This window comes from Cucumis melo, chromosome 11, assembly GCF_025177605.1.
Source record: "Cucumis melo cultivar AY chromosome 11, USDA_Cmelo_AY_1.0, whole genome shotgun sequence".
In the NCBI taxonomy this organism is placed as follows: domain Eukaryota; kingdom Viridiplantae; phylum Streptophyta; class Magnoliopsida; order Cucurbitales; family Cucurbitaceae; genus Cucumis; species Cucumis melo.
The window spans coordinates 28,711,736-28,781,797 of record NC_066867.1 but is presented as its reverse complement, the minus strand read 5'-3'; the positions used below and the strand labels follow the sequence as shown (position 1 = coordinate 28,781,797).

Below are 70,062 nucleotides of genomic sequence, written 5' to 3'. Positions count from 1 at the left end.
AGCGAGACTTAAGAAACCAATAATTCACTCTGCCAATCTCATGGGTCATATAGGAGCTGGAAAGAAACCTGGAAAAAAGAATGACAAGGGTAATCATGGACAATTAAAGGTAAAACAGTCATCTGCCCCAATCCACAAAAAGGAACAAATTAAGGATAAGTGTCGTTTTTGCAACAAACCTGGACACTATCAGAAAGATTGTCTAAAACGTAAGGCATGGTTCGAGAATAAAGGTAAGCATAATGCTTTAGTATTTTTCGAATCAAACTTAACTGAAGTTCCTTATAATACATGGTGGATTGATTCTGGTTGTACCATTCATGTTTCCAATATGATGTTGGGATTCCTTACGACTCGAACCACAAACCTAAATGAGAGACTCATTTTTATGGGAAACAAAGTCAAAGTTTCAGTTGAAGCTGTGGAAACCTATCGTTTAACTTTAGATACTGGATATCATTTAGACCTTTTTGATACCTTTTATATTCCTTCTATTTCTCGTAATTTGATTTCCTTGTCAAAACTTGATACTTCAGGTTATTACTTTAAATTTGGGAATGAGTGTTTTAGTTTATTCAAACAGAACATTTTTATTGGTTCTGGTATTCTTTGTGATGACTTATATAAATTAAAGCTTGATAATGTTTTTGCTGAGAGTTTGTTAACCTTGCATCATAATGCTGGTACTAAACGTGGTCAAACTAATGAATCGTCAGCTTACTTGTGGCATAAACGTTTAGGTCACATATCCAAAGAAAGAATTAAAAGATTGATAAAGAATGAAATTCTTCCATATTTGGATTTTACTGACCTTGGAATTTGTGTGGATTGTATTAAAGAAAAACAAACAAAACATACAGTTAATAAAGAAGCCACAAGAAGCTCACAGCTCCTTGAAATTATACACACTGATATTTGTGGGCCTTTTGATGTTCCATCTTTTGGTGGAGAAAAGTATTTTATCACCTTTATTGATGATTTCGCACGTTATGGTTATATCTATTTATTGCATGAGAAATCTCAAGCAATAGATGCCTTAAAAGTATTTATAAATGAAGTTGAAAGACAATTAGATAGAAAGGTGAAAATCTTAAGATCTGATAGAGGTGGTGAGTATTATAGAAACTATGACGAGAATGGACAATGCCCCGGTCCATTAGCTAAATTCCTAGAAAGCCATGACATATGTGCTCAATACACAATGCCAGGAACACCACAACAAAATGGTGTTGCAGAAAGGCGAAATCGTACATTAATGAATATGGTTAGAAGCATGTTAATTAATTCATCTTTACCTGTGTCCTTGTGGATGTATGCATTAAGAACCGCTCAATATTTATTAAACAGGGTTCCTAGTAAGTCAGTTCCAAAGACACCTTTTGAACTGTGGACAGGAAGGAAATCTAGTTTAAGACACCTACATGTTTGGGGTTGTCAAGTGGAAGTAAGAATTTATAATAGAAACTTGATTCAAGAACAACCAGTGGTTTCTTCATTGGTTATCCAGAAAAATCAAAAGGGTATAGATTTTATTGTCCTAACTACAGTACGGGAATAGTTGAAACTGGAAATGTAAGGTTCATTGAGAATGACATAATTAATGGGAGTTTGGAACCGCGAAAAGTGAAAATTCAAGAAGTTAGGGTGGAAATTCCTTCATTTATAACTTCTTCTCAAGTTGTTGTTCATGTAGTTGTTGACTCTGTTAACAATCCACAAGAACAACAAATTAATGGTCAAACACCACATAATAATATTGTAACAAATGAACCTGTAACTGAGGGACCACAAGAAATAGAACCTGTAACTGAGGGACCACATAGCTATTTCTGATGACTATTTGGTTTATTTACATGAGTCAGAATTTGACTTAAGCATTGATAATGATTCAGTTTCATTTTCACAAGCCATTAAAGGAGATAAATTCTACCAAATGGTTAGATGTCATGAAAGAATAGTTAAAATCTATGAATGATAATGAAGTCTGGGATCTTGTAGAATTGCCTAAAGAAAGTAAAAGAATAGAGTGTAAATGGGTCTTTAAGACCAAACGTGACTCAAATGGCAATATTGAACAATACAAGGCTAGACTTGTAACCAAAGGTTATATTCAGAAAGATGACATTGGCTACAAAGAGACTTTTTCTCCTGTCTCGAAAAAGAACTCATTAAGAATTATTATGGCTTTGGTAGCTCATTATGATTTAGAGCTTCATCAAATGGATGTGAAAACCGCCTTTCTAAATGGAAATTTAGATGAAGAAGTGTTCATGGATCAACCAGAAGGTTTTATGGTTGAAGGAAAGGAACATATGGTGTGTAAATTAAAGATGTCAATATGGTTAAAGGACTTAAACAAGCTTCTAGACAGTGGTATCTTAAGTTTAATGATACCATCACATCTTTTGGTTTTAAAGAAAACATCATTGATCGATGTATATACCTAAAGATCAGTGGGAGTAAGTTTATAATTCTTGTTCTATATGTTGATGACATCTTGCTTGCTACAAATGACTTTGGTTTATTATGTCAAACAAAAGAATTTCTTTCTAAAAACTTTGAAATGAAAGATATGGATGAGACATCCTATGTGATTGGAATTGAAATATTCCTGATCGAACACATGGATTGTTAGGATTGTCTCAAAAGGCCTATATTGATAAAGTTCTAGAGAAATTTAAGATGGACAAATGCTCTTCAAGTGTAGTTCCAATTTAGAAGGGAGATAAATTTAGTCTCATGCAATGTCCAAAAAATGAATTGGAACGAAATCAGATGGAAACTATTCCTTATGCATCTATTGTTGGAAGCTTATTGTATGCACAAACTTGCACTAGACCAGACATCGGTTTTGCTGTGGGTATGCTAGGTGTTAGGGGCATAATTGTCCAAGGTATTATTTACCGTTGGCTGTATGCCCGAAAACCCCCAAATCACTTTATCTTTATGCCTTGAAAGTAGTTTAGGTTAATTCTTTCGTTTAGGTGTCGCCGAGTCACAGTGTGACATTTCGACTTTTTCATATGCAAGCCTACCAAGGCCAAAATTCTCAATATGTACTATAGGGGGTACATGAACAGTCCGACCCCGCCCAAGCCTTGTCGCACTCTTTGCATGTTGAGTTATTTTCCTTGCAATTGACAGTCTTCAATGCTTTCTTTATGACGTTTTCAACTATTTGCTTTCTCTCTCCCGTTTTATAAAAACATTTTCCCAAGAACGGGGAGGGAGGCTACGTCATACCGCAAGTTTGTCCGCGGATTCCGATTATCGAACGGCTGACTTGCTGATTGAGCTAAGCAAGTACCGCACAATCGTGTTGAGAAGTTACGATTGTGACAAGTGGTATCAGAGCCAAGTTGGCTAATTGACGATTACACCGAAACATGTCGTCGTCGAATCCATCGGGCAAGGCCCAGAGAGACCGACTAGTAGAGATAGAAGAGCAGATGCTTTACCTAGTCGAAGTTCCCGACTCCATCCGCTACTTGGAGTCTCGTGTCGACGAAATTTTTGAGAAAGCTGACACGATCGATGCGGTAGCTGGCCGTGTCGAAGGGTTGCCAATACAAGATTTGTTGGCAAGGGTTGACGCTCTAGAAGAAAACACCAACGCCAGAAGAACTATTAACTACGAGCGTGGGGAGAGTTCCTCAGGCTTTGCTGCCCACATGGAAGAACGTGTCAGCGAGCTTGATAGCGCTCAGAAGACACTATTAGAGATGATAAACGACATGTCGGAGGATTTTAGAGTCACCCTCGATGTCGTTAGAAATGAAATCGCAGACGTGAACGCAAGACTGAGTCTCACGATGTGAGCAATGGCAAACCAAGCTCCAGCTGGAGGAGCAATTTCGGTTAGTAAAGTAAAAGTCCCAGAATCAAAGCCCTTCTGTGGGGTAAGGGATGCAAAGGCCCTGGAGAACTATTTTTTCGACCTTGAACAGTACTTCAAGGCTACAAACACTGTCATCGAAGAAGCCAAAGTGACATTGGCAACGATGCATCTATCTAATGATGCAAAGTTGTGGTGGAGGTCCCGATACGCAGACATACAGGAAGGACGTTGCACTGTAGATACTTGGGACGCCCTAAAGAGAGAACTGCACTCGCAATTTTTTCCCTAGAATGTGGAAATCCTGGCTCGGCGAAAATTGCGCGACCTAAGACACACTGGCGAGATTCGAGAGTACGTGAAACAGTTCGTAGGGTTAATGCTAGACATTCGGGATATGTCGGAGAAAGACAAAGTTTTCTATTTTGTCGAAGGGCTGAAACCGTGGGGGAGGGCCAAGCTGTATGAACAAAGGGTCCAAGACCTCACGTCAGCGTATGCAGCAGCCGAACGGTTGTTTCATTTGATCGATGACTCTCAAGATGTGAAACGTCACCAAAGTTCCTCACCTGGGAGGAATAGGAATAATCGCCCGAGCTCTCCCAAAGCTGTCGGGGGAGACAAACGTTCTGGTAAGGACCGCAAACCTTACCAGTCAACCACCGAAAATACATGACGAAGGCCGAATGATCGAAGCCCAACCAAGCGTCCCCTCAGTTGTTTCATATGTCAGGGGCCCCATTTGGCAAGAGAATGCCCGAATAAAGTCGACTTCCATGCATTTCAGGCCTCACTAATTGCGGATTCAGACGATAAGTCAAATCGTGCTGAGGACGAAGCGGACCTGGTAGATGGAGGCGAGAAGACTCGGATTGGGGCCATAAAGTACATGTCGTCTCTCCAGAAAAAGTCAGGGGAGAGACACGTACCAACAAAAGGGGGCCTAATGTATGTTGACACTTGGATCAACCAAAAACAGACTAAGAGCACAATGGTTGATTCTGGTGCAACCCACAACTTCATAACGGAGGCAGAAGCTAAACGTCTAAGGCTCCGTTGGGAGAGGGATTCCGGAAAGATGAAGGCCATGAATTCCATTGCCCTACCTATCGTCGGATTGGTGAAGCAAACGACGATGAAGTTGGGAGGATGGAAAGGCTCCGTAGACTTTGTGGTGGTAAAGATGGACGACTTTGATGTAGTACTGGGGATGAAGTTCCTCCTTGAACATCAAGTCATTCCAATGCCCTCAGCCAATTGTCTAGCGATTACCGGATCTTTCCCCACGATAATACAAGCAAATATTCGTCAGCCTAACAGGTTTAAAATGATATCGGCCCTACAACTAGACGAGAGTCGCATCCAAGAAGAACCACCACCTGTGGAGATCCTGCTTGGGGCGTTGGAAAAGCCGGGGGAGACAGTCCCCAAGGACACTCTGGGTGTCCCAGAGAAGTGCCATGGTGTGATGCCAAGTAGTTGGCCCAAGTCCTCGTCGAGGCGAAGGAGGACCGACTATGGGATAGAGCCGCCGTCAGAGGCAAGAGCGCATGCGAAGAATGCTTATCGCATGGCGCCGCCGGAGTTAACCAAACTTCGGAAACCATCAGAGATGTTGTCGAATACAGGGTGTAGTATACCTGTACAAGCTCCGTATGGAGCCCGCGTCCTTTCCCTGAAGAAGAAGGACAGAAGCCCACAACAGTGTGTTGACCGTCGCACCCAGAGTAAGCTCACGGTCCGGCGTAAATGTCCACTCCCCATGCTCACGAGGCGGGTGGACTGCCCACGTGGAGTGAAGCATCTCCCAAAGTCAGAAGACCGACCGAGGCAATGTCGAGTAAGAACAACGGAGGCAAAGGGACTCGAGAAAAATTGTGTCACTAGGCATGAAGCATACGAGTTCCCCGTGGTGCCGCTGGGTCTTACTGATGCCAAGGGAGGAAAGTGTTGTTCTGTGCAGGGCCAGGTGAGCGTGCCGATTCATGTGGGAGAGTGCCACCAAGGTGGGTCGTCAGAGAAGAAGACACTCAGTGGAGCGAGAACCTCGAGTGTCGGGTCGCCTTCAATGGTTCAAAGCAAGCCATGATCGAGGGGCCAAGTCTTGGGGTCGTCGACGCGACCAAGACTCCTGAAGTCGAAGCCGAGCAACTCAGCTGTGTGCTCGAAGAATACCTGCATCATTGTGTTGATGGCAGACAAAAGAATTGGGTTCAACTGCTGAAGGTAGCCCAATTCGGTCATAGTGCTCAGACAGACTCGCCGAGCAAGTGAAGTCCGTTTGAGATTAAAGGTAAGAGGCATCCTGTATTTCCGCCTCTTGCTGATGGTCCTTACGTAGGGGACCACCCTCAAGTTCGCAGAGTCGAAGGGGAATGGGGACATATGGTCGACATCGCTCAAGTGTGCCTAGAAGAAGCTTCAGGGCCGACGGAGGAAAGGGTAGATCGAGAGCGATGCCCCCTTGAGTTCGAATGGATGACCAAGCTCCCAATTAACGGTGCAACAACGCCGTACGATTATCTGTCAACCTGGACCTGAAGGAAGACAGAGAAGTTGAGGAAGCCCTTGCTGACAGAGTAAGGACTGGTAGAAGGCCCACGAGGGAGATACATAAATTTCTGGTGAAGCGGAAGAAGCCCTCGTGGAGGTAACCAGCGGAAGACCTATCGAAGACTTTGAAGCGTGGATGCAGAAGACCGAAGAGCTCCAACTTCGCCAGTTGACGAGGACGTCAACTGTTTAAGTGGGGGAGAATGTCAGGGGCATAATTGTCCAAGGTATTATTTACCGTTGGCTGTATGCCCGAAAACCCCCAAATCACTTTATCTTTATGTCTTGAAAGTAGTTTAGGTTAATTCTTTCGTTTAGGTGTCGCCGAGTCACAGTGTGACATTTCGGCTTTTTCATATGCAAGCCTGCTAAGGCCAAAATTCTCAATATGTACTATAGGGGGGTACATGAACAGTCCGACCCCCGCCCAAGCCTTGTCGCACTCTTTGCATGCTGAGTTATTTTCCTTGCAATTGACAGTCTTCAATGCTTTCTTTATGACGTTTTCAACTATTTGCTTTCTCTCTCCCGTTTTATAAAAACATTTTCCCAAGAACGGGGAGGGAGGCTACGTCATACCGCGAGTTTGTCCGCGGATTCCGATTATCGAACGGCTGACTTGCTGATTGAGCTAAGCAAGTGCCGCACAATCGTGTTGAGAAGTTACGATTGTGACACTAGGCATGTATCAAAGTAATCCAGGAATGGATCATTGGAAAACTGCAAAGAAAGTTTTAAGGTATATGCAAGGAACAAAAGATTATATGCTTACTTACAAGAGATCTGATCATCTTGAGGTGATTGGATATTCAGATTCAGATTTTGCCGGATGTGTGGATACAAGAAAATCCACTTTTGGCTATTTGTTCCTGTTAGCTGAAGGAGCAATTTCATGGAAAAGTGCAAAGTAATCTATTATCGCTGCATCCACTATGGAAGCTGAATTTGTAGCATGCTTTGAGGCTACAGTTCATGGTTTATGGCTGCGGAACTTTATCTCAGGACTTGGAATTATCAACAGTATTGCCAAGCCGCTGAGAATTTATTGTGATAATTATGTAGCAGTTTTCTTCTAAAAAAACGACAAGTATTCTAAAGGTGTTAAACATATGGAATTAAAATACTTTGCCGTTAAAGAAGAAGTTCATAAACAGAGGGTGTCAATTGAACACATTAGCACTAAACTTATGATTGCGGATCCACTGACTAAAGCATTGCCACAAAAAACGTTCAATGATCACGTTGAACGTATGGGCATCAATAGATATCATCATTGAGATCAAGATTATGTTATTTGATACTTTGAGCTCATTTATTTATTGTTTCTGATTTTATCATATGGTTCTGTTCTTATGATTAGTATATACATAAAAGAATTATGTAAAACCAAACAGGGCATCGTCTTTGATAGACACTTATTGTTGGACTATTATTGATTATCTTTATTATAGATCATGTTAATAGAAAATCTATTTCAGTGATACATGGAAGGGAGTATGTTAATGCAATGATGTATGACCGCCATGATCCTTTAGTAGTTTCTTTGACTTGACACGATATGTTATGAAGTTTAATTTTGCGCATTATGTCTATGAATGTATACGGTAAATAATGTCAATGGACCAAGTGGGAGAATGTTAGATTTATTCTTAAATATAATATTATCATTAATGTGGCCCAATTGCATTATTTATTATTTATTCTTTTTGGGCTTATTATTTTATTAGACCCATTAGGTTAAAAGATAATGCCCTAATTTAACACCATGATGGATGGTGTTTATAAATAGAACCTTAGGAATTAGTCCTCCCTCCTTAACTAGTTTATTCTTCCCATCAAGAAACTTAAATTAAGTCTAAAAGGAAGGCAAGAGAGAGAAACACAATTCCTCAAGAAGATTATTCGTCGTGGATCAAGGTATGTTGTTCTTTAACTAATTTTAATTTGTAAAGTTATCTAATTCAAAGATATTGACATTTATCCTTATATACAATGTTAAGGTTTATTGTATAATCATGAAACTAAAGTTTACATTCAAATCTCGAAAAAAGTTGTCCAATGTATGTGTATGTGTTCCTCTATAAATTAGAAGAGAGTTGGTCTAGAAACGGAAAAAGATTTCATTACAAACTCACCAATATAATTTTTACAATCAACTTTTTACTTTCTACTATTCAAAAGTTTTGCGGTAAAAAACTGGAAAAGAAACAGCGCCATTTGGTAGTTTAAAGCAAGGAGATGGAATCATTATAAAATTCTTTCTTCTTCGGGCCTGCAGTACTGCATGCAATTCAAACATTATTTCCCTCGATATTTATTTATTTCTAAACCATAAAATCTTTCACGTAATTTACTATATTTCGTAGATAATTTCAATAATTTATTATATTTTTTTAAATGGTACATAACAACAACTATATAGTTTTAAATACTGTAAGTGTTTTTTTTCTTTCTTTTTTATAGTTTTCATTGAATTTAATTTGGTTCCTCCATTTTCAAATCTGTAGTACTTCTAAAAATAAATATATTTTTTTCTTTAAAGATTTAATTAAAAATTCACAAATTAAAGATTAAAATGATTAAGATGGGAGAAGTAAAATTTGAAAATGTACAGGATTAAATTAGACAAAGAAACAATACCTGTTTGTGGCTGAGTATACTCCATTGATTTAGTTAAGTACTCCATTATTGCTCTCCATTTTTTGGATGAAACTTCCCACAATTATCTGTTAACACAATAAAATTCATTACACATTACACCTACCATCCTAATCTCTATCAATTGGGCAAAGTGAACTTCTAGGAAGAGGTCAAACTTTACATCACCTATAGTTATATATAATAAACATATTTAAAGAAATAAGGGACAAATAGGTAGAGAATAATGCTTAAAGATCTCAACTTTTTCTTAAAGAAATTGTATTAAATATTCTTAAATCTGAGGCTAGCCAGCAAGGATGTTTAAAGCATGTAAATAATTAGTATCATATACAAGTATTTAAAAATTCACCATCATTTTTAATTTTTATGAGTTTTTAATATATAAAATTCGAACTATTTTTTAAAAATATAAAATAAATATGAACTCTCTACTCTACCTGAACGGGAGTGGCCGCTATGAGTAAAGAGACGACGACGCCACCAAAGACTTGGCCGTTGGGTTTAGAAAATGTAATAGTAATTATTTTTTCACGACCTCTATCATCAAACCATCCAAACAGTCGTAATATCTCAAACATACCCTATAGTTTATACACATATTATATTACATATGATTAATTATACTGTAAATTTGTAAAGGAGGAAATACCAAAATAAAAGAGTAACAAATGTCTCAAATGAAAGAGAATTGATATATATATAATTGAGTAAAAAAGAAGACCTCAAATTTAAATGTTCTGGCGATTGTATTACGTTTAAGAATCACAACGGACGAAATTGAACTACACGCAGAAATTATGCAAATCGATCGACATGGCACTCTGAAGCATGATATTCTATCCACGATATTCTGTCACACGTTCAAAATTAAATATATATCTAGTTATTAAATTTTTTCTTAAAATTTTAAATCATAATAAAATTACTAGTTAATGAAACATTTTCAAATATAGCAAAATGAATCAAAATATTTATAGAATATAACATACTTTCATGTTCTATCAATAATTGACTTTTGTCGATATACAGACACTCAGTGAAATTACATTAAACTGTACTAAAATTAGAATATAAATACCTCTCCTGGTTGAACGATAATAACGTGAGGGGTAAACTGTGCGGCGATTGTGTTCCATGCATAGCCACCTTCAATATTAATATAACAAACTAATTTATTTTTATTATAAAGAATATTGGATAAATAATTTTAATTTTTTTCTATACCATTAAGAACTTCTTAATTTAATCATTTTTTATTATATGGAAAATATTAACCAAATCAATCAAAAAAAATTATTACACTTCCATCTTGAATTTAAAATAATTTAGTTCATACCATTTGATAAATATTAGAAATCCTTATGAGTGAATAAAATTTTGCCAAATCAAAATAACAAAAAATTCGAAATCTTTAGGTTTTAATTATTATATATTTCTAAATCCCACAATTTGTAGTTTACGTTTTAGAAAAATAATAATAATAATAACAACAAATTAAAGAAAGAAGGGAAAGAAATGAAAAAGAAAAAAAGAAAACGTTGTAAAAGAAAGAAAGAAAAAGAAAGAAAAGAAACCGATGGTTGCGTGGGGATTTGCACGGCGGCGAGCGATGGAAAGAGAAAAGAATAACCGATCGAGGGAATTGAAAACTGAACGACCCTAGCTAGCGTACGAACGTACCTAACGTTGCGAGAACCTGAGATGTGCCGGAACCTGGGGGGCGGCCACCACGGCGTTCGGGTTTGGTTTGTGAATCGGCAGTGGACGGTGGATGTGGGCGGTTGACGGCGTCGTTATCTTTCCTCGGCCTTCCTCTTCTCTTTTTGATCGGAATTTTCATCCCGCCGCGCGGTTCACAATGTCTATGTTCCTCGTCGATTTCGTCATCGCCGATGCTATCACTATCCGAAGATTCACGTATCGCCCTGATGTTTCTGTTGTCTCGAAGCTCCATGGAAAAGAAGTTGAAGAATTTTGGAATTTTTTTTCTTTTTAATTCAATTGTCTTTAATTGGTAGGTTTTAAATACTACTCATGATTTGCTTAGTGCAAAAGTTAATAATTCGTTCCAATAGAAAAAAAAAAAAAAAAAAGAAAAGAAAAGAAAAGAAAAACCCCTTTTGCTAAATTCTGTTTTTGTTCTTTAATTGTTTTTATTTTGTTTGAATTCAACATTTTTTAGTGCTGAAATTGACATTTTGTACTAAATATATGGATTAAGTCTTAACTGTTAGGAAGAATTTTAAGTTTCTTAATCAAGGATTCAAAATAAAATAATTTATTTGCTTGTTCGATGAGATAAGAAAACTAATTCAATTTCTTCTTCTTCTTCTTCTTATTATTATTTAGATTAAGAAATGATATATCTACTATCTGTAATAAAATAAAACAATTGAAAATTTAAAACTAAAAAGTGAAAAAAAAAAAAAGACAGTAGAGAGTTTGTAAACTAAAAAAGATAGAACAAAATTCAATAATAATAATAAAAAAAACTAATTTGCAATATTAAAATGATTGCTTTTTACCATTGATCGCATGAAATTCATTGGAGTTTTGGAGTTATCAAAACATTATACTATTTTGCTAAAGTCGAGGTTGGAAGGGAGGACTGAGTGTTGTCTTTCTTACCATCCAATTTCGTTCATTAGATTGAACAACTTCAACCATCATTATTGTTCGTCGTCCAAACTTTAGTTATTGACTAATTTTTATCATTCGTAAATTCTTTTATAGTAATTTGAAATCTTGAGAAGAGTTGTTCAAGATGTACATGTTTCTGAAATATTTTAAGAAGTGTATCAAAGTTATTGGTATGAAAATGAATTTTTAAAAACAATGTTTTCTATGCCATTTCAAACATTAACCTTACTCTATGAACCTTATGAGCACCTACTTATTATATTCATAATACAATATAAAATTTTAATCATTCCATCATTTATCGCGTCTTCCTCTCTCCTCATTCTTATTTGTTTATTTGTTTTCTTTTTCTTTTTTCCATTACAGAGCATGAAAACGACATAGTTCTTTTCCTACGTTGGAGTCTAATTAACCTTTTGAATCAGGCCATCGGGGGTATTTCATTGTCTTCTGTCTTAAATATTAATTGCCACCGTGGTGGGGTTTTTGTCCTCCATGTCTCTCTTAGCTCTGACGGTTTGGCGGTTGTCGGTGTTTTGGTGGTGGTTCAAAAGAAAAGGAGGAAGAGAGTGATTATATGGAGTACTGGTCTAGTATTCCATCCATTTGAGAGTTAATAATCAAAAGGAATAATCAGTAATTGTGTTTCTATGTTGAATTTTTTGATGGAATCTTGAAGAGGGTTTTGTGATGATCGTGTAGGTGAGGAATGATACTGTGGACTGGGTAGGCATGAACGGGAATTATGTTGGGTAGCCATGGATGGGAGTAGTTTCTAAGTGTTTTGGTGTTATGGGTTTGGCTTCAAAGATGAGGAATATTAAAAGTAAGGAGAAACCTAATGGCAGTTAACATCTCTTGATCAGCTGACTTCCAATCTTGAAATGGTAATGCTATCAGCCACGGAAATGATTCTCAACATCTCGTGGAAAAACGAGAGAGAGAAGAGGATTGTACATATAATTCTTTTTTTAAGGATCTGTCTACATAAGCAGCCGCATCAACTTGTATGGTTAAATTTCTTATCAATTTTGATAATTTTATCAACATGAGGAGCTTTTAAACCTATTTCTAAAAAACTCATGAACTAAAAATGTCAAATTAAGATACTCGGGAGACAAAAGAAAAGAGAACAAACATAACTAGCTTCTTGGGAAGACATCTCTTTTGACCAAAAGAATGCTCAAGAGAAGATACCAGGATTGCAAACACACACCAACAACTTGCTAGTTTTCACCAACGGTGTTACAAAAATGAAAAAACGTACATAGGGGGTCACTCTTATTTTTCACATTGTTGTTTGCATCAACTCGTTTGATTATTTTTACTCTATAATTATTACCAACTTAACTCAATTCCTCTAAAACAAACGCCACAATATGGTTGTGGAAGCAAGTAGGGAGAGAGTCTCGTCCATTAAAAACAGAAAAGGTTCGAACATAGCCCATTCAAGAGGTTCCATTGATTCGGGTGGGTTGATTTAGGATGTGTTTGGAAGCGATAGTTAAGGTATTGATTTTAGAAAATGAAATTTAAGAACAATTGATTTTTTTAAAATTTTTTTTAAACAATCAAATTTATGTTTGAAATCAAACTCATAGAAGCAATTTTCATATATTTAGAATTGATTTTCAATCGTATGTTTGGTTTCAAAAATTAATTTAAAGTTAACCAATTAGTAATTGTATTTTTTATTTAAAAAATAATTATCTACCATCCATTTATATTTACTTCATTGTTAAAATTCTTCTACGTATGGTTGATATGATTCAATACATATATAATTGTTTGTTTGTTTTGTTAATAATTTAATGACACAATGCATCATTTGTTCTCATATTTAAATTTTCAAAATAAAAATAATAATAATAAATGACTAACCAACACTGTTTTGCATAAAAACTGAATTAAATAACCATTCAGGAGTGATTGGTCGAAAATAAATCACCTATTACATAATTATTTTAAAATCAATTTGAAATGTATAGATGCCAAAAACCAAAATCAAGAAAAAAAGTGATTTTAGCATCTCAAAATTACTTCCAAACTCCTGTTTGGGACACCATCTCCTTTACCCATTGCATTTTTAATACTCTTTAAAATAGAAAAATTAAAAATATTAAAATTTTGAAAAAAAAAAGGAAGAAAGAAAAAACTTATTCCCTTAAATTTGGGAGGTTAAGACAGAAAAAATTATAATATTAATTTAAACTCTAATCTTTAATAATCAAAACAATTTAGACCCGTCGTGATTTATAACTATTTTTTGTGGATTCCATCTAAAGATCAAACAAATAAATTTATTCATCTCCAAACCTTGAAAAATTACACGTATTTTATTCTCAAATAAATATAGAAGAAAGGAAACCAATTAATTGCAGCATTTCACTCTAATGTCATGTTAATATTCGCATTTCAAGAGCTTAAAACCTGTTTATTAATGTATCAAAACTAAATCAAAACGAGCTCATAATTTCATAATTCAAGTATTATTACTCTCATTTTCCATCTATGCCCTCGAAACAAAAACGAAAGAAAAAAAGAAAATGTTTGTATTGTACCATCCTTGCGGGAAAATTGGACAGCACTGCCAATATCCAACATATCAACAAAATCTACAAATATGAGTTTGAATGGCTTTAACTTTTTATGTAAACAATTCCCTCCAGAACATGAGGGAAAAAAAAAATAGCAGGTACCACCATCCATACCGGAGGGATCAGATGATGAGAATAAATTGCAACATATTTGATCAGCCAAAGAAAAAGGAAAAAAAGAGCAAGATATTTGCTTCTACTTAAGTGAGGCCAGTCAAAAGAACTTGCTATTTTCATTGCTTTCCTAAGATTATTGCTATTGTTGTAGAGTTAAGTTAGCAAAACAGCTAAAAAGAAAAAGAATCAACTGAGAGAGGGAGAGTGAGTGAGGGAGAGAGACTACCATTTACGACACTGGTGACTGGTTCCACAAATCAGTCAAGGGAAGCAAATAAGAAGAGGTAAAAGTATATGGTTCGGCGTAGTCCTTTATACAATGGAGATCTCAAACGACCTTTCGTTTTTCACAATCCTGTTTGAGAAAAACAACAAGTGAGCCTCGCCTCGTATTAAGTTGGTCAACTAACCAGGTTAACGTATGGTCAACATATAAACAGAAACAGATTTCATTGATTGATGAAATAAGAGAGCAAAAACTCCAAACCAATACCTCTTCATGAATTACATAAAAGCTTCACAATGGTAAACTAAAAATGAATGTTGTTAATCCATAATGCATGTTACAAGAAGTTGGCCCCATAATATACAATGAAATGAAGGATACAAATGTGAAGACTAAGACCAAGAAAAAGTGAAAATTTTCGAACTTTAGAGTCCAGGATGCATAATATGGATGGATATGCCAGAACGAGTTTACAAGAAACCAGAATGCAAAAACAAATTCTACCAAGAAAAGGAGTCCTAGCAACATCATATATTCCTTCATTTCAAATAGTAATCACACCCATCGTGTATTATTATAGTTATTCTTATGACTACTAATCATGAGTGTTTGGTTCAACATATATGTACCTCAACTAATCATACAGTACATTCATGCCTAAATCCAAATACAATCATAAAATTATTATATGTACATATGAAGACGTTTAAAGTGTATACAAGAAAGTTGTTCTTACAATATCAAACACTCTGCAGTAATTGTTTGCACGTTGACTTGTTGTGCCCAAGCCCTTTGCATCTGCTGCATTGAAGTTGACGTTTCATCACCTCTGGGGATCCATATCGCTTTGATGTAGGTCGACCAGGTGGACGCCGTGTAGGAGGAGGGGTTACGGTAACTGAGGCCTGCAGAGAACTTTTATGTATAGGCAAGTCAACCTGGGGAACAGGATGCACTGAGTCTGAATATGTTAGTCTGTAGCTTTCAGTTGTGAAATATCGAGAGCAAAAATCAAAAGGGCTTCGACCAAGACAGCCAAGGACTGCAATTGCATGACTACATGGCAATCCAGTAAGTTGCCATCCTTTACACGTACAATCCCAGTGATCAACATCAACAACTTCAATTGAGTCACCTCGAACCTCAAATGTGCTGCCCGCCGAGATTAGCACATGAAGGTTATGAGCCTTATGGCCTTCCTTTTCCAACTTTTCCTCCATGGATGGTGTAAGCCTTGTCAACCATTGGTCTGAATCTGCCCTTCGTGTATATATCAATTCCATTATCTTAACCCTAATCACATCAACCATTTGTGTGATCGGCAATTCATGCGCTTCTGATACCCAGCTGTAGAACATCTCTCCAAAGTTTGATGTCATGTGGTTATACCTAGCACCCTCGAAGAATGCATTTGCCCAATTCTGGGGTTCACTTTGAAGGATCCAATTGTAAGCCTCTAGTGATATGCTTTTAATGCTTTCAACGCATCTCTGAAAATTTTCGGGTTTAGGTGCATAAGCAGCAGCATAGAAGTCCTCAACTATGAGCCGTTTCACCTCATGAGAAAATTGTCCTTTCAAGTCTCTAATAAGTTGTTCCGTCAAGTATCTTAGGCAATAACCATGAAACGAGCCCTTGAATATATTAGCAATTGAAACAGTTAAACCCTTCTGTCTATCTGCCACAAAAGTTATAGGACATGATGTTGACAACGCTGATTTTAATTGTAAAAGAAACCAGCTCCAATTATCATCACTCTCGGTATCTACTACGGAAAAAGCAACAGGAAAAAAACCATCGTCTCCATCTGCAGCTGTAGCAGCCAATAATGTTCCTTGATATTTTGACTTTAAAGGAATGCTGTCAAGAAAAATAAGAGGACGGCAACCCTGTTGGAAACCACTTAAAGAAGCATGGAAAGAGACAAAAAGACGGTGAAAAGTCGAGTCTTCTTTAGTGTCGCAGGTGGCAAGACTACCAGGATTCGTTTCCATTATTTTTCCACACAAAAAAGGTAACTGATTATAGGCTTCTTTATATGAACCCTGAAGCTGCTCCTTTGCTATTTCTTTCCCACGCCAAGCCTGAAAGTAGTTTAATTGTATTCCGTATTCCTGTTTGATGTCATGAACAATATCTTTTGGTTTGTAATTTGGGAAAACTTTTAACTTCTCCTTAACAATACTTGCCACCCAACTCCTTGTAGCCTGGTGGCCTGTAGTCGTAACTGCTCCTTCACAAGTATGGGTGGGATTCATCTTCTTAATACATATTAATTGAGTGGTCGATAATCTAGAAGCATGAATTCTCCAAGGGCAACCTTCAGCCTTGCATTTAACGGTCACCCGATGACTGTCATTTTTCTTGTACCTGAATGCAAATTGATGTGCAATGGCATATTTACGAAGTGATTCCCGAAACTCATGAACACTACTGAACCTTTGACCCACCCCGGTAATGGTATTCTGCCACTGCTGTACACCTTTGCCATTCTTTTCATCACTTGAACCAAGAAGAGGAAGAATTGGTGTGATATCACCTGCTATATCAATGTGGTTAACTAAAGGGTTTGTGTCATCCACAACATCGAGCGCACCATCCAGTGGGATATCAGACTCGATATTATCATCCTCAATACCATGGACAACAGTCAGGGGGGTACCATCAACTGGTACCACTGTTTCTGACAAAGTCGTTCTGCTTGACCTAGGAAATACAGAATGACAACATTTTCTTGCTTAGAACAAACTCCAGCAGCTGAAACAGTCTTAACTCTTTAATTATTAGACAAGGAAAAACAACAAAACATTAAAAATAAAAAGCTCAGACATCATGTAAACTACCTACTGGCTGGCAAATTTGAGATGTTGGGAGCCATAACTTCTTCCATGATTACAAAAATATCAACAGTGGTAGAATCTCCATGAAATTTTAACATACGCTTTAGATCCTTGTCATTGGAGAGTGTAATGAGAGTCTTCCTGTTGCCAGGAAGAAAGTATTTGATCGACATAGTGTCCACATCAAAATTAAACATTTCTGCTATTTCCATCTTGAACTCATTAAACTTCATTTTATCATCCACGTCAATAGCATGGGCATCTCCTCCATGGTAAGAGAGCATACCATCTCTACCAGTCTCAAATTCACCGCCTGATTGACAAATAGCTATAATTTTCTTCTCAGCCATGACCTACTATGCCATTACGTAAACTTCAATTTAAGGACAGATTTTTTCAATAGTGTAGGAGGAAAAAGAAAAAGTATATCATGTCAATAGACTACATTCCAAATAACATTCAAACTTATCTCGCCTATTCAAAGTTGGAATTTTCTAAAACAGAAGGATGCACCAAACGTCACGTACACTGTCTTTCATATTCTAAAATGCTGTATTCTGACTTGTGGAGAAGTTCATTGCTTCTAACTTTTAAAAGTATATTAGGGTTCCTTCAAGTTTATCAGTTAAGTTTTTGGTCTAAGTGACGTACATAGTATTTAGCACAGAAGGCAAACACAAATCACTACAGCATCATTTACTCTATTATTTCATATTAACTGTCTAGTTACTGAATAACATAAATTGAAATGACATGCAAGTTTAAAAATAAGAAGTATCATAGTAGAGCTCAAATTCTGTGGACTATTTTGACAATGTAAGGGACTTTTGAGCGCTCCCCGCCCTCCACAATACTCAACAAGAGATGCTCTTTGAGATTGATGTAAGAAGGCTAAGGTTAATTGGGTAATTAGGTAATATTCTAGGTTAATTCCCTTTTTACCCCGAATTGTAATAGAACTCTATAAAGAGAAGTCTTCTCCTCTTGTATGAAGCATATTATTCATTCTAATAAAAGAACCACAATCTTGGTTCTTGGAGGATTTCTCCTTGAGGCTACTTAGGCTACATCAATTTGGTATTAGAGCAAACTCTCTAGGCTAACATTGACTGCCGGCGATGGAAGACCGGGAAACTTTGGTTGACGTCAATCACGAGAGGGAGCTTTGAGTGTTGTGCTTGTTTCCAAACAACACATCTAATTAGGGGAACCCTTGAAATTCCAAGAAAGAAAAAAGACACCAAAGATTTATCAAGATTTTTCAAGAATGGACTTCTATGGATCAAAGAAGATGTCCAAGAAAAAAACCAGCAGTAAGTATAGACAAGAAGATCAATTTTACATCCATAAACAATGCTGGAGTTCTGATTCAAGTGATTCGGAAGAAGAATTTTTACATTCCAATTTTGGCCATGCTCGATTTTTTCAAAGAACCAATCATTATCCAAATTGGAAATTTGATTCTAGTGATTCTAGTGACTCCGATGATGTTTCTAAGGCAGTTTGGGATGGAATAAGAAGGTGACAATACCGAAAAATGGCCCAACGATCCATTCAAACCTATTTTCTAAGAAATCAACATAAAGATTGGAAGTTGGATGAATTAAAGATTACCAAGAATGGATTTTTACCATCCAAGACTCAAAATTACTCTTTTGGTTATCAAGAAAGACTAATTCAAAAAAATCAATGGATGAGTCTTATACCCACTATGAGATTGCAACATATTCTAGAATTCAACAAAATCACTACTTTGATCCCACAACAATGGGAGGAAATAAAGAAAACAACAAAAGAAATTCAACGTTTATCAGAGGAAATGACTCAACATATAGATCGACTATCAATTCATTGGCAAGAGTTCAAGAACGAATTGGTTTCATATACGAAAGGAAAAAAAAAGGAATCACAGTTGGAAAACTTTCAAGTAGAAAATCTTGAAGATAAAATTGAAGAACAAGAATTTGAAATTGTTGATTTGGAAATGGTCACAAGTGAAGAAAAATCAAACGAAGAAGATGAAAAAAAAGTATTGAACAACGAGCAAAAATTGAACAAGAACGACACACTGGTTGCGGTGGAAATGAATTTTCAAATTGTCAAAGAACTTGAAGCGAATGATAAAGAAAATGTGATTCTTGAAGGATTTTCTTCGAAAGCTAATTCTATTGAAATTTGTTCTTTGAATACGGTTTGGAGTGAGATTGAAGGAAACATCTTTTCTGGGTTTACGGCCGATGGGGAGGTTCATCTTTTGGTGGCCATATTTGATTTTTTGTCTCGATTTTATCCCTTCAATCATAATATTTTCGTTCAGAATGTAGGAGCTAGGTTTGGTCATACTCCGTCGAACAAGTTTATTTCATTCTTTTTTTTCCTTTTTTGCTTCATAAATTTCTTCTTTTTAAAACTCGGGATGAGTTTTCTTTTTGGAGGGGTAGAATGATGTAAGAAGACTAAGGGTTAATTGGGTAATTAGATAATATTCTAGGCTAATTCCCTTTTTACCCCAAATTGTAATAGAACTCTATAAATAGGAGTCTTCTCCTCTTGTATGAAGCACATTATTCATTCTAATAAAAGATCCACAATCTTGGTTCTTGGAGGATTTCTCCTTGAGACTACATCAGAGATGCTGCCCAGTCACTGCAAGAGGTGCTACTCCCCTAGGTTGCCTCGTCTTGCGTGCGCCTCGATAACGTTGAATTCAACATGTGAAAGTGGAGATTCAAACTTTTGACCTCTTAGTCAATGAATGTCTTAACTAGTTATGCTCAACTCAAAATTAGCAACTCCCTACTCTCTTCTATCAAAAGTACCGAGAAATTTTTCGATTCGATATTTTGAATGGGAAGAAAAGTGTTGGCAATTAGAACCATATATATTTATAGCCTTAACTAGTAAGATTAATAATCCAAAGATAGCAACTGATCACAAGCCAATTGTTCTTTATAATGTATGTAACAAAACTATATCTAAGGTCTTGGAAAATCAATTGGAACACAAACTATTACATCAAAATCAGAACATGCTTGCATTCCAGGAAAAGCAACATACAATGTTATTATAGCTCGAGAGTGAATTTGTTTTTTTTTTCTTAATAAGAAACAAAGATTATATATATATATATTCATCAAAAGAAGCCGGACAGAGGGAAGAGGGAACCCCTTCCCACAAAACTAATCAAGAAGATCCCTCCAATTATTAATAATCACAAGAAGGTCATGAGTGCATTCATCATGTTCAAAACCCAAAGAAAGGAAAACAAGGAGTACCACTAATACATGAGCAAAGCATGCAACAAAATGTAATGGTAACTTCTCAATTCAAGAATCTGATGTATGAGATTTGTTGGTTAGATAGATTAATGGAAAAGAAAAAAGGATTTCTGTGTCGTTAATGCTACAAGCAACAAACACGAGAATCATTAGCAAAGTTTCTATATCTAGTCCTGCCTCTCGGTTCCACACCCTTCTGTGTGTCTGTCTATGCAAGGGCAGCCAATAGTCTCATTTTCTTTAAGGCCTCAACACCTGAAAGTTTTGTCATTCCCTCAATCCTTAATGATTCATGTTGCCATGCTGCCAATTGGCCCAATTGTTAGACGATTTAAAGGTTTGTCTTCAAAAAAATTTCAGGGTAAAGCTAGTGACTAACCTTTGCTTTGCGTATTTGGCATTGTCAGTTTTTTGCTCAAAGAAAAATGGAGACATATAGTATACAAAGGAAAGGATCTGGAAGTCTATCTAAGGGTAGAAGGGGAGACTCGTTCACCTCCATAAATGGAAAAGAAATTCTTCTAAAAAATGTTGCACATTAAATCTCTATTCATGTAACGAATTATTTCAAGCCCCCAAGTAAATGTTCTAATTTAATGAAGCCCTTTGTGATACTTACCCTGGGAACAATCACCAAAAATGCATTGGGCTATTGGATGAAGTGGAAAATGCTTATTGCACCCAAGGAAAGAAGAGGTTTAAAATTTGGGGATATAGAAGGATTCAAGAAAGCCTTAATTGGGAAACTAATATAGTAGAAAATGACCTAGTCACACCTCTTGGCATCTAACCAAAATTCATCTGCTGAAAATCAGGAAATAACCACCCTACTTTTTAATTGGGGACAGGGACTAGCTCTCAAAAGGATGAGGGAAACAATGGGTTCAGTGAACAACATCAAGTTGTCCAAAGAAATTTGGATGCAGGGCATCTCCGCATTCAAACCAATCACCCCCTCTAACTAAGAACCATAACCAACTTTCTCGGGTCTAATAAATCACAATAGTCAAGGGAACAACCAAAAGCTTTTATAAAATTTACATGTATGTACATAGTAGGAAGTCATGCTTTTATTGAAAATGGTGAAAGAATACAAGACTATAGAAAGGAATTTTGACCCCAATTCAATTGTACAACCAAAAGTTGGAGAACGTATTCCTAACTAATGATATGGAGATTATCAGAAAAATCCCACTCAGCAAGGCAAATTATCAAACTTGGCACTAATCTTCTAATGAAAATTATAAACCCTGGCTGAAGCTCCATATGACATTAAAATACAATGCAGAATCCTCATAAAATTCAATTACTACACTAAGCAATGCCAGAATCGTTGGAGACTTAACATCCACAATAAAATAAAACTGCACATATATAAAGATTTGCGTAACTATTTACCGGTTATGAAGGTACTTCAGAGCTTAGGCAGTGTTGAAGGCAACGAATCAGTGCCTAAATTTCAATGATATCTGGAACAAATGGAATGAAAATCTTTTACAAAAAGGAGATGGAGCTGGTAAGCACAACAACTTTGGACCCTATGGAAGAACAATTGAAACAACAAAATCCATGAACAAAAGCATATCGAACCCAGAAATCAACAGTGATTGAATATTTGCTTACATCCAAGAGATCGAATGTTTGAATTCCGGACGATTGTTGGTCATTGAAGATACTTACCGCTCTAACCCCGAACGAACTCGAATCCGCACCAAAAGTTTTCTAGGTTTTAAAAAAAATGAAAAAAAATTAAAAAAACAATTTAATTAGAGGACAAAATATATGCGACAATTTCGGATACAAATACGTATTTATATCAATCACAAGATTCCATATTATGTTTTTAATTCTTCAATCAATAAACTATTAATATTATTTATTTTTAAAAAAGTTATTATTTTCTTCGGAACCAATGAATTATTATTTTACAATACAGTAAAACAAAAATATGATAAATTATTAAATGCAAAAACTAAAAGGGAAGAAATGTATATTAAGAAAAAAAGAACTAATGAAAATATTGCTTTTGATCTTTTTGTTGATGGTGTGTTTATTATAATTAAAGTTATGAATTTTAACTTTATATCCACTCAGTTGGATAAAATTATAAAATTAAATTCGAATACTAAATGTAAATCCATCTCGTTTTTAAAAAAATCATAAATGTTTTAAAATTTATAATTTGTTTTAAAAAAAAAACATTCGTATTTTACTAAATTTGAGTTAGAAATTACTATTGTATACGATAAAAATGCTCAAATTAATAGATATGTAATAGAAACAATTTATATAGATTTGTTATATATATATATAGGAGGATGTAAGAACATATTTTATCATAGGGTGGAATTTTGGTTGAATAAAAAAAGAGAAAAAATATTAAATAAAAATTGAGTTGAAAATTAAAATTGAATATTCTCTATTCAATTAAAATTAGAATTTCATATGTATGTAAAAGAAATAAGAAAAAATAAATAGAATTTCATGATTTAAAGTGAGGGATGGTGAGTCATGAGTCGCTGAGACGAGCGAACTCGTTGAAAGTTAAGCTGGTTAGATGTGTAAATTATATCCTTTGGGTGGTCTCCTTACCTCCCCCTCTCTCTTCTCTCGAGAGGTCCCAGAGCCATTATCAATGGCGGTTATGAAACCCTAGCAACGTTTTTCTTCTTGCTTCATCGTTTGCTCTTAAGCAACCACTTCGTCTAATGTCGCATTTTCTTCTATTCAGAAACGTAACGATTGAACAATCTGAATTCCATTCATCCAACCTCCGGACGTCTCGAATCTGCTCAAGCCACTTGTTGTTCGTTCGTTGAATCTGATTTTGTTCGATGTTTTGCAGGATTTTCTACATTCGTAGGGTTGAATGCCTCTCCAATGCTATATTCCAGTTAGAGTCAGTTTGAAACCCTAGATTTTGCTTTGAGAACAGTGTCTGGATTTAGGTTTCTGCTTTTATTTTTTGCTTGATACTTCAATGGAACCTCCTCCGGTTGTTAGATCGAGAGGTCGACCGAGGAAAAGGAGGCTTCAAGATGGTAACGATGATGCGAAATCGGCTATTGAATCGTGTAAGCGGCGCCCTGTGGCCTTGTTGGGACGATATCTGCTGAAAGAGTTCAATGGGAGTGGAAGGTTTCTTGGAAAAGTAGTATATTACGAGGAAGGACTGTATAGAGTAGTTTACGAGGATGGCGATAGTGAGGATTTAGAGAGTGGAGAAATTCGTGGGTTGTTAATTGGGGATTCTTATCTTGACGATGGTTTGAGTAAGAGAAAAAAGCGTTTGGATGATTTGGCAGTTAGGATTAAGGCGAAGTGTACAAACGTGACGGGGAAGAACACCACGGACACCTCTGACAAATTGGATCCAGTTGCATCGGTACCCAGCAAGGTAAGCAGTGAGCATATAATGCAAAATGATGCTGAAGAAGTCGAAGCTGACGTTGATTCTTCTAGTGATTCACTTGAGTCTGTTAGGGACCGGGATTCTGAATTTGGAGATGAAAATCTACTTATCCCTGCACCAGAGTTTCCTCCATCTTCTGGAACCATTGGGATCCATGAGCAACACGTTTCACATCTTTTATCTGTCTATGGTTTCCTTCGATCATTTAGTGTCCGCTTATTCCTGTTTCCATTCAGTTTGGACGACTTTGTGGGATCGCTTAATTGTGGTGTAGCGAATACATTGTTGGATTCCATTCATGTTGCTCTGATGCGTGCCTTACGCCGGCATCTTGAAGTTCTTTCTTCAGATGGCTTAGAAATCGCATCAAAATGCTTGAGGTATTTTCTAATTTTTGGTTGGCTTGGTTTTTGTTTCCCCAAGGAGATTAATGTAGAACATTTTGGTTTATCATAATGTCTTTCTACCTGCTGATTTTGGAAATGCTAACTTGAAACCCCTCTCTTTTGAAGAAGGAAGCTATATCATCAGTGTATTCATGCTACAAAAACGTACAAAGTTTGCACATGTACTGAATTTTCCCATGCGTTTTTTTTGGGGTGTTGGTGCTATATATCCAGCAATTGTCCTAACTTCCAACAGAAGTATTTAGGATATGAATATCAAGTTTTCGAACATTTATATTGTCTAAACCATTTTCTGATTTGAAATACATATAGGCTAACCTAGGATACCTAAGATTATCATGTATTAAGTATATGTATAAAAGCAACACGTTGTGCACTCAGAAAACTTCATGTAGAAATCAACTTTTGTCCTTTAAATTGTTGGTTTTGGGAAGTGTCAGATCTATTTTTAATATATTTTATGTATGACATTTCTTTTAAGCTTATTGCAAGAAGTGGAAATGATTTATAATATCTTAATGAGTATATTATAATCAATTTTACAACGTTCTACAGGCACTTCAATTGGAACCTGCTAGATTCACTCACTTGGCCTGTTTATTTGGTCCAATACTTAACTGTTATGGGACATGCAAAAGGTCTAGAATGGAATGGATTTTACAAGCATGCTCTAGGTAATGAGTATTACTCCATTCCTGCTGGTCGAAAGCTTATGGTTCTACAAATTCTTTGTGATGAAGTATTAGAATCTGGAGAGCTTAGAGCAGAAATTGATGCTCGTGAGATATCTGAAGTTGGACTGGATTATGATGCTGGAGCTACATGTCTGTCTGAAAATGGGCCTACAAGGGTTCATCCCAGATACCCCAAAACTTCTGCTTGCAAGGATGCGGAAGCTATGGAGATTATTGTAGAGAATAATGGGACGAAGTCTTATACAGACCAAAATTTTCCGGGTTTAAAAGGTGGTAGTAATGGTGACTTGGATGTGACTGCCGTTGATGCGAACAGAAACAGCGATGAGTGTCGACTCTGTGGGATGGATGGGAGTTTGCTTTGTTGCGATGGGTGCCCATCAGCATACCATTTGAGATGTATAGGCATGGTGAAGGTACTTATACCTCAAGGGCCATGGTATTGTCCTGAATGCAGTATAAATAAGAGAGAGCCAACTATAACAAAGGGGTCAGCACTTAGAGGAGCAGAAGTTTTTGGCATTGATCCATATGAGCACATTTTCTTGGGTAGTTGCAACCACTTGGTGGTGTATGTTACAACATTTTTATTTAGGCTTCTTTTAAGCTCTATGCATCTGACCCTCAAATTTGTCTCAGAAATTTCATGCTTTGCTTCACTTGTGTTTTGATTTTATTTTCATGCTTTTTAATTCTTTTGTTGGATCTTTCCTGACCTTTATATATTGATAATTGCAGGCTCAAGTCTTCCATAAATGCTGAACCATGTCTCAAATATTATAATCGAAATGACATTCTAAAAGTACTTCATCTTCTTTGTTCTTCTTCTCAATGTATTGCTATATATTATGGCATCTGTAAGGCCATTATGCAATATTGGGACATCCCGGAAAATCTCCTAGTACTTCCCGAAGCAAGTAGCATGGATGTAGTTCCTGCCAATTTAAGGGAAGATACCAACTTATATGCTCAATCAAATCCTTCTGGTGAAGAACGTAAGGAGCTTGATGTGATTGAGAATGGAAATGACCCAGTTAAGTGCAAGAGTGAAGAAAACAATAAGTTGGGTACCTTGCAGGTGGAGACTTCACAGGATCCACTTTCTCATCCAACTGGTTGTGGAACAATGCTACCTGAGTGTGTAGGAAAAAGTGTGCTATCTAATGGATTTAAGGTGGACTCTCTTACTTCTAATATCAGCAGGTCAAATAATTTAACTGACTTGGCTTGCCTAAATATGGTTGATATTTCTAGCACAACAGACCTATCAAGTTCTTCAGGAAATAAATCCTTTAGTCATATTGGGAATGCTAATGCCTCTATTTCATTGAATCTTTCTCGTCAAAGCCAAAACGGTGGTCTTTTGGGTCATGGAAAAGTGAAGGGTGATATCAATTCCGCTATTAGTTGTGCTTACATGGGCTCCCAATATAAGCCTCAGGCATTTGTGAATCACTATGCCCATGGAGAGTATGCTGCATCAGCTGCTCATAAACTAGATGTTCTAACATCAGAAGAAACTCGGGTTACAGGAAACAATGCATCTGATAAGAGAACTAGTTCTGCTGCTTCGTATGCTTTATTGCAAGCAAAGGCTTTTTCACAAGCAGCCTCACGCTTCTTCTGGCCAACATTTGACAAGAAGCTCATGGAGGTACCAAGGGAGAGGTGTGGTTGGTGTCTTTCATGTAGAGCCTCTGTCTTAAGCAAGAAAGGATGTTTGTTGAATCATGCCGCATTGACTGCTACCAGAAGTGCTATGAAAATCCTTTCTGGCCTCCGTGTTGGGAAGAATGGAGAAGGAAATCTACCTTGCATAGCAGTGTACATTCTGTATATGGAGGAGAGTTTAAGGGGTCTTGTTGGAGGTCCATTCTTGAATGCAAGCTACAGAAAAAAGTGGCGTCATCAATTAGAATCAACTTCAAGTTGCAGTTTAATCAAATTTCTCTTGCTTGAAGTAAGTTATGGTGTTTCCTAGCCTGTTCTACTCGATAGATTAATTATTTTCAGCTTTTACTCTGTTTGTTTGAATGATTGCCCATGAGACAGAGATTAGTGTGTTTCTTTGGAACAGTTTATATTTTATTGTCACTTGCTTGTTTGTTTGGAGGGGGAGTACGGAGGGTTGGTGCACCAAGTGTTATAAGAAACTAGATAACGTTTTGATTGAATAAAACATTGCGTTGGGGTTGAGGTGGTCTCAACACTGACCTCTTCTCTTTTTTTATTTCTTTGTTCTCTCCCTCCCCTCTTGTTGCCCTCTCTTTCTTTCCGTCTTTCTTTCTTTCAGGCTTCAAGTGGGTACCAAGTTTCTGTGCTATTTTCTGGGGCTTTGGGGTGCATGAAACAACAAAATCTAGAGTTCTTCTAGCGATATTTGGTCAAGATTCTCTATTTCCCACTGGGATTTGGTTTCTTGTTTTTTTCCTTTCTAATTATTCGTGTGGTCTTATTGCTTGCGATTGGAATCTAGAGTTTTCTGTTCCTGTATTCTTGTATTTTTCTATCAATAGAAGTCTTCTTTTCTCATTAAGAAAAAAGATCTGGATGACATCTGTGCTGATCACACATCTTACCAAAGAAGTTCCAAACATTTTCAGCAAACTCAAGAAGCAAGTCAATGATAGCTTCCTCACTTTAATAGCACATGAAACATATTGGGGGAAAGACAGGCTAGAAACTATCCTTTGAACCATATTCATACTTGTTAATACTGTTAAGGGTCATGGTCTGTAGAAAGAATTTCTCTCTCTGGAATAGTACTCTGGCTGCCACGAACTTCTTTCGAGTGCCTTAAATTTTATGAACTTCTTGTTGATTCATGTGCCATCTATGAATGTGTGTTACAAAAATCTGAAGTATATTGTTCATTTTCCTTATTGATGAACAAAAGTTAATTTGCAGCTTGAAGAAAACATTCGCTGTATTGCTCTTTCTGGTAACTGGTTTAAGCTGGTAGATGAATGGTTTTTAGAATCTTCAATGATTCAAAATGCTCCAAGTGCTGTTGCTTCAACAGTCCACAAGCGTGGGCCTGGGAGGAGAGGTAGGAAACCATCTGTATCTGCAGTTCCTTCTCATGATCGGTCCGATGCTAATTTTGTATGGTTTCGAGGGGGGATATCGAAACTTATATTCCAGAGAGCAGCACTGCCTCAATTTATTGTTGCTAAAGCAGCTCGTCAAGGTAATGAATAAACAACTTCAATTTTCATCAATGTATATGAGGCTTGTAGATTCTTTTGCTTGCTCAATTCGATACTAAAAAATTTCTATACATTAGGTGGCTCAAGGAAGATTTCTGGTATACACTACACTGACGGTTCCGAGATTCCTAGAAGGAGCAGACAACTTGTATGGAGAGCTGCTGTTGAAGCGAGTAAGAATGCATCACAACTTGCGCTTCAGGTTAGTTGTTACACATGTTCTAATGAAACGTCCTTTTTTTTTCATTTCTTAACTGGATCGTCGATCATTTTAGATTTGTTTTCCTAAATCTTTTCCATAATGAAAAACGATGTTTATAACAACTAACTCTTGGGGATTTGAATTTGTATTAGTTGAGGAACCTAGACTTTCATTTGAGATGGAATGATCTGGTCCGGCCGGAACAAACCCTTCAGGATATGAAAGGTCAAGAGACCGAAGCTTCTGTTTTCCGCAATGCTAGTATTAGTGATAAAAAAGTTGTGGAAAACAAAATTAATTATGGAGTTGCCTTTGGGAGTCAAAAGCATCTTCCTTCTCGTGTTATGAAGAATGTTATTGAAATAGAACAGAAGCAAGATGGACGAGTTGCATATTGGTTTTCTGAAAACTGCATCCCTTTGTATCTGATCAAAGAGTACGAGGAAGGTTCTCTTCAAGTTAATGTGTCACCACCCAAGGTGTACCAAAATATTCCGTACCATTCACGAAGAAGATGGGTTAAATCCTACCAGAGAGAGATATTTTTCTATCTCACATGCAGAAGAGACAATATGGGCTTGTTGTCTTGTTCATCGTGTCAAATGGAGGTTCTTATTAGGTACTTCTCTATGCCTCCACCGAGTTAGTAATATAATTTGTACCGCCTTGGTTTGTAGTTGATAATTTTTTTTTCCTTATACTCTGCAGGAATGCAGTGAAGTGCAGCTCCTGCCGAGGTATCATATACTTCCCTAGATGATTTCTCTCTTAAAGTTCTAATTGAAATTTATTTGGTTCATTTTAAGTTATGGATTAGTGATTTCTAATAGAACACAAATATATTCGAAGATAAAAACTAACATGATAAACCAAGTGTTCAACACGCCTAGACTCTTCTGATATTGAGATCTTCTTCAAGCTCTAAATCACTCACCAAAATATTGCTCCTCTCCTTCTCCTTCTCCTTCTCCTTCTCCACTCACTGTATTTGTAACCAATTTTTTCTACCGGCTACCATTATTTAGGTCTATTCTAACTTTTTTACAATAGTTTTCTTTTAGCCTTTAGCTTGAAAGGCTCCATAGAAAGTAAATCTAGAGCTAATATATGCTTGTTATTACTTTCATCAGGCTATTGTCATGTAAGTTGTATCGCAAGATCAACAATTTCTGCTACCGAGGATGTTGTAGGCCCAATCACATGCAATCAGTGTTGCCATCTCAAGGCTCTTAATCACAGTGGAAACAGCACTGAATCCCCAACAAGTCCATTACCTTTGCAAGGCAAAGGACATCGAAGTTCGTCAACTGTACGCAAGAGTGTAAAGCCTAAAGGATCTAATCAACCGCCAGTTACTCCTGTAATCAAGTTGGACACCCGATCTGAGAATAAACAAGCTACTTCTGTAATCAAGCTGGACACTCGATCTGAGAAGAAACAAGCTAATACTCGTGATTCTGTTTTGGCTCCAAAGAGCCAGAGGAGGAATTGTTCGTGGGGTATTATATGGAAGAAGAAGAATGGTGAAGATACCAATACCAATTTCAGGCACAATTATCTTCTTTTAAAAGGAGGTGGGGAATTACATCATAAGGAACCCGTTTGCCATTTATGTAGTAAGCCATATAGGTCCGATTTAATGTACATCTGCTGTGAGGCTTGCAAAAGTAAGTTTTCTTTGGTGCCTCCCCCTTTTTTTCCTTGTTTCTTTTTTCCTTTTTGGTTCTTTGGTCCCTCTAAATGGGTAACTCCTCATTTCCTTGTGTAGATTGGTACCATGCGGACGCTGTTGCACTAGAGGAATCAAAAATCTTTGAAGTTATGGGCTTCAAGTGTTGTAGGTGTCGTAGGATTAAATCACCCGAATGTCCTTACATGGATCCTAAACCCGAGAAACAAGATGGTGGCAAGAAAAATCGTTCAAAGTTGTCAAAGCAAGAAAATTCAGCAGTGGAATGTAATGATTTGATAACTGTTTCTGATTCTACGGCGCTTGAGACAGGTAGTACTATGTTGCCCAAGGAAGAAGAAGATCCCTTCATTTTCTCTCTTTCGAGAGTCGAGCTAATTACAGAACCCAATTCTGGAGTAGATGACGAGTGGAATGGAGCCACTGCAGCTGGACAAGTAGCACCACAGAAGCTACCCATTAGAAGGCAGACAAAACCAGAAGACGATTTGGATGGTTTTTCGGAACCATCCTACTCCATCCCTCACGAAACAAATGCACTTTTGAAGCCGGTTGAGGGATCTTCACCATTCTCAGAATGGGACAATTCTGCTCACGGTCTGGATGATGCAGCAACCTTCGACTTTGCCAGCCTTAATTTTGAGGACATGGATTTCGGACCTCAAACCTACTTCTCATTTACCGAATTACTAGCACCTGATGATGACGTTGAGTTTGGTGGAATAGATCCATCAGGAGACGCCTCAGGAGATATTGACAATTCCTTTTCTATCGTAGATAACGATATCTTCAACCACGGTTCTGGTGAGCAACAGGAACCTGCAACGTCTATTCCTATTGTGAACTGTCAAATCTGTACAAACTCAGACCCCATCCCCGATCTCCTTTGCCAAGTATGTGGACTACAAATACACAGTCATTGTTCGCCCTGGGACGATGCTGCATTGACTGTTGAAGAGCAGTGGTCATGTGGCCGTTGCCGAGAGTGGCAGTAACTAAGTTCAGGTATCTCGGAAGGTTTTTGAGTTTTGTCGCTTCTAGTTTCGGGGTTTCATTGGGCAAGAAGGAAGCTGCCAATTGAACAAACTATGTAACAACAAAGAAAGCATGCTTGTACATCCACGTAAATACTTAGGACCTGTTCTTGTTAAGCTGGACTGTCGAAGATTCTCCGGTACGCTGGCCGACATGCCGAGGCTGTTTGCAGAAGAAATTAGCGTTTCAGAGACTACGGGGGTTACCGGACTTGACATTGAGCTTTAGAATTCTCTACTAGAAATGGCTAGTTCTCTCTCTCTCTCTCTCTCGTCTCCATTTTTCAAATTTCCCAAAATCTTTTAAAAAGTCGTCATCATCATCATCTAACCAATTTTCTTTCCCCGATTCAATTTTTTGGGAATACCTTTGGGAATCATCAAAATCAGCTTTTATTTATGTAAGTGAAGATAAAAGCACGGTTTTATGTGCTTTATCTGATTGAATTGCCTGTACAAATTGTGATGACCTTTACAACTATCACTCTCAAATTCAAAAGGGCTTCCTCATATCAAAACCTTTGCATTCTTAATTACTCTCACTTTATCTTTTACCGCTCATTTTGATGTGATTTTACCATATCTCTCGCAAAATCACTGTTCTTCAATTAATTTAATTAAAGGTTCAATGAATTGAAACTTGATGGTACACAAACACAAGATTTGAGAAATACATAATGATTAATGGATGAACACTCCACTACTTTTTTGAGAATGGACAAAAATTATGGAAGGTGTTTTTGAGTTATGAAAGTATAGGATTGGATACAATTGAGTCCTAAACGCAGTATCTTACACATCAAATAATACACTATAGAAATCACCCCATGAAGAACCGGGAAGAAACAGTAGTTGAACAAATCCCTCACCAACTCCCCCAACCTAAATCTCAACAAAGAAATATTAAAAACCAAAAAAAAATCTCACCTTTTACTCTTGGAGCGAAAAAAAAATGTCAAGAACTCCGACCGACCCACCCCAGAGACTGACTTAAATATGTGATCGTTCAATGCCGATCACCCTAAAACTCCGCAAGCCCTCGCATCATGGTGTCCCTCATTTGCCTTAGTATCCCCGGAATAGGGGTAGGCCGGCTGTATAATCATGTTTACAAATGTATACCGAATGAAATCTGCTGATGAATCACGACGTTGTCCTAGAGCAAGCCTGCTAACATTGCCCCAGGATCTGTCGGTGCTGGTGTAGCAACTGCGGGCTGTGCTACCAGTGGTGCGGCAGCTGATGGCGGCGGCGTTGAATGAGGCACAGGTATGCTTATCAACTGTTCCTTGATAAACTCTTTCAACCTGTAGATAGAAAATTAGGAATTGTGGCTGTTTCACATAAATTGGGAGATAATGGAGCAATATCGGGCTAAAGCACGTACTCGAAAGTTACTGTCGGATCCCCAGAGGCAACTGTCATTCGTAATTGGGTTCTGTCTGCTGGATCGGTTTCAATTCTAACCTGAACATCAATAAAGCAGAGCATGAGAATCGGGGGTTCTAGCAATAAATTTTCGGTTAGGGACCACTTTTTGTCCGGGAACTTTAATTGAAGTAACGGTTTATTCTCTAGCTTGGTCATGAACTCTTAAATTTAAATTTGTAATAATTTAGTCCTAGCTTTGCAATTTTTATAAATTGGAAAAAAAGCCATATTAATTCTGATTATGTAACTACCTGATCTTTATAAATTATTAACAAACTTAACCCTTAGTTTATCGATCCACATGCGTTGGAAATTTCATTAAATTCTAATACTATTCTTTGCAATAGGGATTAAACGTTATAAATCGTTAAGTATTATGACTAAATTGATAATTATTAAAGTATAGACGCAAAATCGTTACAAATTTAGAAGTACATAAGATTAAAGGGTTACAAACTATAGTTTATGGTCCAAAAATATTTTCAACTTGAAATTTCATACAGGTGAACCAAATTTCTCATGCGACAAGATAATGAGAGAAACTTAACCCATAAAAATAGTTCAAAATTAAGAAGGGAGAAGTATTCCTTACTAGGCAGAGCATAGCTTGCGTACTCTCCGAGTAGAACGTTGTGCTCGCAACAAGATTGTTTGGATTTGGGTCCTGAACAACAAACGGAGAAGAGAGAGGGTGAGTTTTGTACAAACTAAAAGCATTAATCCTTTTAAAAAAACAGAAAATTGGTGACTACTTACAAGTCCTGGACAAACCATCAACCTTAGGCTGTTGAATAAATTTGCCATCTCTAAAAGAAGAAGGGGTTTTACACCTCTAACCTGGAAAGTAAATGGCGATAAGACGAAAATTATCAGTTATATAACTTAGTAGTTACCATAAGACAACACTCAGGACAACATTTGTGCAATTAGTACAGATCACATAAAATATACAAAATACAAAATGTTTTCCTTGATAGTTTTTGTATTCCCATTATAACTGTTTCAATTGGATAATGCTTTACAGAGCCATTTTACGACATTAAACTATTGTATTTGTTTTCATTACTAAAGTCCCGAAAACCTTGCATGGGACCTGTGATGGAAAGAGAGCGAAAATTTGGATGAAAGAGAAGAGAGGGAGGTGGAGCCTCCAACTAGAGAAGTATCTTCCAGTTCCTAAACCCTAAGCACTATCTCAGACGGAGAATCCAATATATTCCTGAAACCTTATCAAGGATTCATCCACAAGGTTTATTTTAACAAGTAGGTAAAGGCATGGTGTGGGATTCGACAAGTAGTGGGGCGTATAGACAGAAAAAAAAAATTGCACACGTCAGATAGATCACTGAAGGTAGAGAACTTAAGTCAAACTGGATGTTTCAATTCTAGACAGAATCCTCATGGTGTCTTCAATGATATTTCTATCATCCCCAAAAAAATAAAAGTTAAAGGCTCACCACTTCTTGGAGCTTCAATGGGGGCCCTGAGAGGGACCTCCACTGAGGGAAAAACTCCTCAGCAGATACAGATATAGGCTGGAGAAATTTATTGAAGACAGCTGGAAGGCGAAGCTTCACATTTACCTGCAAAGAACAATATATACATGATTGATTCCAGGGTGTTGCAGCCATTGAGAAGGGGAATCCAGAATACTTCAAAGTTAAACAAATAAAATTTACCAGGTCATTCCCGAACTTGTAAGAGAAATCAAGAACGGCTACATCTCTGCTTGGATGTACATTAATGACTTCAAGTGGGCATTGTACCTATCCAATCAAAGAGAAAAACTGATGCTATGTGAAGAAAGGTAACAGCCTCTAAATAACCACGTCCCAGATATAAACTCAACTGCTTGTGTTTACCTGTGCACGGGGAGGAATGGTATCAGGTACTAATGACAACTCCATCTTTAAATTCGAAGGAGGCAATATAATAGCCTTGACGAAGCCAAGGGGAGAAATATTCTTGTTTCCAAGAAAAAGAACAAGTCGTCCTAGGTGAGCTCGCCACTCTGCTTTAATGCCAATCTGTCACAAGTTTAATATGAGAGCAATTATGAGCGTTGCAACTTGCAAGTCGCAAGCTATAAAATTAGTAAAGAAAGCTGAGAAAACCAGAAACATATATTGAATAGTTTGTTCTCCAAAACAACTTAAATATTTTAAGAATTGCGATTGAAGTCACAAGTGAATGATAAGATAAAAGGGGGAAACTTAAAAATAAATAAATAAAATAAAGATGTAATGAAGAAAACAGGGGAAAGAGGAAAGGGGAAAGATACCTGAATATAGGGATCTTCGTACAGCACACCACTATCTTTCATACACAAGGCATGGAACCTTTCAGATATGTTTCCTATAGGCTGAAAAAATATAATATAGAAATATAAGTAATGACAACATGGAGCAGTCTACAGCATAGCAGTTGACATGCAATCAAACCAGTCAAATATCTTAGACGACTGCCAGTGTCAGATTTACAAATGTATTACCTAAAGCAGTAAGCATCAAACATTCTTTTAATAAGAATCCAAAAACAGATAATGATAGCAGATACAACTGCAATGTAAAGAAATGAAAACAAATATATGTCCTCTAAGAATATCATCGAAAGTTTATAGTGTTTAATCTTTATTGATAGGAATTTTCAATAGTTTCCCAGGCCTTATCTGTATTGTATTACTTCGATAATACATACTTAGTTTCCTATCAAATAAAAAGAAATTTATTGCATTGTTTTTTTTATTTTTTTGGGCGTTCTAGAGTTTGTTTCTCCATTAGAAGAAAAACAGTACCTGAACCGAATTTGCCTGTTCTCCAACTGGAACAATAGCTCCACTCTCAACTGCATTTGGAACACCATCCACATTGGACATTACACTTTGGGGAGCCTGAGCAACAACACTCGGAGGACCTTCAATAGCTAGTGGACCCAAAAGATCTCCGAGGAGATCAGGTTCAGGGGGGCTAGAATCAACTTTGGTCAGAGTCCCATTGGTCCGGGAAAGTTCATGGTCAGTCGAATCCTGTCATTAGGTTTGTAAATGAAGTGAATTCCTCTATTACACCATATCAAGAAGACTCCCATTAACAGGTTCAAGCATTAAAAAGAATGCAACAATGATGTTCTGAAAATTTAAAGAATAAAGACAGAAAACAAACCGGATAACTGCTCGAGTTTGGCACCTTCACCAGAGTAAGCTGGCTGGAAGACGGAGTTCCATTGACAGGACGTTGATCAGTTAAGACCAAAGCATTTGATGATTGTTGTTGAGCCCTTAACTTGATGGCACTTTGTTCGGCAGTGTCAGCTTCAGTATCCTCAGCCTTCTTGATCAAAGCGGACTGAAGTATGAAAAATATTAGAGAAAATATCAACCTTTTGCTGAACAAAGATTGGGAGTACTCATCACAATCCTTCACAGAAAACTGCATCCAATCAGACACTTCAAAGGAAGAACATGCACCTGTCTCTCAGGGAACTTTGGCATCTCGGCTAATATGTCCATTAGAGATTCACCTTTCTTGCTCAGGGCTAAGTATTCAACAGCACGCTGTTGTATCTCCACATCAATGCAACTCTCATATCTAAGAAAACAAATTTCTATTAGAGAATTTAAATTTACTGCAAGGGAAAATAAACAAAAGAGCGTCAGTTTAAAGAGTGCACAAGTCTCACTTGTTAAATATCCCCCAAATTTGATTTTGCAGTTCCAGATCTGGGGGCTGAGTGTGCATTAAGATCTTAGCATATGTTGACAGAAGAATAGGAATGCTAGACGTCCTGCAAAGAAAGTAGATTTTATTTAAAACAGAAAGCAATAAACTTGTTAAAGGAAGAAGACTTTTAAGTACAATCTAGTACTTACGAAACAGTCGGTAGCTTTTCATGTATTATTCTAAATAATTCCTTTGCACTATAACCTGGTCTTCGGGCCAAAAGATGACCAAATTCTCCAAGAAGATATGCACTGACCTGTATGACAAACAAATCACATCTAAGTTGAAGTCTACAATTATTCATCCAAATTAATCATTATCACTAATATATATATTAAAAAGAAAAAAGGAAAGAGAAATTGTTGGTTGCAGTTTAGAAGTAAGTTACACAAAGAGCCAATAATATTAATAATAATAATAATAACATTAACAATAACAACAGCATTTGATGGTCAACATATAGCGTTATAGGATATCACCATAAATTAAGATTGAGAACCAAAATAATAATTGGAAATAAGAAAAGAAAAGAAAAGAAAAAGATAAAGAACTACTCACCTTTACCATTGTCTCATGTATAGCAGGTTTATCAAGATATTCTCTCGCTTTTATTGCTGCATAAGACTGATTAAATGCATAAAATCACCATCAATAATACAAAACCAAATCACTATATAATCGAAGCGAAGTGTAAAATGGGATGAAGCAGATTAGATTACCTGCAGATCTTCATTGTTTGTAACAAACTGTACAACACGGAACCATATGTCATCACTGACAAAATCTCCAGCCTTGTCAATCAATTGTAGAATCACGTCCACATACCTGAATCACAAATTAGTAAGATACTAAAGACAAATAATGAGTAATGAATAAGATCGAACAATAAAGCGAATGTAAATCTCGCATTTACAATAACTATCTATCATCTTTTTTAAGGGGAAAACCAATAGTTGTCGTATTGTTGTATCTTTTTATTTCTAAAATCAAGAAGAGTGGAAATCTAAAAGGTTGAGAAAGAACAAAATATAACTCCATGTTCATAAGTATCTTAAATAACAATCGAGAACTGTTATGACATCAGACTGAGAGGTCCCCTTTCATAATAGGGATGCTCAGTGATTAATAAGTATCTGTTTCTTTTCTTTTCTTTTTTTTTTTTTTTTTTTTTTTTTGATAGAAACAACGACTAAAGAATATATACTTACCAAGACAAATCGGGAGCAAACTTTTCAGCAAGAATTGCAGCTTTAAGAGACAATTCTTCACGCATTGCGAATTCTGCAGTGCTGAGGTACTGACAACGAATGTAAAGTGAGTAGCAAGGCCTTTTCCAATAAAAGATGGAGATGATTTCAACAGCCCAAAAGTCCAGAATGAGACTGCCTATTATCAAGTTCATAAAATACCTGCAATAATTCTTCAACTATATCCTTCGCATTTGAAACGTCACACATACCATAAAGCAAATCAAGAGCACGCCTTCGGATGCTGAAAATACAGATTTGAAAATACATATACCCATAAACATCTCTTCTAGCATTGTCATATTTAAATGGCATATTAATAAGTCATCAAGATCTATAAATAATAAGACAGAAATTGCAATCAGATAGTAGGAAGGGAAAAGTTGCAGTTTGAAGGAAGGGATAGACATCCGATAGGTGAGAGATGGCAACCAAAGTTAAATAGGGAGACAAAAGAGAATATGTAACCTGAGGGAGCGAAGGGAAGGTATCTTGTTTTTCATGTTAGTGTTGGTTTCTTCTCTCAAGAGTGGGGAGAAGAAGAGTTTGGCCCTAGGAATTTGCTTGAATTGACTAACATAATCCTACTCGATTCCTATCAAATTAATGATATAAAATCTGGTGTGAATACTTAACCTTCATTTGTAGAATATGGATCATCTTTTATTTATTTCTTGTTATTTCAACAAAATATTTACAAACGTTGAAATATGTATGTTTGGGATATATGTAGGAATATGGGATTTCACACAAAGACTTTTAGTGAACTTGATTGTTATACCTCACTCTCCCTCTCCCCAACCTCGTTTTTTAATTTTTGTGAAGGTAATAACTTTGGTTGATGAACTGAATGTCAACAAGAACGAATATCTTTTCATCAGATTCTTTTTTTCCTTAATCATCGTACAGACAAGCATTCCTACCAACCATAAGCTTTTAATGATCCCAAAAGTTTACAATTTTGATGTAGTCTCGCAACTGACAACACAACTTTATTTCCCTTACTTGTTCACCTCCCACCTGAAAATTCTCATTTTCCTTTCAATGTTCAGTACTGCCATTCTCAGGGAACTTTAAGACCATGAAGCAACAGATCAGATAAAACCCTAGCTGTCAATGTAAGAGTTGAGACAACCACCCTTTTCTTGGGAATTGATAAGACAATCGCCCTTGGATAAAAATAGAGCGACTCAGTGTGTCTCACACAACCTCATCGACAATGTTCATTTCCATACTAGTGCCATAAATCAGGGATTTCTCCAAGTTAAACTGGAGACGTGGCATGACACAAATGTTTTAAAAACTTCCACAAGCTTTTTTAAATGGAAGGATAGGAATGCTAGATGGCCCTAAAACCAGCCTTGGCAGATATCAAATATTTTTATTTACTAAACCATGAACCTGGGAGCCCTTATCTCCCAGCACCACACAGATAATATCAATAACTTGATCGTCCATTTTAAACACATAGAATAGAATATTACAATAAAGTTGGATACTCCAAACAAGGTGTCAAACTATTACAAATTATTACGCACCTAATATCAGGATCCTTCAATGATGTTATGATCTGAGCCTGGTGTCTTTTAATAATATCTTGAACATCTGTCACCATTAACATCCGAGTCATATTCTCCTGCACAAGAACATAAAATCAAAATCATTCCATCCCGGGTCTGGTTCACATCGCCTGATTATCAGATATATAACTTACCAAGCCAAGATATCGAATATTTGGCTCACGAACTGCAATAAACTTCCCAAGAAGAGCAACACACTGAGACATCATCTCTTTTTCAGCATCAAGATGCATTACCTATGACAAAATGAATTGAAGGCAACAGACAACAAGCAAGTTAATATGTGAATCATCTTTAAAGAAAATTTTTATTTTCTTAGTCATGCATTACACTGTTAGAACTAAACTTCTCAAACGAAAGAACAGGAAAATCTAAAATTGTAAAAGATCACTATGTCACAGAGAACAGGGAGGATGACCAATGTACAGCATCCCCGTTCATCTATATGCTTCCCTGTTAACACAGGGCTTCTTGATGGAGTACCAATTACACCAAATACTGTTGTAAGTACAGCCTTTCTATGATTTTTAACAATTAGAAGGCCCTTATTTACTAGTTTTTCTCGGGGAAGGTCACACACCCCTTGCCCTTAGGTTGTTCTTCTTTTGTTCTCTTGAATATATATGTTTTTTATCCCAAAAAAAAAAAAATGCACAGCCTCCCCGTTATCTATGAATAGCCAGAAAAATTAGCATGCATCCAGACAAACCAAAGCTTGTATTGTGCATAAATAGCAGATATAAAACACAATGCTAATTGATACATCTGATATTCATCCATTACAACGACATTGGAGAAAATAGATTGTCCACATACAAGAGCAAGGGCTTCAAACAGAACAGCATGTGACGCATTGTTCTTATTGACATTCTTCACAACATCGGTTCCCATTAAAATCCTTTGCAAGACCTGGAAGCACACCCCATTGGTTAGATGAACAATCCTATTGAGGAATCACAAAATTGGAAACACTATCTTAGAAACAAACCAACCTCAAACAGCGACCTTCGGGTATTTGGATCTTCAATAGTTGGAAAGTATTGAAGTGCCCTCATGGTTTTCACCTAGACAAGTGAAAAAAAAAACAGTGAACTCGTATAAATAGAATCAAATTGCTCTGGGGAATTTCCTAAATAAAGAAATCCTGTAGAATGAACGTTCATAAATATAGAAACTAAAATTAAAATTGATAAGAACTCCCAAAATATCAAAAGGATAGCACTGGTTTGCTAAACTTCCATTAGGCATGGTTATCTGACTGAAGAGTGGTATAAACATCAAAACTAACACAAAATTCAGCATACAAAATCTGATCGTTGGCCAATTTCTTCTGTTTCAGGACCTTCCAAAGCACCATGGAAGTCCATTTTGGTCCTCAAAAGTTCAGTAAGGGCTCATACTAAATAATACAGTGGCTAAAATTTGGAATTCTACAAGCAAGGATTGGAATATGGGGCTGTAAAGAGACCTTAATGATGATGAAGTTGATGAATGGGTTTCAATTTCACATTTACTATCATCCATTACTTTGTCAGCTGCCACGGGTTCTTGGAGTTGGGTCATTGATTTATCTAACAAATATATGTTAGATCTATGATGGAGTATTACACCAAAATAGTGGAAAAAGACATCAGCATTTTTTATAGGGGTCACAAAAACGCAGGCCCCCACTGCCACAAATTATGACGTAGCTCTGCCACATTGAACAGACTTTAGGAGGGCACCCCTCCAGTATGTGCAATGGAGGCCACCAACCTAGGCCCTAACACGTTCAAAAGATTTTGAAGAGTTCATATCCACGTAAAATTAAAGCTTTTCTGTGGGGACCTAGTCATCAGGTGTCAATAAAACAGACAATCTACAAAGGAGAATCCCTTCTTTCCTTCTTTCTCCTCCTTGTTGTGCAATGGGCAAGACTAGCTCAGAATCGCAATGTCATTTGTGTGGCTGCTTGTCTGTTGTTCTTTGGCATAACAATATTGCAACTTGAAGTTCTTCGGTTGGAACAATGTTTTATTTCTTATCTATGGTTTTTGTCAGATGTCCATTCAGGAGAGAGATAAGAAGATACTGTGGCTTGCTTTTAACCATTCCTTTCTCTAGTCTATCTGGTGTGGGAGGAATGGAAGTATCTTCAATGGCAAATGGCAAACAATCACCATTTGATGACTTCATAGATTTGGTTTTATTTAGTGCTCTTTGTTGGCGTAAATGTTTACCCCGTTTACATATTGTAGTCTCTCTTCTTTAATTCTGTAATTGGACATCCTTTTTGTAGTCCACCATTAGTGGTGATTTCACCATTTGATGACTTCATGGATGTTAAAAGACCAATAAGAAATTGGTCTTAGATGAATTTTCTTGACATTGACATTACAGGGTGGTTTTCTAAGAAGCACGGACACCGATACGGAATCAAGATACGACATGACATGACACGGCAACACATCAATTTTGAAAATATAGGACACGACATATCGAAGACACGTTACAGCATCTAAAGTACATTTCTCAAATACATAAACATCGAGGAAAAAAATCAAAATAAATAACTTTTTCAATGTAGCCCCCATTACATCAGAAATTCAGTAGCAGGACACTACAAACCTGAAGCCAGGGAGATGGGATACCATAATAGGTGTATTCTTGTGGAATATCCTGGTTCCTAGCAAGGCGCTCCAGAATTTTAACACATTTTGGAAGACAACTCCAGTAGGAGTCATGATCGTTTGATACAAGAGCAACAAGAAGGCTCATGGAAGATGTTAAAACACCAAGATCACGCTCATCTAAAAGTTGCGCCATCCGATCCGCCCTGATAATTTTTAAACAATGAATGAATAAAGAGGGAAAAAATGGAGAACAACCAGGTAAAACATAATAGGGCAAGGAAATTAAAACTTAAGCATACCAGCCATCTATATTGACAACATCGGGATTTTTTCTATACAAACGCAGTAGACATAATGCTGCTTTTTTCCTCACGAGTGGTCTACAGCTGCTTGAAATCTAGAAAAAGAAACTACTTTCATCTCGTTTGATATCTAACATCAGTTAAAAACTAAAATTTTCTCTAATCACTTACAAGCAACTTTTGAACATCTGGGGCTAATGACTCGGCAAACTCTCGCCCCCCAATATTTCCAACCTAAAGAGAAGGATAAAATAAAAAAACATAAAAGTCGGTAGTCATTAAATTGTTATCTGAGACAAAAAGTACAAACGTAAGTTCTAATAAAATAAATACAAAATGACTGGGCATTACAAATGTTGAGAAGGCTAATAAAGATGTTGTTCGAACCCAAGAAAAATACTGTCATTGATAAAAAACTCAAGTCATATGTTTCTCTGGTAGAAAAAATGAAAGCTAATGGATGTGAGAACCACTAGTTAGGCATACGTATATCTCCTCCGGAATAGCACTATCATAAATACTTTTTTATATGTATTAAAGAAAAAGATAGAAAAGAAGACCCAACAACAATAACTTCTTCAGGACAATAAATAACCTCAACACAATCCCCCATCGAGTAGCGTTAGCAGAAAGGGCCACTCACTGCACTAGGTATCCACCCCTCTGAATGGAAAACCAAATGGCCTAGAATAATACTTTCTTTAAATCCCTTTTGAGAAGGATCTCTGACCGCCAAAAAAAATTAGAATTGAAAAAACTATTTGGTACGATTTCTAAAGTGATGAAGTCAGAAATTCTTTAAGCAGTTAATGCATGTAATAATAAGAATGTTTAACACCCACCCCCCAAGAAAAAAAAGTGATAAGAATGTTTCAAAATAATGAAGATGATAATAAAACTTATGCAGAGAAGATGATCTCTGATCGATTGGTTTCATGTATCAGATGTTTATGTACGTATGTGTATATACACACTATAAGGATTCTACACTAGGAAAAAGCAGCTAAATTTCTTAAAAGAAAATTAACTTGTAATTAAATTAATGAAAGTTTTCCCATGGACATACCATAGTCAGCGCAAGGCATTGAAACGTTTCGTTGCGACCAATAATGTCATTCCGGACAGTATTTATTGCTAATCTCAAGAAATCATGGTTCTCATTAAGCAAACACGATGTGACGATATAGCCAACCTGCGATTATTGAATCATACTTTGATCAATTTAAAAGTAGAGAATATGTTTTAATCAATATATATATTTTAAAAAGAATGAATCAAACTAATCAGTAAATAGAATTTCTTTTTCAAAGAAATTTCTCGGCCTCTAGACATTTACAACCTGAACACTGAGAATGGTCCTATGACAACGTACCTGTTCATTCGGGAACTTGTGAATTGTCTATACACAGTAGGTGACCAGGGGTTTTGGACCAAAGATATTTTTGTTAAATATAAGACACTTTTTAGATTAAAGAAGAACACGGGATATGCCTAATAATGAAAGCAAGACTGCATATTCAGATTCTAGCTGTATGTATCCAAAGCTTATTTAATATTAAGGATAAAAGCAACTAGTACACAAGTTAAAAAGCATTGCATAAAAGGTGCAGAAACTTGCCTGCTTTTCAGGGTACTTCGGTGCAGATATAAGAGATACAGCTTCCATGTGACCAAAATCCACATCATAACCAAGCATATAAATGTAAAGCATTTTCCAGACATACTTTTTCTTTTCATATGGCGTCAGACCCTGTTAGATGCCATTATTAACAAATAAGAGTGCCATTAGTTACATTAGCAAATATCTGAAACAATTATTCAACCAGTAGTCAAAAACCAAACCCAATAATTGGAAAAACAACGGAACTGTGAAGTTTTTCCTATCACTGAAGGTAACGGTCCATTGCAGAAACTAATCAGAATAATCTACCTAGTAGTCATATCCATCCCTTTGGGAACATCTGATAAATTGGAACATGGATAGTACTTATATCCTGGACACCAGAACAAACTTGAGTGAGACAAGCCATGCAGCTAGCCAGCTCTAATACTGTCTTTATTCAAGGCCAGGTGTTTGACCGTCCAGATCACTCTAACACACTGTGCATTGGCTGTTGAGGCTTTACAAACCTTCGTCAATGGTATCATATGGCTATCTTGTAATTTCATGGAGATACCATACACCAACAGATTCTTTTTCATCTTTTGATCAATTTATGGATTGGTCTTGTTTACAGCTTCTTATTAGTGCAAATATGAGCACCCATCTGTTCATCCTGGTTTATCTTATCTTGTCTTCAATTGGAAATCATCAATTGGAAATCTATATGGTAATCACCCATAAGTGCGGAGGTTTCCCTTGCTTCATTTATCAATGAAATGTTTCTTATCCATATATATACACACACACATATAATTGAGGATATCATACATCAATCAGGCATTACCTTCTTAACAAAGTTTCACCAAAACAATTAACTAAAAGATGGGTTGGCCTAGTGGTAAGAGGTCATGGGTTCAATCCATGGTGGCCACCTACCTAGGAATTAATTTCCTACGAGTTTCCTTGACACTTAAATGTTGTAAGTTTAGGCGGGTTGTTCCGTGAAATTAGTCCAAGCGCGCGTAAGTTGGCCCAAATATTCATGGATATCAAAAGGAATTAACTAAAACAGATTAAAAGAACCAAAAGAGTTTATGTATAAAAATATATTTAAATAAATTTACAAATGGCAAGGGATTCCAATACTCTCCAAATACGCATAAATCAAAGCAATCAGGCATTACTCCTAGATATGTGTAATGAGAACACATTTCTAGTATTGGATAGAAGTACACAGCAATCTCCCCCAAAGGTTTCATGTTTAAAGGGAGCCGAACTGCTGATCCACCATACGACAACTTGGAAACAGATAAACATGAGGATTCTTTGACAATATTTCATAAACCTTACAAACCCAAAGCCCAAAGGGAAACATGGAACCTAATAAGTGACCACACCTCCTCTTTAGTGATGTAATTAAAACACCAACTCTACTACAGCTTAATTTTTACTTTACTAACAGCTGGGTTAGTATATCTTGTAATTAGAATAAATATTAGAAATTTAGGTTTGTAGAAAAGTTGTTGGAGCCTTGGGAAGATGCCTGTTTAAAGCTCTTCCCCGCCATCTCATTTTTTAAATAATATACACAAAGGTATCTCTCTGCAATCATATTCTTCAAGATTAGACTCATCATTAGGTCTTTCAACCCTAAAAGTTATTTTGTTCCTCTCAACCCAAAGGCCCACAAATTGCACAACCATAGCAAGTCATATAAAACACCCCATATCACGAAAGAACAGGTGAAGCATGAGTGTCTCAATAAAAACTACACCCTCTAGGTTGAGCCAAATGAAAATTGAAACCTTGAAAGAAGCAGCTCTAAACCAAGGAAGCATAGTCACAACTCCCAAAAACATGGTCATGATCCTCAGCCTCCTGCCTGCTAAGAATACGATATTGCAATGGTAACAAACCCATCAACTTCCCCAAAACACGATGAAGGTATAACTCTTCCATGAAACAAAGAATTTAACCTTCTTAGAAATTTTGACTTTCAATAGTGAGGAAAAGATGCAACGAGGCGGGAGAGGGTTCACCAAGCAACAAATGAAGAAACTAAAAGAAAACCCATTGGCAAGATTGGGACCCAAGAAACGATAATCCTCTCTGTTAGGGCAGACCAAAAACTCTCCAATGAAAGATGAGAAGGTCACAATTTTTTATGTTTTCTTATCGGATGAAGAACAGCATAAACTAAGAGAGAGAGGATGAAGGTGGAAGGATGGTCACCAAATGGTTCCATTGGTAAGTACGGAAGCGTTTTCTGAGTCAACAACATGTGGGATAAGGGATTTGAATTTTTAATTTCTTGGTGCATAGGACATACTCAGCTGAACTGGGTTCATGTTGGCTTAGAAAGAAAGGATGTATAAGTGAAGAAAATAAATAGGAAAGGTCCTATCTCCCAACCACAAATCCTCCCAAAAACAAGAATCCATGAACATTAGCCAAAGAATAAAATGAGAAAGAGAAAAGTCTGCCCAAAATATCTTTCCACGGATTCTTGGTGTGCCTTTAAAACCCCACCCAAGATGCACTTGAAAGTTCAATGCTCCATTTGCACAACTTTCACATAGATTTCCCAAGATGTTTCAATAGCACTTGCTAGATCATAACCATTTATCATCATGTGAATCCAAGTAGAATTGCTCATACAACGAAGCTTCCAATTTAGAGAGTTAAACAAGAAATGACTCGAGAAGGACCATCTCGCAAAGCTAAGTACTCCCAAGCCACAGTTCACCCTGAAGCCACTTACATAAAACCAGCCACTATCGACGTAGACAATATCATTTGCTAAGTGCAAGACCTCACACAGAGAACGCTGGCTCAGAATCCTTGCTTGCTTCTTACTTAACTGGTTTTCTTTGTTAAGTAAATGGTTGAGGACTCGTCATTTAAGACTTCTTCAGTAGTTTAAGACAGATTATATAATTTATAAAACATAACACTAACCTTTATGGAAAGGCAATGTATCAAAAGAAAGTGTATTAACTCGCTACTCTACTTGCAATCAAACTATTATTCCATCAATCGAAGTTAACTCAGGTAAAAATGTTTGTCAAAATAAATTCCTAAAAAAATTCAAAGGAGAATCCATGGAGACAGTTTTGCCTCCAGCTCATAATCAAATCAAATATTCGGTATCTACATTTTCTCTCGAAACAAATTGGAACGCAACACCAAGCCAACAATTAGGCAATGGCATAATTTCCACAGTTCTTATAAAGAAAACTCCAAGCACCAACAAAAAAAAAAAAAAAAAAACGGGGAAAAGAAGGCGAGAATTACAATCACATATCAAGTTATTATTAAGGAAGTAAAAAATCCAACCCTAACCTTCTCGTTCTTAAACCTAGTCCGGACATTTCCAAGTTCCTTGTCGACTCGGAGCCTCTCCTGCTCTTTATTCTGACAATTACGAATGTCGCTGATGAAAACGGCGAGGCCTCTCATACCGGACAACGCCATCTCCGGTTAGATCCAGCCGGAAACACACAACCTATACAGTTCCCTATCCTAGATCCCCGCACTCCACCAGCGGATCTGACGGAAGCAAGGAGCAGAGCTACTGGAAATAGGATGAACTCCAATTGAAAGTTGGAAGAATAGAAAGGAGAGAGAATTCAAAATATGGATGGTTTGGTTGATGGAGAAGCAAAAGAGAGAAAAGGAATGTAGAGATGAAGATGAAGATGAAGGTGAAGATGAAGATGATGAAATCGATGAGTGAAGAGAAAAAATGGGAAAACGGTGGACGGGAAAGTGGGAGGCAGCAGAGACGACTTTTATTTTACCTCCATTAAAGCCTGAAATTTCAACCAGAAATGATCCCTTCATCAAATTTTGTTTCTTTTATTTTTATTAATTAATTAATTTTAACACTTTTTGAATTCGCACTCGCTGTATTGTTTTTGTTTAATCCGTCCGTATTTACTGTTTAAACTAACAAAACTCAGCTCTCTTTTCTCTTTCTACCTTCCTTTTTCCTTCTTTACAATAAAATTGATATGTATAATCATTCGTCTTTGTTATTATTTATAGTTAATTTTAAAATAAAGTTTATTTTCTCTTCGTGTCTTACGATGACTTACATCTTTCTAAATACAATGGTTGAATTTCAATTTTTAAAGAAAAAAAATTGAAAACTGCTTTTATCGGTTTTCAAATTTTGACTTGATTTTTAATAAAGGAAAAAAATTGAAGGAATAATACTCTAATCTAAAAACTACAAAGACGATTATTTATATACAATGATTCTAAGCATAGCTTGATTTATTTAGACATCTACTATCGATTAACAGGTTCAACTTTTAAATACCCAAATCTCCAAGTGTTGTGCTAAAAAGGATCGTGAGAGTATAGTTATTTGGTATAGAATATAATTCAATGTTGGTAATATTCATTATAGCCTTTTGAGATGTATGAACTTTAAAATATGATAGTTCATGCAAAAAACTTGGAAGAATTGACCACTATACCAATATAATTTAATTAAAACAATGTGGGTCTCTTGTGAAAATTCCATTAATTATTTTCTACACATATTACTTAAATGCAAGAATTAACTTAAAATCAGTAGATATTAACCATTTTCCGTTTTCTAACATTTATTTTTCACCCACTTATTTAAAAACTAAAAAGAATTATTATATCATAGTTTTTGACAACATTAAATTATTTCGAAATAAAATAACTTTAATCGTTAACTCCAAAAGAATTGTAACATGTGGAAAGTCCATATGTTAAGAGTTTGATAAAACATAGAATTAATGTTTTTTTTTCTTAAAATGGTTGTAATTTACCGATTTAATTTCGAAAATATAGATAATGAACTCAAGTAGCTTTCAAAAATCTGTCAAAGTTTATCTCAAGTGGTTTTTATTGAAACATTTTACATAAAAATACTTCTTTTTCTCAAAAAAGAAAAAAAAAACAAGAAAGAAAAAGAAAACAAACCTTCTTTTTCTAAAAAGAAAAATATATAGTCAATCAATTAGTCAAGGGCTCACGAACTCCATAACTAGAGTTAACAATTTCTCAAACTTTTCAACTATCTGATCTCCAACTTTTGGCTCAAACACCCTTTAAATGATCTTCACACAAGTTAAGATAGAAAGGATGTTTTTTCTCAAAATCTCACAAGGATCATTTTCATCACCGGCCAGGATCGATACAAAACATATTTCAAATTGTAGTTCACAGCTCCACACTTTCCAACTCTAAAATTAGCCATGAACGGATGAAGACCTCCGTACACCCGACGAGGCAGCAGTTTCTTTTGATCTCTGGCTATAACAGGGATTCAAATATAGTTCAAAGCTAGTGATTGGAAATTGAGGCCACTGCCAGCAGAATGGGGCCAGCATGCTGCTGAGTTATGATTTCATGAAGATGGTAATTGATAAGAATGTCCATTCCTCAACCCTGCCAACTTTTTGGTTGCCTTCCGATTTCAAGGTTAGATAAAGAAATGAAGACTACATATCCTAGGATTAGGCTCCTCCAATTATCATCCCTATCTTCTAATGGTTGGACTCCAAAACAATAGCAAAAAGAAAAGAAAAAACATACCTTAGTATATTAAAATACTGATAGTAAAATAATAAAGATGTATTTTACACCTGGAGAGATTCTTCATGCCGAAGTCTCTCTAATGAAATCTAATTAGAGAGAGATTATCTAATTTGTCTATCTCACAATAGATTATTGACTCCCAATTGAGAAGGAAAAGAGAGGAAAATAAAAAGTCCTAATGGAGTGAATTTGCCAGCTCCACCATGAGTGGGCTGTATTGCAAAATTTCTATGCATTCAAATTATCCAATAAATAAAGCCAAGATGATCCTACCAACTCCTAAGTACTATCAAGAATACTCATAGGAAAAATTGACATCCTATTCGCACTAAGACTGCCCCCTTAAAGGGATTTGAGTTCCTAAACCTAAAGCTTACATAGATCAAGCTACAACTATAGGGCGCCAAACTAAGGGACCTTTTTTCCTTTACGATTAAGGCTAAATAACGCAGCATGTTAAATTTATTGAACCCCACTCCATCTTGCCCAATCCACAAACTGCATACCACCATAAATGTTGTTGGCAAACCTCACACCAACTGTAAAAGCCATTGCCACAGGTGGAATTTTCTTTCCCAAAGGCGACGCTTCGACAATCTGCTCAAGTGCGTTCACAATTTGATAACGAGTGTTGGAAGATACCGCAAGGAAGACACCTGAATGAGAGTATAGAGAGGACTTAAGAGTGACATTAATATGCATAAAAGTAGTATTCAAGTTGTTGAATAAAGGAAAGTATTCTCCCTTTAAGTTCATTAGGTCTTTTTTCCGCCATTTTAATGTATTTCCTTTCGCTGTATATTTGTTTCCTTTTTCTCTTATTAACATTAGAATATTTCCTCGTATGTGTATTTTCCCTCTCGTTAAATTGAGGGCAGTATCTTTATACAAAGATAAGAGAAATAAAGATATCTTCAAAACAGGTTAGCGAACAGATTGATAAAAACAATAAATTGATATTGGTTCCAGGTGGAAACTTGATCAAACTTATGTTTCAACCAAAATAAAATGGACGGTCAAGTAAAATCCTAATAAATAAAATAAGTGACTTGTGGACCAACCTAAGTATTAAGGATCATAATTTAGTTTAACCAAAGAAAGAATTACTGATGCGATGTATCATGCTTCAGATTGATTCAGAAAAATAAGATCCTTTTGCTCATTCACAAACAGATTAGTAAAGAAAAATAGGGAGGATTCAAGAAGCAGGTAAAATGTACCCCAGAGAGCAGCACTCTGAATAAGAGGAGGCACAGGCACGTCCTCATCTGATTTCTTTATACACCTGGATTATTAAATACAGTTCCAAAAATGAGGTTCTAGATAAGATTTAACGGTCGTCTTATGTATATGTCATTTACCTAACAGATGAATGAATTTAACTTTTTATGGGTATCATGAATCATAATCAATTATTTCAAACAATGAAATATGTTCATCAACAACCTTGAGAGGACAGATGATATGATAGTTTTGAGGTACTGTTTAGGAAAATATGCAATAACACATGCAAACAGACAAGAATTCATTTTTGCAAAAATTTAAACAAGATTGAGGGACAAAGAAAGAAGTGACGGAAAAATACAATTTCAACAAACTAGAAATAAATAATACTCAAGTAAAAGCTATTTTTAAAAGATGTATACATACAAAAAATCTGCAATATCACAAAGCAATAGCTAAAAGTTAAATCAGAGAAATTACAATATCAATGACTTGCAGTACAAGATATTGAAATCTTAGGTCTGCTATAAAACAAAGCTCTCGTCAAAATATGCACAGAGATGCATCTTTTTAAGACAATTCAAAGCACAAACAAGATTTTGGAATGCCACATTATATCTTTCCTTTTTAAGAGAATGCGAGAAATTTGACTTCTCCAAATCAATCTATAGTCATAAGAAATGGATTGTGACAATGGCACATGAACTAAAAAGAGCTAATCAGTGAAAGAAAAAATCAAAGTTCAAGAGTTGACCAACGCATTCAGGTGAACTTCTTAAAGGTAAACCATATTATGGTAAAATAAAAATATCAAAAAACAAAACATCAGATATCTAAATATAAGGTATACTTAAAGAGGCATACCGTTTTGCATTCATAATCAAATTAGCAATCCCCTGGCCAACGAGACCACATCCAAATCCCACTGAGCCATACAAGACACCCTGGACCAAAAGGCACCAATGTAAACAAGTTAAATAAAACCCAAACATATATATACACATACAAACATATGTGTATATATATAATCAGCAGCAAGACAAACAAATGCATGTCTTGAAAACTTAGTTCCAAAACAAGAAAACAAAACGAGGATAGGAAAGTAAATTGCAGTTTAAGCATTGGTCAAAAAAGTTTGAATTCAGTACCTTATAGAAATATGATGCAATTCGTTGCTTCACAGTGAATTTACACCCCGGCCTTTCAGCTTCAAAAACACTGCAGAAGAAAAAAATAATAGTAATAAATAATGAATCATAGATGACAAAGTGGAGCGCGGAAATTCTAAATCCAAAGAAAATTGGGAATAGTCAGAAAATTGAGGCCGCATTTTGGGAATCTGATTTTACGTCCAATGTTTTGAGAACGTCATATCATCTTTAAGAGAGAAAATGGATATTCAACAAAGTTGGAAACTTTTTCAAGGATCCAGCAGCAAGAAGTAAATAAAATATAAAAGACGCAAAGAACTACAAGTCTTATAACCGTACTGAGTTTCAATAGGAAAGATTTCATGTGATGTTAACCTGCTAGGAAGAGAAGAATAAGCATGTTGCATCTGTCCCAATAAGCCACTTGAGACAGGTCGCTGTCCTATACGAGCATATGGTGCTAACATACCAACCAAAGCAACGTCAACAACAATACCAACCAATAGATCAGCAGCAAACAACTCAAATTCTGCCCAGAAATTCTCTCCTCTTTTCTGAACTTCAGCGAATGTAGCACAACATGAATCGATTACTACCTGCATCAGCAAAGCTCATTAAGTCCATTAATCAGGAATTGTATTTTACAGTTAATCATCCAATCAACTGAATTGAATAAAGCGCACCACCAAGGAAAAGTATCAGTTAGAGCATAAAACCAGGAACTAAAATCCTGGATTTAAATGTCAATGATATGATTTCTTATAGCAAAAAGTACTGCCAACCATAACCAACTACAGAAGACAATTATCACATTAGCCAACAATGCAAAACTACAGCACAAACTACAGATCATTAGATTTTATTATATTAGAAAAACACCAAAACAAACCTCTGTTCCGACTTTAAAAAGAAAAGATGGATCTGCTAGCATTCGGTCACGAAACATGGAGCAGGAGTTCATCAAGAAGCCTAACAACCAACCTGACCCCTGTAAAGTACCAAAAGAAAATTGACTATATTATATATTAGAACTTAAAATTTTCAAATCTTTATACTCAAGTGAAGAAGCAACCATACACCATAAATTTCCAAAGAACGAAGGGGCAAAGGAGTCTTATATATAAATGGAAACAAAAGTAAGTTAAAAGGAGAATCATAACGACAGGGCAGTTAAAACAAGATTTGTTCAATCATATTAGGAAGATTTCACACACTGGAGAAAGCTTCGTTCCCTAATGTTTGTTTCAAACGACGAAACAAAGAGGAAAATGCTGCAAAAACTTCTTCATGATGCTGCCTCCTCAAAACAGCAAACGTTATCAAAGCATAAGAGCGAAGAAACAGTATTCTTTCAACACTTCCTCGGCCGTCAATCACAAACCCAAAATAATCTCAAGTGCCATGCACGATATGATCGATTCATTCACTTTCACAAACATGAGAAATGAAATATACCTGCAAGTCCAAGTAACGATGAAGAAAAACTTCCCGAATCCCGGTTGCCTTAGCAGCCTCAAGCATATCCGTAGGAAGCCTCACACCTCGAGCATCAGCTTCCTTGATCACGTCGTCGAATTTCAAAAGCGGGCCAAACTCCCTCTCATCCTCCCCATCGCCATTTCCATCTCCCCCACCGCCGCCGCTGCCACCAAACGCGTTTCCACCTCCTCCAACGCCACCATCTCCATCAATCCGAGGTTCAGAATCAACACCATCAAAAACCTTAGAATCCCCCGGTGCCACGATGGTCTCAGCCGCCGCCGCCTCGGACGAAATACAATTAAGTCGAATACGGAAGTTCACATTCGATGAATGATGAAGAGAAGAAACAAGCTTGAAGGATCCCTTGGGTTCAGAACAAGGCCATCTAAAGCAACCCGAAGCTCTAACATCGAGATTCGAAAGGAAGGCATCTGGGTTGGAAGAAACAGTGGAATGGAAGAGATTGAAGCTGGAAGAGGCAACAGACATAGTAATGGAAGCTTCGTTTGCAACAATGGCAGATTGTAGAAGTAAAATGAGTAAGAAAAATCGATGAGAAACGAAATAACTAAAATGTGATTCGAGAGTTTTCGTTGAAGAAGATGAAGAACAGCGAGGGAAGGAATTGGCCGAAATGAGAAACAGAAAATAAGAAGAGAAGAAAACGAAAAATGCCTAACTTTCTTTGGAGGAAATTTTTGAAAAAGAAACAAAAAACAATCGTCGCCTGAGAGATTCGAACTCTCGCGGGGAAACCCCATGTACTTAGCAGGCACACGCCTTAACCACTCGGCCAAAGCGACTTCAGTTGAAACATCAAACTATGTTAAGGTATTTAAATAAAGTAGTTAATGTCTTAAATTTTTGTTAATGTCTAGAAATATTGTTAGTAGTTTTTTCTTTTGAAATAATTTTTCATAAAATTGAAAATTTTAGCAAATTCTATCAGTGATAGACTTTGTTATTATTGCAATTGTTTTAAATGTTGTAGTGCATATCAATAATTTGCACATTTATTGAAAAACTTTAACTCGTCTTCTTTATCTATTTTACACACCTACGTCTTACAATTTTATATCATCTAACTTCTACATATCGATCCCATATTTCAAGAGACACTTAATTCAAGTGGACATAATGTTTGTGTGTATCAACTTCCAAGGGCATGTTGTCAAAAAAGAAATTTAGTGCTTTAAACACGAAAACCCAAGTACAAAATATTTTTTCTAACAAACAATAGAGTGATCTCTCTTGGTGTAATTTTTTTCTCCTTTAACATTTTTAAATATAGAAAAATGAACGAAAATATTAGCCTCTTGTTGGTAGGGTGTGAATAGAAAAAGAAGAAATTGAACATGTCAAAATCGGTCCAAGGAAATTAATATGGTAGAATAAATCAATCCAAGAAAAGAAACTGAAGGATTACTGGAAAGTCTACCATAAATCAGTCCAAGAACATGAAAGTTCCATAAGGGAGCTTCGGATAATGAATTGGAGAGCGGTCTCGTTCGCCTTCTCGTCGAAGCCTTGGGTATCTTCTAAGAAGCGAAAGCTGGCTTTGAGTCACCAAAAACCTTCCCCGATTGACAGAACGTCCCGCTATTGACACTTGAAAAAGCTGCTTTCAAGGTCTCGTCGCTTCGGTGAATCACTTGAGCCCCGAGACATTAAATATATCAAAAATTCATATATATTAGCGATATTTAATCCAAATTTTTGTGATATTTATTTATTTTGTTCTTAATTTTGTTGAGAAAAACTTACAACGTTGTTGGTGTGGTTTGACTATTTGGAGGGTTTTAAGAATAAGATGCGGGTATTGGAATAATTAAAAGCTTTTCAATTTGGACTTTTGTTACTGACAAGTAACAACTTCAAGAAAAAAAATTATGTTTGCCTTTTGCACTTCATCTTACCTCTCAAATATAACTACATCAAATCCTCACTACTCCAACAATACCAAAATCTTTACTTTTAACAAATATATTCAAATTTTGATCAATAACTATAACGAGAAGATCACCATGTTTGTTTTTCATTTAACGTCATATCTATTCTAAGTCTATATCATCAAACAAAAGTATAAAATATTCTTAAACTTGGTCGCCACTCGTTTGTTTCAAAAACATAAAGGGAGTGCTTGAGGCAAGAAGTTAAACATTATAGTCAAAAAGATTATAATAGTTTATGTGTAGGGATAATTATTTTAGTTTGTAACAAAAAAAATAGAAAAAATGATGATAGTAAAATAGTAAAACTAGTTTTTGAGATAACAAAATAGTATTTAATTAATGGTTTTGTACCTTTTCGAACCCAAACATCAGAGATAATAATATTGGAACTGTTTATCAGTAAGCCTTCTTCAAGCTATTTGCCAAGGTCTTACTTTTGCTTCTAATTTGGGGATTCAAAACTTAATTATTTCCCCTCTCTTAGACTTTTTAATGAAATCTCTCTTTTCAAAAGATGAGTAATAATGACACTTTTTGAATAATAATATTAATAATTTATAAGTACAAATTCTTCTTTTGTACTTTAACCTTATTTTTATACATTAAAAAAAAAACATATTCACGTTTTTACTTTAAATTCTTCATCTGGAATTTTGAAAAGTTTTGATTCCTAAATCTTTGTTCTTATTTTTATTTTTTTATCTTAATTTTATATAATGTCATGAGATTATTGCTTTGGTAGACGTTTGAACTTAACTCAATTGCAGGTCAGTTTTGCAAGTGTTAGAATTAAATTAGAGAAGGCAAAGACAGACACAAAAGTAGTGGATTACTTGTATTCTTCCCTTACTTGTAGTCCAAGCTTGATATTCAATCATTTTACATATAACAAAGTTCTTCCCCAACAGGGCTACACATATTACCTATCCAACTAACACATTTCAAAATCAAGAAGAGAAAAAAAAAATGTTACTAATGTGGGACTTCATCCATCAACATATTAGTTATAATCTCAGAAAAGAATTGGAGAAAAAGCTTGGACACAGCCACATATTACAAATAAAACTCCTGTAAAGAGTCCGAGAAGAAAAGAAGAAGGAAGAAAAAAAATGACCCAATCGAGAAGAGCATCACATTCTCTAGCTGGATGCAGCTGGTTTTGCTGTTGCCTGCTTGATGGCCTCCGCGTATGTTCGATGTTGATAGGTCAGAGTTGATTCCAGCAGGTCCCAGAGGGACGTCTTCGGGTTCCAACCTGCGGAAGGTTGTGCAGTTCGATTGAAGTTGCTAACAGTCTTAATCGAAGGGAAATATGAAAGGAAATGAGACATAGCATCATACCAAGTTGCCTGTTGATGATGGTCATATCAGGAATTCTCTTGTCACTGTCATCATAACCCACACCGTAGAATTCTTCAGAGCTTATATCAATGGTTGGTGTCTCGAGCGAAGGTTCCCCGCTTACCTTTGCATAAACCTGCAGGACTCCAGCAAACAACTTTAACTTACTTCATCTGACAAAAGCAAAAGAACAATAAAAAATTAAACTAAACGCAATTTGCCCCCACCTCAGTCATCATTTCAGCGAGCTGCTTCACTGTTACTTCATTGTTGGGGTTGCCCACATTGAAGATTTGGCCATTGGACCTCGATGGGTTTTCCTGAACAAACAATACACACAGCTCAGATATGTATACTGCATGCAAACTTTGGGTTCGAGATCAAAAGAAAAGCGGAGGAATGTCGTACAATCATCAAAAGAACTGCTTCGATCGCATCTTTGATGTATACAAAAGTTCTTTGGGATTGACCACCATCCACAAGCTTCAGTGGCTCACGGCGTAGAAGATTCTGCAAAATCAGAAAATCAAAAGAGTCATTCATCAAAGCAAGAGCCACAAAGAGAACTAAAAGTCAAAGCAGGAAACCAACGGAACATACATTGCTAAAGCAAGCTAGAACTCTTGGAACACCCTCACTTGGGCCATCAATGCCAGGAATGAAGTCCATCCTTGGTCCGATCCAGTTAAAGGGTCTTACAATCGTAAAATCCAACCCATTTTCCGCACCCTCAGCTGTGAAACACAAGAAGAAAGCACAAAAGCTAAGAACTGCAATTTCTAAGTACTGATTCCTATAAAGCAGAGAGTAAACAAGTAAGAAAACTAACCATAAATCAGCCTTTCGATCAATTGTTTCGCACAAGCATAGGACCATCTTTGCTTCTCAATGGGACCAAAGATGCAAGGAGAAGTATCCTCACTCAAAACATAATATGATGGATCCTATCATAAACAAATGACAATACAATATTCAGCTCACGTTTCAAATCCACCTCTCGAATCAGAAAATTAATTCGAATTGGCAAATAGTTTCATTGCAAAATCAACAAGTAGAATATCGTTCTTAATCTACATTTCAGCCAAAGAGCTAGGCCAAATGACGGATCAAGGCACACAGACGTCCAAATCGGCATGCAAACCACGATATTTTGAGTGTAATTTCCAATTTCAAGATCTGTCGGTTTTCTTACTGCAACATAAAGAAAAACAACATGCAGTTTCTACTTTCATTTCAAGTTCATATTCTTCAAATCGTTCGTGGGCATTCAAATAAAGTTGCCTAAAGACTCTGCAAGATCCAGGACATTGCGTTTTCATTGAAACAGTAAGGCAAATTATTATAGATCGGCTAGATTGAAGAGATTTCATAATGAGAGAAAAAAGAAAGAAAGCAGAAAGAGATGGCTTACCTGACGAAGAGGGCTATCTTTTGGAAGAAAGCTTCCAATTGTCTTACCATATACTTCGCAAGTTGAAAAGTGAATCAGACGTTTGTTGTTGCCAGAACAGTATTTCACCTATGAAAATAAAGCACATCAAATCACAAATCTTCAACGATAACCAAATCATTTGAATTGAGAACACACACACACACACTCAAATCAAAACATCAAGAAAATTGAATCAGAAAGAAAGAGGAATTTGCATACATACCACAGGAATTGCGTCGATAAAATTGCTGTAGATAGTATCAAGGGGTCGCGTATTGTAGTCCGCCGGAGTACAGATCGCAGCAAGATTTATCGTCTACATCACGCAAGCAAAATTCCAATCACGAAACACGAAGATAAAAATAAAAGAAACAACAAAGACCCACAAGAACTAAGAATGAGCATGGCTCATAACCCACAATAGACCCAAAGAAGGATCAATTCTTCAAACAACCCAGAACAAAAATTCAACAATTCTTTCAAGAAAAATAAGTAACAAAAAAAGAAGGAATCACAGAAGTCGAACCAGATCTGCCATTCGGATGAGGCTCTCAAGCCTGGAATCATTCTTGATATTGAGACGGTGGAACTGAATACGATCGGCCCAAGGGAGCGTATCAGGTTCAAGAAGGTGCTTAATCTTGTCATTATAAACATCAAGAGCAAGCACCTTATGAGGGGTTTCAGCCATAAGCTTCTCACAAAGGTGAGAGCCAATGAACCCACCAGCACCAATCATGCAAATGGTGATTGGCTTAATGGGGTTACCGCCTAGATCTACTCTGTTACTGGACGCCATTGTTGCTTTTTCTTACTCTGCAAATCAAAAGTGTAAATCCCGCGTTGAGCTTGTGAGAAGAAAGAGGAAAAAAGCTTGAAGAAATGGGGAAAACGGGGAAATGGGTTGTGGAGGAGAATTGAGAGGCTGAGCGTATTTATTGAGATTGAAGGAGTGGGAACCAGAGAGCGAGAGAAAAGGCGGAGGGAAGGCGAGTGTGTGAAAATGCCACCGTTCTACCGGGGAGTATGAAATTTTTGGTACTCGCTACCAGAGAGTGGCCACGTGTACTTCTAGGTCTGTCAGCAAAAGAGAAAATTAATAAGAAAAAGAAAAAATAAAAGAAAATTTGAGAATTTAATTAATTGTCGTGAGGTGAAGCGAGACAAATGCATGTCCCTAATAAATGAAAAAGTTTAGCAAATCTAATTTTAGTCCTAAAACTTGAAGAATTGGCCATGTTAAATTGTTAATCATGTCCATTAATCACAATATTAGGGATTGCTTACTACTACAAATCTCTTTCTTCCTCAAACAATCAGGTTCAAACATACGACGGTTTTTTATTATAGCAAAACATATCAAAATATTTGTAAATGTAACAAAACTTTACTCTTTATTAACGATAGACTACCATAAACTATTGTGTATGTCATCATCAATAAACTATAGCATTTTCCCATATTTATAAAATTTTGCAGCAATTTTGTTATTTACAACTATAAAATAATATATTTAGACTTTTAACATATGATAAAAATTTATGTCTTTATTCGTATATTTACGATGTTTATGTTATCTAATCGATACATACTTTGATGATATTTTCAACGGTGCAATTTCACGAAGAAATCAATATATATCATTGCATTTGAAATATACATATAGTTTTTTATACTTGAGTAGAAAGAGTGCTATAATTGAGAATTTTAATGTGTAATGATAGTGTTTGTTAGATTTGTAATAACTAAATTCATCAAACTTTAATAAACAATTTAATGCTAATGATTTTAATTGATGTAGGCAGATGAATAGGTTGGTCAGAAACTATTTGTGCTTTTAAAACATGGATTAGTTGATCAGATACTAAATATCAATTTTACATAGTGAATTTTTTAAATTAAATTATTATTTCTACTGCCGTTGCGTGGGTAAAGTTTGAAGACTAAATTATCGAAAAATAAATGAGTTAAGCTGCGGTCGAAAGTTACATTTTTAATTATGAATATTTGTTTTTGGTTCTTGAAGTTTGAAAATATATCTTTTTAATTGTATGATGTAACCAACAAAATATCATTTCGCTTTTAAGAAAAATTCTAAAATATATTAAAGGAGAAATTGGATAAAATTGTTATTTTTGTAGTTTTGAAAGTATATATTTTAGTCCTTAAATTTTCTAATATTAATTTAAAAGAAGCTAGAAGTTTTTTTTCCTTTTTTATTTTAGAATAATTATATGATATTTAAAATTAAAGAAACAGTTTTAGAAAGAATAAAAGATTATTCTTATAATTTAAAATATTATATAATTATTTTAAATTAAAAGTAAAAAATTATTTGAGAGAGATTTATTCTTATAAATTTAGAAACTAAAAAGGGATATTTTAAAAGTGAGAGATCATATGCACATATTATATTCAAAACTTAATTAGGGACTAAATAGGTAATTTTTCAAAAATGTTATGAAAGTATACCATCACTAGAGATGTCTAAGTAATAGTTCGTTATTAATATCAAAAATAGGTTCAATTGATATTTACGTATTCGAGAATCACCTAGAGATCGAGAATTCAAATTGATCTCCAAACCTACTATTGCTAATATCAAAATAAATTATTGAACAAATGTACATATTTAACGAAAGAAAAAACTTGGAGGGAACATGAACTAGAGACATTCTGTTATGTACTTAAATCATTTGCGATAGTTTTAATTACAGATCAACAAAATACTTTATGAAACAAATATTTCTTTTAATCATGCTTTCGTTTTTCTTTAAAAAAGATTTGTTCAAAGCATATTTGAAAATACATGGAGAGATGGTTTTGTTTTTTGCACTGAATTTGTTTACAATATGTGTAGCCAAATGTCTTCCAAAATTCAAACGATGTATATATAAACCTCTGAATGTGTTTCATGTGTAGATATATATATGTATAAAGATAAAACACTGATTTCATTTACATGTGTAGCCAAAGGTCTTCCAAGACTCAAACCATATACATATAAAACCACTGAATGTGTTTCATGTGTAGCCAAATGTCTTTCAAAATTCATTATATATGCAACATTGTTGTCACAATCCAAAATGACATTTTCAAATATAACACAATAGTTCAAAATATTTATAAAATATGAAACCTTTTTAGATTTTTCGATGATAAACATTGATAAATATCGATTGACTTTCATATTAATGTCTTGTCAATATGTTAATAGACGTTGATGGGTATTGGTAGTGAGCTATTTTAATTTAGGCTATTATAATTGAGTTATAATAGTTTGTATTTAAAGTGTAGATTATTTTAGTTTCGATTAAAATAATATGTATTTGTTGGGTATATTATTTTAGTTTGAGAATGAGGTAGTAAACATTATAGCAAACAATAAAAAAAACGACGAATGCAAATAGTAAATACTATAGCAAATATGAATTTTGAGATAATGTTTACAGTAACTAATCGAGGATTTTTAAATAGAAATTTTTGTTATTATGGGTGATTATTATAATCTTGCATAATCTTCGTCCCAAACGGTCCCTAAGAGTTTTGATATTTCAATCATTCCACCCTTGTTATACTAAAAAAATGTATGTGAGACTTTTGGATCTTTCACTTGATATTATGGTTAATAAAGTTTTACAATGTTCATCGATATCAAAATTGAATTTGAAATTTTTCTACATGGTTCTTTTAAATTAATTAATAGACATTAGAACAAAAAAAATATACATATATATACATGAATATTTAATAAAATTTCAAAGTTAAAAGTGAAGATCTTTATATATAAAGAGTTGTTGGTCTAAGAACATAGAGATCCAGAGTTATGAACTCACTCCACTTTTAATTATCTTATTAATTCTTTGCATTATATATTTGTTTAAGAGTTCACAATTTCTCACAATTCGCCGTTACACTTATTTAAGGATCTAACTTCAAATTGAAATTAGATTCAAAATTTATGGACTAAAAGCGTACATTTTTAGCAATCAACTTGTTTTCCTATTGAACGAATTAATGTTTGTATATAAAGTTTTAATTAAAAGAAAAAGAATTAGAAGGTGTAAGAAAAGGAGCTTATGGGAAATGTCAAAAATAATGAGTTTGAGTGTCATGTGGGTTTAATGTTTTTATTAGCTTTATGATTAGCTGTCCCTCTGTCTTGCATTGCATATGCTCATGTGGTGCCTTCACATTTTTCTTTCCATTTTTTCCGTTTTTCTTTTAGGAACCCCATGTGTTCGACAATATCCGACCGCCGAGGCATCTACCGGCCATCTCGTAAACCACCGGAATTCGTCCCATGAAGACCGATTCATGGGTGACCGACACACCCCGCCCCCTCGATACTCACCTCTACCCATCACGAAAATATCGACCACATACTTTATTTGCACTCGTTTTAAAGCCTGTACGATAACACATTTTCTTTATTTGTTCTTTTCAACTTTTTTTTCTCTCTCTTTTTTGGAGGTAAAATAAATAAACGATCGAAAAATTGTAAATATAACGAAGTATAATAAAAATAGAAATAGAAAACAAAATGGGTGCTGCAATTTCCTTAAGATGCATAAATGTGTATTAATCTTTGTTGAAGATAAATTTCACCCTAATTGTCAAATTCTTCTTTAATTTAATCATTCTTGATCACCTCCAAATTAGCCAATGAAACTTGATCAAGTTTTGTACTCCACAATTCCTATCAATCTTCCCAAACTCCAAATTATATTAACTAATTGAACTGATTAAGAATAAGAATAAGAACAGAAATGATATTTTAACCTAATTGTATTAAATTATATTTATATGCTAATGTTTGAAAATGTTTGACCTTTTACATATCTATTTCTATTTCAATGACCATCAACACTAAACTTTTGGCTCGTTGTTTTCATGGGTACTATATGCCATCGACATATCATATTTATATTTATTTTATTCATCTTAATTTGTTAGATTTAAAATAAATATTATTCACTGCGTTGATTTATCTAAAGTTTCCTTCTTCGTCATAAAACCTAAAGCTAAGCATCGTGCCAAAAAGTTGGGGATGGTAAGTTTTTCTCATGTTCAATGTCATAACACTTTTAACTCATTGCATTGTGCATAAAGGGTTGGAGGATCAAGAGTCTTCTATCTTCAGTATTCTTTATTCTATATATGTAGATTTTTTCTTGCTTTTTGTCGTACATGTTCTTGTGTAGTTGGATTGGTTGGTGTTGGGTGTTGTGTTCTTTCAAAATAATATAAATTATGAAGAAACCATTGGTCACAAATCCTTAATTACACTAAGTAAAATATTTATATAGAGACATTGAAACTAAAAAGAGGAGAAAGAGATCATTATTTATATTTCTATCGTTACATTTGCAAATTGAGCCTAATTTCACTATAAAATACTTATACATTTGAAAACAAAATAGAGCATAATCATTTGTCGTTTGAATTATGCTCAAAATATTTATCCCTCCTTAATATCTTTGATTGTTAGTCGACCTTGACTTAATAAAATATCGAAACAATATGTGATTAGAAGTGTTGGCATGACTTATTTCTCTATTTAACTATAAATTTATTGTCGTTGTGGCTTGTCATCATTATCGCTTTTTAAAATTGTGTCCTTTTCTCATAAAACCATATGTAGTTTTTCCTCAACTGTTTTGATTGTTAGTTGATCTCGACCTAATAAATTAAAAAAAAAAAAAAAACTAGCATGACATGTGATTGGGGGTGTTGGCATAATTTCTTCACTTATTTATCCTTGGTTTGATTCTTCTTTCGTGACTTTCTTTAACTATAGATCTATCGTCGTTGCTATTAGTCATTATTGTCATGTTTTTAAAATTGTGTCTTTTAACTAATTAGTAGGGTTTCTTTTGTTAAATTATGATTTAAAAATAGTGATATATTCACGACTAATTCATTCCATTGACTTTAATTCCACCAAAAGCAACAATGTAGATGCTTCTTTTTCTTAAAAAATAAAAAAAGTTAATGCTGTTTGTTTTTTGAAAATGTAGATAACTGAAATATTCAAACACAACAGAAGTGAATTACATAGTAGAAAATATTTATTTTAATTAAAAATTCAAATAAACAAGTACGAAATATATACATAAAAATTATAAAATGAAAAAAGAATGTAAAAAAATAAAAAGTAGATATCGAGAATATAAATAATTCATGTTATAGGATGACATAAAAAACTCTCGAGATGTCTTCCGTAAGGACATCCTAAAATGTTCAAGAATCTTCAAATGCTCGAACATCTTGTACGTATTATCGAAAAACAAACGTGGTAATTCAAATCTCCATCATTTAAATTTCGATAGAAACAAACATCCCTAACCATTTTTTCTTTTTTGGAGAATTTTTTCAAAATATAAACTAAAAGGAAGTATGAAGCAAAGAAATCTTGGAATAAATAGGATTTATACATATAGGGTGGGAAAGGATGGATGGGATTAGGGCATTACAATTATTGGCACGTGAATAAAGAAATTAGATTCACATTTTCGAATATAAAAAGGGAAAGTTCTATAAATTAAGAATATTGATGATTTGTTTTTTTTTTCTTTCTTTTTTTTGTCTTTTATAGCTTATTATTTTAAATAAATAAAACGTATATTCTTTCTTCTCGAAGCACAGTTGTTTTACACTAATTTAGTGGTAAAAAAAAAACATTTAAATAAATACATGCCAACAATTGGGAAACATTCATAAATTTTCACTAATATAATATCTTTTTCTTTAGTTGGTCAGATCAGATTAGAATCCATAAATCCAATTAATTAAATTAAGCTAAAACAAATATTTCAACTCTAAATAAAGAGATGATTATTGGGAATGGTTGTATCTATTAAATTTGTACACATAACTTTAACCTTAATATTGGGATGAAACTACTAATATTGGGATAGTTTTAATTTTTTTAAAAGAATTTGATAATAAATGCATATATGAAATGTAGAAATAGGAAATTAAAAAGAAAAAATAGTTTTAGATGAAAAAATTGTTAAAACATTTATATATATAAAAAGATATTACAATCTGTCTAAATATATTAATATTGAATAATGGGCTATCATTTATAAAAAGAGAAATATTATTATAAATATAAATATTTTGAAGGGAAGGAATGAAATTAAAATGAATAAATAAATAAACAAAATGGTATAGAAAAGGAAGAAAAGGAAGAAAGGGGGTGGGTATAGGGTCTGGGTAAGTTGGAGGGTCGCCCCGCTTTAGGATCCGATCGCTCCGACCACCGACAGACAGCTAAGAAATAGAAATATAGAGTTTGTAAGACGCGCCTTCAAAGGACGTTGAGAAGTTAAGCTCCACGCGCATTTTGTCAGTTTATTTATTTATTTATTACTTTTGGGTGTGGCTGTGGGCTGTTCTTTTCCAATGCCAACTCTTTCACTCTCATGCTTACATCCTCACATACTTCTTTTTCTTTTTCTTTCTTAACATAAATAAAGAAAAAATATCTCAAAATTCTCAACTTTTCTCCTTCTCAATATGTCTTTAAAAAATTGGCTTAATATCTTTAGTTTCAAAAATAAAAATAATTCATTGGACCGTTTTTTTAAATAACGCAATAAATTAAAGTTTTCATGTTTTATCAAATATAGATATTTATAGAACATAGACATCGATAAATTTCTATCAATGTTTATCAAGATATTGATAGATAGACTTTTATACGTATCTATCAATGAATTGGTAACCATCGATATAAGTTTATTAATGTCTATCGTTTGTATTTCAACTTCTATCAATGATAGAAGTATATTAAAATATTGTTATTTCAACTTCTATTAACGATAAAAGTCTATTAAATGTTGATTTTCAAGTTATATTAGTGATAACTATCAATGATAGACGTTAAGGAACCGTTTGGGACGAGGATTATATAGGACTATAATAACCACGCCTTAGCTACAATAAATACTATTTTAAAATTCTCACTTCTCTGACTAACTATAGTGAACACTATTTCAAAACCTCACATTTGCTTTAGTATTTACAATTTACTACCATTTTAACTATTTGACATTTATTATTTTTTTATTCTTTGCTACCATGTTTATTATTTTACTCTCAAACTAAAATAATCTACATCATAGACACGTAACAATGCCCAAGCTAAAATAATATACGTTCCAAACACAAATTAATAATAATTCAACTATAATAACTCAAGACTATAATAACTCACTCCCTCCCCTATATACCTCTAATAGAATATGAAAATTTATTATATTTTATAAATATTTTCAATAATTTTGTTATTTGCAATCATTTTCAATTTAATTTGAATGATTTAAATTTTTTAAATCAAGATCTAGCCTAATTCTAATAACTTATTCTCAAAATAACAAGAATAATAAATTTAAAATTATTTATGAGAGTTTTATCAGCTATGAGGTCAAATTTAACATTTAAAGCCACCAGGAAAAAAAATGATGGAGAAACATAAGATTGATGTAACCACCTTACAGCTTTTAATTGGCCAATCACTTAAATGGGAGACAATAAGTGAGGTTTTGTGTTTGAATATTTATCGTAGATTAAAATAGTTAGAAGCATCGACTATTATAATTGGAACTACGAACATGTAGCAATCAAGCTAGAAGCCACCTCACCAAATTGAAGTTAGGGTCAAATTTTTCAAAATTTGTTGTAATCAAACTCTCATACATAACAAAGTGCAAGAATTGGCCACAAACCCATTAACAAGTGTTGCTTAAATCAATTTCTCAAACTACAAATATTGTTGAAGAAATTCAAATTCGTTAGTACTAGAAAAAAGATTTTACATAATTTTTCTGTCAACTCAACACCAATTATATATAGTTTTCAAAGCTTATAGAACTCATAGAAATTTGAGTAAAATAACAAATTATTAACGATATGTATTTTTTTTCCAATGCTTAGGGGGTTAGTTAATTAAAGTTCACAAGTTCAATCATGTGGTTCGTCAAAATTTTCTCCATAAAACTAAACTTTATTTATTTATTCTTTTTGTTGTTTGATTGTGTAAAAAACAAGGGCAAGTTTTACTTGTAGGATTACAGATATTAAAACTTGTAATATAGCCCTACAAAAAACATATATTTTTTTTTTATTTCACAAATGATATATAGTCGTTTTCCATGCTTCAAATTCATATATGTAACTTGTAAGTTAGATACTATATATAAAGATTTAAAAGAAAAAAAAAAGATTGAAGTGGAAGGCAATAATAATTTAATGAATAATAATCTGTTATCATTGGGACAACTTTTCTCACAACATACCTCTATGGTCCTTTGTTCAGAACATTTTGCAGATTGAAATTGAGTAAATAGAGGAATTATCATAAATATTCATAAAATTTATGCCATTTATAATTAGCCTATTTTATTTAACCGAAAATATTTGGGCCTATTGGTTCATTAGAATGTGGGCTTGTTTTTTTAATGACGCCCAAAATCATGGTCCTGTTTGGATTCAAAATAATTAATAATATAACAATATTTTAAAATCTATCGAAATTTTTTAATGACAGGACATTACTAGACAATGCTGTAAATATTGGTTTATTACTATAAACCATAGGAATGCGTTTGGGAAGAGAAAGAGTTACGGATAAAAGAATTATAATAATCCTAGAATTATGATAACATGTGTTTGGAAAAAATGTTATTATTGATAGTGTTATAGCAATATGTGTTTGGGAGAGAAATATGAAAGGTAGTGATATAATAATATGTGTTTAAGGGATGGATTATGATAGTAGTGTTATAATAATATGTGTTTGGGGGAAGAGTTATGATTATAGTAATTTAAAAAATAATAATAGAATTTAGATTTGGGTTATTTGAATAGGATAATGTAGGGTTGTAAGAGAGGAAAATAGAGGAGAAGATAGAGTTATTTGGGGATTATGATAACCCTAATCACCACTTATCATAACTCTTGGGTCAGACACGTTTTTGCTCATTTTCCTAACCCGTTTTCCCTAAAACCCCATCCCAATCATACCATAAGAGTCTATAAACGATAGAAGTCTATCATCAATAAACTTTGTTACATTTTCAATTTTTTTAAAAAATTGTTACATACTTAATAATTATTCTAAAATTTGCTATCCCCTGTAATTACCCTTCTATAAGTTAGTAGAGTGTTAGAGAACGAAAAATCGAGTTTTGTTGACTTGACTTGAGAACGAAGTCAATCGATATTAGTTTGAGAAAATTTTCACATTAAAAAATATTAAATATAGTCCAAAGAATTAAATTTCATGATTGATTTTATCTGTTTGATAGTCAATGTTGGTTCGAACATTTACTAAACCAATCATAGTTGGTTCAATAACAGTTTGATCAAAAAAATCAACTTCGACTTACCCAATGATCAATCTTACCAACTAGTTATTAAAAAATTCTTAATATTTAGAGACTAGCTTTGATGATAAGAGAAGGTTAATTAAACTTAATTTAACAACGAATTCACTCGTTCTAACATTTTGATCTTAACTAAACTATGATCGCATTTTTTTCAATATAACCAAAAAAGTGAAACCGTTTACTAAACACAGTAAAGTACTATCAAAATTTTGAAAAACTCATTTAAATTTGCTTTTTTTTCTCTCTATATTTTATAAATAATTTTTACACACATATAAATTTCTGTGAATTATTTTAGCATGCTTTAAACAGTGTTTCTAAGTTTGTAAACTTGATTTTTAATTAAACAAGAACAAAAACTAAGAAAAAGACACAATGATTCATGATTGTATGTTTAGAAGAGTACGCATCCCCAAAAGAAATAAATCACACCAAAAACAGCACACAAATCGAGAAAATAGTCATTTTATTCCCACTGTTTCCTTTATATCTATTAACGCCTTCAGTGCCCAAATGGGACATTTCATTTCTAGTCAAATCGTGTGTGCTCACAATTCATGAGAATGTATCAAAATGCTGATAAAAAATATAAACATGTTTATAGAAATTCAATACTATGTAAACATGGTCTACTAATATTTAGACAAAATTATAGTGTGGATATGATACTCTTTTAACCTTTTAAAGAGAAAAATTAATTATGATTCAACCATTAAAGAAGTTGCTCATTGAATATTATGTTGGAGCTTTATTTTTAGAAAAACCATTTGAGTTCACTCTTTATTTTTAATTTTTTTTTTCATTTCATTTTGTTTTCACATTTAAAAAAGAAAGAAAGGGAAAGAAAAAGAAAAAAAAACATAGCATGTATGAAGGAAAAGAGTGTTACTCACAAGTTGTAATTTGCAGTTAAGACAGGCAGAGGTCCATAGGGGATGACACCTGATGAAGCGCCCATGCAGAAACCGAGCCAAGTGTCATTTTGATAAATCAAGATGTGTTACTTTGGATTCTCCATTCCCATTTCCTCATCAATTTGCATAAACCATCTCCTTTTACTTTCTCATTATGGGTTTAAGAACAGAGAAGCCTCTCCCTTTTTCTCTTTTCTTTCACGTCCCCTGTTTTTTTCCTACTGCACACCTTCAGCCACCCATGGCCACCAGGCCATTTACTCCCTCTTCTCCTTTTCATTTCACCACGTGTATTCCCTTCTTGACAGCTCCATCAAGTTTTCAAAAGCCTTTTTTCCTGTTTTAAAATCCCCCATAATTCATGGGTTTTCTTCATTCTTCTTTAATTTTCTTGATTTCGACTTCCTCACTCCCTGTTCAATGGCCTCTGTTCTTCGTCTCCGCAAATTGTACTTTGTCAACCCTGTTAAGAGTTCTTCTATGGGGCTTCAATCCATTGAAGCACATAAATCAGAGGATAAACGTAATGTCATTGTCGCATATGTGAAGAAATTGATGCAAAAGAAGCAAGACAAGGACGATAAGCAGAAAAGAAACAAGAACACCAACAGGGGCCAATCAAGAGAATGGAAGTGCTTAGATAACTGCTGTTGGATTATTGGATACATTTGTACATTTTGGTGGTTGATGTTTTTCCTC

The 70,062-nt window shown here is 35.0% G+C and overlaps 7 protein-coding genes and 1 non-coding gene across 16 annotated transcripts in view; 2 read left to right on the top strand and 6 right to left on the bottom strand.

Moving 5' to 3' along the window:
• Nucleotides 1–8,484: 8,484 nt before the first annotated feature.
• On the bottom strand, nt 8,485–11,003 carry LOC103497979 (AT-hook motif nuclear-localized protein 2-like). The gene is made up of 5 exons (XM_008460414.3): nt 10,730–11,003; nt 10,128–10,195; nt 9,487–9,630; nt 9,029–9,114; nt 8,485–8,668 (listed from the first exon to the last, which is right to left on the bottom strand). The coding sequence occupies exons 1-4, from the start codon at nt 11,001–11,003 to the stop codon at nt 9,058–9,060; spliced, it is 543 nt and encodes a 180-aa protein (XP_008458636.1). The 3' UTR covers nt 8,485–8,668; nt 9,029–9,057.
• Nucleotides 11,004–14,223: 3,220 nt separating this feature from the next.
• Nucleotides 14,224–22,536, bottom strand: LOC103497981 (uncharacterized). Of its 8 annotated transcripts, none has more exons than XM_008460416.3 (5): nt 22,371–22,536; nt 22,146–22,285; nt 17,473–17,825; nt 15,366–17,335; nt 14,224–14,758 (listed from the first exon to the last, which is right to left on the bottom strand). In XM_008460416.3, exons 3-4 carry the CDS (start codon nt 17,817–17,819, stop codon nt 15,370–15,372), a joined length of 2,313 nt encoding a protein of 770 aa, XP_008458638.1. In that variant the 5' UTR covers nt 17,820–17,825; nt 22,146–22,285; nt 22,371–22,536; the 3' UTR covers nt 14,224–14,758; nt 15,366–15,369. The 8 variants fall into 8 exon arrangements, with proteins under 8 accessions (XP_008458638.1, XP_008458637.1, XP_008458643.1 ...); XM_008460415.3 differs by having other exon boundaries at nt 17,473–17,822; XM_008460421.3 differs by having other exon boundaries at nt 17,473–17,782.
• Nucleotides 22,537–23,277: 741 nt separating this feature from the next.
• On the top strand, nt 23,278–31,914 carry LOC103497982 (DDT domain-containing protein PTM). The gene is made up of 9 exons (XM_008460423.3): nt 23,278–24,539; nt 25,122–25,832; nt 26,000–27,221; nt 28,169–28,451; nt 28,548–28,672; nt 28,825–29,291; nt 29,381–29,409; nt 29,803–30,339; nt 30,441–31,914. The coding sequence occupies exons 1-9, from the start codon at nt 23,728–23,730 to the stop codon at nt 31,355–31,357; spliced, it is 5,103 nt and encodes a 1,700-aa protein (XP_008458645.1). The 5' UTR covers nt 23,278–23,727; the 3' UTR covers nt 31,358–31,914.
• Nucleotides 31,915–32,058: 144 nt separating this feature from the next.
• Nucleotides 32,059–47,730, bottom strand: LOC103497983 (AP-2 complex subunit alpha-1-like). Its single transcript, XM_008460424.3, has 27 exons — nt 47,233–47,730; nt 43,906–44,037; nt 43,354–43,479; nt 42,459–42,521; nt 42,285–42,382; nt 41,981–42,188; nt 40,366–40,437; nt 40,190–40,282; nt 39,508–39,609; nt 39,332–39,429; nt 37,956–38,037; nt 37,755–37,843; nt 37,266–37,371; nt 37,105–37,170; nt 36,696–36,802; nt 36,506–36,610; nt 36,294–36,414; nt 35,989–36,171; nt 35,622–35,852; nt 35,109–35,189; nt 34,690–34,854; nt 34,507–34,593; nt 34,285–34,410; nt 33,584–33,664; nt 33,420–33,491; nt 32,784–32,863; nt 32,059–32,703 (listed from the first exon to the last, which is right to left on the bottom strand). Exons 1-27 carry the CDS (start codon nt 47,362–47,364, stop codon nt 32,553–32,555), a joined length of 3,057 nt encoding a protein of 1,018 aa, XP_008458646.1. The 5' UTR covers nt 47,365–47,730; the 3' UTR covers nt 32,059–32,552.
• A 1,720-nt stretch (nt 47,731–49,450) lies between these two features.
• Nucleotides 49,451–54,073, bottom strand: LOC103497984 (protein RETICULATA-RELATED 1, chloroplastic). The gene is made up of 7 exons (XM_008460425.3): nt 53,301–54,073; nt 52,735–52,833; nt 52,221–52,441; nt 51,843–51,912; nt 51,559–51,638; nt 50,691–50,755; nt 49,451–50,126 (listed from the first exon to the last, which is right to left on the bottom strand). The coding sequence occupies exons 1-7, from the start codon at nt 53,814–53,816 to the stop codon at nt 49,933–49,935; spliced, it is 1,245 nt and encodes a 414-aa protein (XP_008458647.1). The 5' UTR covers nt 53,817–54,073; the 3' UTR covers nt 49,451–49,932.
• TRNAS-GCU (transfer RNA serine (anticodon GCU)) lies at nt 54,049–54,130 on the bottom strand. The gene has a single exon. It is a non-coding gene; the product is annotated as a tRNA-Ser (tRNA).
• A 1,961-nt stretch (nt 54,131–56,091) lies between these two features.
• On the bottom strand, nt 56,092–59,191 carry LOC103497985 (UDP-D-apiose/UDP-D-xylose synthase 2). Of its 2 annotated transcripts, XM_008460426.3 has the most exons (9): nt 58,579–59,191; nt 58,276–58,368; nt 58,032–58,139; nt 57,450–57,564; nt 57,221–57,354; nt 57,029–57,130; nt 56,848–56,940; nt 56,621–56,756; nt 56,092–56,534 (listed from the first exon to the last, which is right to left on the bottom strand). In XM_008460426.3, the coding sequence occupies exons 1-9, from the start codon at nt 58,849–58,851 to the stop codon at nt 56,419–56,421; spliced, it is 1,170 nt and encodes a 389-aa protein (XP_008458648.1). In that variant the 5' UTR covers nt 58,852–59,191; the 3' UTR covers nt 56,092–56,418. The 2 variants fall into 2 exon arrangements, with proteins under 2 accessions (XP_008458648.1, XP_050947752.1); XM_051091795.1 differs by having other exon boundaries at nt 56,092–56,756; nt 58,579–59,016.
• A 10,592-nt stretch (nt 59,192–69,783) lies between these two features.
• Nucleotides 69,784–70,062, top strand: part of LOC103497986 (putative phospholipid:diacylglycerol acyltransferase 2) — a 3,582-nt gene continuing 3,303 nt past the window's right edge. The window contains exon 1 of the mRNA XM_008460428.3: nt 69,784–70,062. This exon is cut by the window's right edge and continues 212 nt beyond it. Within this exon, the coding sequence (XP_008458650.2) occupies nt 69,784–70,062 (279 nt within the window).

What these genes read in the sequence shown, in the direction of transcription:
- LOC103497979 (XM_008460414.3), bottom strand. Translation starts at nt 11,003, where the DNA reads ATGGAGCTTCGAGACAACAGAAACATCAGGGCGATACGTGAATCTTCG. An exon ending in TTATCGTTCAACCAGGAGAG is followed by an intron (nt 9,631 to 10,127) that starts GTATTTATATTC and finishes TATAAACTATAG; the next exon opens with GGTATGTTTGAGATATTACG. An exon ending in TAGCGGCCACTCCCGTTCAG is followed by an intron (nt 9,115 to 9,486) that starts GTAGAGTAGAGA and finishes TTGTGTTAACAG; the next exon opens with ATAATTGTGGGAAGTTTCAT.
- LOC103497981 (XM_008460416.3), bottom strand. Translation starts at nt 17,819, where the DNA reads ATGGCTGAGAAGAAAATTATAGCTATTTGTCAATCAGGCGGTGAATTT. An exon ending in TCAAATTTGCCAGCCAGTAG is followed by an intron (nt 17,336 to 17,472) that starts GTAGTTTACATG and finishes TGTATTTCCTAG; the next exon opens with GTCAAGCAGAACGACTTTGT.
- LOC103497982 (XM_008460423.3), top strand. Translation starts at nt 23,728, where the DNA reads ATGGAACCTCCTCCGGTTGTTAGATCGAGAGGTCGACCGAGGAAAAGG. An exon ending in ATCGCATCAAAATGCTTGAG is followed by an intron (nt 24,540 to 25,121) that starts GTATTTTCTAAT and finishes AACGTTCTACAG; the next exon opens with GCACTTCAATTGGAACCTGC. An exon ending in TGCTAAAGCAGCTCGTCAAG is followed by an intron (nt 28,452 to 28,547) that starts GTAATGAATAAA and finishes TCTATACATTAG; the next exon opens with GTGGCTCAAGGAAGATTTCT.
- LOC103497983 (XM_008460424.3), bottom strand. Translation starts at nt 47,364, where the DNA reads ATGGCGTTGTCCGGTATGAGAGGCCTCGCCGTTTTCATCAGCGACATT. An exon ending in TTGAAGGATCCTGATATTAG is followed by an intron (nt 38,038 to 39,331) that starts GTGCGTAATAAT and finishes CTGTATTTTCAG; the next exon opens with CATCCGAAGGCGTGCTCTTG. An exon ending in ATTTGGGGGATATTTAACAA is followed by an intron (nt 36,415 to 36,505) that starts GTGAGACTTGTG and finishes TTGTTTTCTTAG; the next exon opens with ATATGAGAGTTGCATTGATG.
- LOC103497984 (XM_008460425.3), bottom strand. Translation starts at nt 53,816, where the DNA reads ATGTCTGTTGCCTCTTCCAGCTTCAATCTCTTCCATTCCACTGTTTCT. An exon ending in TTGATTATGAATGCAAAACG is followed by an intron (nt 50,756 to 51,558) that starts GTATGCCTCTTT and finishes TTAATAATCCAG; the next exon opens with GTGTATAAAGAAATCAGATG. An exon ending in TCAGAGTGCTGCTCTCTGGG is followed by an intron (nt 50,127 to 50,690) that starts GTACATTTTACC and finishes ACTCTCATTCAG; the next exon opens with GTGTCTTCCTTGCGGTATCT.
- LOC103497985 (XM_051091795.1), bottom strand. Translation starts at nt 58,851, where the DNA reads ATGGCGTCCAGTAACAGAGTAGATCTAGGCGGTAACCCCATTAAGCCA. An exon ending in TTATCGACGCAATTCCTGTG is followed by an intron (nt 58,140 to 58,275) that starts GTATGTATGCAA and finishes TTATTTTCATAG; the next exon opens with GTGAAATACTGTTCTGGCAA. An exon ending in TCGCTGAAATGATGACTGAG is followed by an intron (nt 56,757 to 56,847) that starts GTGGGGGCAAAT and finishes GGAGTCCTGCAG; the next exon opens with GTTTATGCAAAGGTAAGCGG.